Source organism: Anomalospiza imberbis, chromosome 5 (genome assembly GCF_031753505.1).
Source record: "Anomalospiza imberbis isolate Cuckoo-Finch-1a 21T00152 chromosome 5, ASM3175350v1, whole genome shotgun sequence".
NCBI lineage: Eukaryota > Metazoa > Chordata > Aves > Passeriformes > Viduidae > Anomalospiza > Anomalospiza imberbis.
The window spans coordinates 54,028,644-54,080,971 of record NC_089685.1 but is presented as its reverse complement, the minus strand read 5'-3'; the positions used below and the strand labels follow the sequence as shown (position 1 = coordinate 54,080,971).

The 52,328-nt window shown below is 40.7% G+C and overlaps 1 long non-coding RNA gene across 1 annotated transcript; it reads right to left on the bottom strand.

Moving 5' to 3' along the window:
- Window positions 1-20,282: 20,282 nt before the first annotated feature.
- On the bottom strand, window positions 20,283-34,449 carry LOC137474361 (uncharacterized). Its single transcript, XR_010999319.1, has 3 exons — window positions 34,353-34,449; window positions 26,614-26,693; window positions 20,283-21,651 (listed from the first exon to the last, which is right to left on the bottom strand). It is a non-coding gene; the product is annotated as an uncharacterized lncRNA (long non-coding RNA).
- Window positions 34,450-52,328: the final 17,879 nt, after the last annotated feature.

Below are 52,328 nucleotides of genomic sequence, written 5' to 3'. Positions count from 1 at the left end.
AAAAATATTCTTTTCACACCCAGAAAAGAATACTTCTAAGCTTCATGTGGAAATGATACCTGATGTTTTATATAAGAATATTTTTTGAGATACCATGAGTGATAGAAACTCTTCCTTAAGCATAGCCACCCTCTAAACAGGATAATAGTGGTAGTCAACAGAGTGATGTGTTTTAGTTATAAAAGGAAATAGATCTACTTTTACTGTAGATGTATTTAAAGCAGATAGATAGTAGCAGATAAGTTAGATAGATCTACTATCTTCTTTAATATATCTACATGGTAAACATGGAATAACCTGGGTATGACAATTTTTAATATTGTGCATCAGTTTTGGTTGATAAAGTTATAAAAGATTGAAAGAGAGAAGTGAGAATGTGCCTTAATGGGGGATAAGAAAGGAATAAGCTGGAAAAATGGGGTGCTGGAAAAATGGAAAAGTTCCCTGGAAGCAACTTGGCTGTGTCAGTGTGTGTGGATAATTGCAGGATGATAGTCTATTTTCAGGTCCAAACTCAGCTAGACTTCTGCTCTGCCAGTACTGAGATCAGTCCTCAAAAAAACCCTGAAGCAGGAGAATCTTGTTGAGAGGGTGTCGAGGGCACAGTTTATGCAGTGATCTGTTGTGACCCTAAGACAGCCTGAAGAAGCTGTGCTCTCCAAAAAGCAGCAAATTGCAAGGCTTGGAATATCAACTAAGGATAGGGTCTGGGGAGCCATTTGCCTACTGAAAATCTCAGTGCTGTTGGAGGGAAGAGAAATACGCTGTTCAGTCTGTGCTGGACCTGCTGACATAACTTGAGGTACAAGTTATTTGTCCTGATAGTACAAGGACTGCAATGCGCAGACCTGTCGGAGAGCGAAAAACAGCTGTGGTGCCTCTCCTCCACACAAGGTCATTTAAGTGAGGTGATGGCTGGGAAGGGTGACCAGGCAGGCCAGAGTTAACCTGCCCAGTGTGCAGGTTGCATGGCACTAATCTCTTTAAATCCTGAAACAATGGGCTTGTATTTAAATTGCAAGCTCCTTAGCAGAGGATTATTCTCTCTCACATTTTCCCTTCCTACCACTGGGACGCCACATGATCACAAAAGCATCCTTCCCACTTGCAGCAGAAAAATGCTGGTCTAAACTGCAGCACCAGCAGAGAAGACCTGAGCTCACTCTGCTCCTCAAGAAGCAGTGTTAACAGGATTTAATGTGCCACCTCCAAGAATTGCTGTCCCAAGAGTTCCTAGTTCTGAAGGTGTCACACTTGGTGCCAGTTGCGGGAGAGCAGCTCCACCCTGCCAGGGAAGCATATAGGGTGACTCTCTCCCTTCTCCCAGGATTAGCAGCCACAGTCAGGTTTCACTGGGCAGGGCAATAAAGCAGGCAAGGAGCCTGAAACCTCCTCTCTGCCAGGCACGGATTAGGCTGGAAATTAATATTTGAACTTTACTTCTGCTTCCTCTTAAAAACAAAGGGCCAAAAAATCCCCAACCCACACACATTTCTCAGCAGCTTGCCTTGTGAATGCTCACTGATAACAAGCCCTTGCTCCTTTCTTACCCCAAATCACCCCAGCTTCCCCTTGCTGCCACAACTGCTCATTGCCAAGTGTGTGCTAGTCTGCAAACAATGTGAAAGATCTGAGTTCCCTAAGGCAGGTGTTTCTTACTCTCCCTACCTGCTGAGATCAGGACACCAGAGAATGGATATTAAATGTGAATTACTAACCTGGCCACAGTTCAAAACGCAACAATAAAAAACAGCCCTTAGTAGTAAGCAGGTATTGGCTTATTAACTGCTCCAATCAGTATTGTTATAATAAAGGCAGAAATATATGAAAATACTTTTAATAAGGTTTTCAACAATAGCAGTTGCTCACTGACACTATGCCATGATAAAATAAAAAATTTCAACCCGTCAGGTGTCGCCCTGATTTCTTAGGATTTTCTAAAGCCTTCTGAATTTACATTCTTGTAGAGAACTTTCTCATGCAACTTTCTGTAAACAACCTATTGTTTTGCATTCTTTCATAGAGGTGGAGAAATTTGATAGACTGGTAGTTTGTCCAGTGTCGTTGGAGAGGTGGCACGTTCACCTTCCAATCCACTGGCACCTTTTGAGAACTATAAATGATTGGAGTCAGAAAAAATAAATTAGTCTCTTCATGGTGACCAAAGCTGTGGTGCGTAGTTTTTCCTTGTGTCCTCTGGTGACAGTCAGAAACTAAATAGAAAACCAATAAATAATTAATTGTAAACCAAATAAAAATATGCTTGCAAATGTGTTATGAATAAACCCTCAAAGTGAGGCCTACTTGATGATTTATTGAATGCATATCAAGGAGCAACACTTCTGGGAAGTATCAAGTTTATTGCATATTAGCTGGGCATTTACTGTGGGACTGGTGCAAAATTCCATCATGTCCCAGGCAGTGCAGTGACACAGACAGAGTGATGGCATCTGCCCTTCCTCTCAGGCAGGCAGAAAAACCTTGTTCTGGCTCACTCAGCCAAATACCAAAGAATGGGAATCATGATTTTAATCTGCTAAAATGACCCAATCCTGGAGTTAGGAACTGCAGATTTGTCTCTTCTAAGTGAAGACTTGTATTTTCACACAGGTCCTAAGGCAAATTTGATGAGATAGTTATTCTGTTATAAAGTAACCCAAAGGATTCAGTCAATAAATCATTTTTTCCCTCAGTTGATTCACTTTGCCCCCTTTAACTCAGTGAGGGAATAACGTTTGCCAACTTTCTGTAGTCCTGGGATAGCTCAGTGAGTCCAAGCAAAATCACACCTACATCAGAAAACTGACTAAACCTACTGTGCAGGATGTACCCTTACAACTCTGAGTTGGGAAGCTCTGCTGGAGTTATTCAGACCAGCAGCAGATTATCAGGCCAGAAGACTGGTACTTACCTAAATTCTACTTCACACATCTATGTCCTTTTGCAGTCTTGGACTTTTAAAATCTAGTGGTTTTGTTCCTAAACAAGAGAAGACCTTCCAAAACTTATTTTTGGTCTTCCCCTGCATGTTTACATATCTAAATAACTTAAAAGTTCAGCCTGAAGTAGTGTAAACAGTTTTGACACTGTCATTTGTCACACAACTTGTGACTGTCTAAGTTTTGATCCTGCACACTGAGCACCCAGTGCATTGGCATTGCAACTAAAATTGGGGATTGCACATGTGAAAACATTAAGGAGCATTTGTAAGTTTAGGAGACTTGCTTTAGGGGGAGATCTGATGTCATCTCATCTTTTGTAAACAAAATAATTTTTACTGTGGCTTGTGAGGGGAACAAAGGCCATGGAAAGAGAAAAGTGAAACTTGAGGGCATCTATTTCCACTGAGTGCTGAAACAAAGAGAGAGTGCTCTACCATCAGTGTAAACATCCTAGGGCCTTTTAAGGGAACAATTGCAGCACTTTTTCTTTCCTCTAGTCATCTGTAGATGAATTTGGCTAAAGAACAACCATGTGGAAGAAACATGAGTCCAAATTTCAAAAGGTCTAATCGGCAGACAAGAAAGTTGGTATGGAGTGTATCTCTTGATGGGAGAACATAAAGGAAATGGTATAATCTATGGTGTCTGCAGGTGTCTGGGGAACAGCACAGAACAGCGCTACATAGCACAAAGGTTTAAATGTGCATATGTGGAATCATGGAGGTGTCCATATGACACATAAATCCAGCACAGATGTTTCAGCACAAATCCTACATAAAATTCAAGGTTTGGAAATATACCGGCCTGAGCTTGCTTGCTTTGCAGAGGGAAATAAGTGCAATGAAAAGTTTCACTGGTCAGGATAACAATATCTGGCAAGACTAAATTCTCAAGACAGTCTGGGAAACTCCAGCCAAGAAAAATTCTGTGGTCTACTTCTCAAAAACGATGTGGTTTAAAGGACACAGACTGAAAAGTGCCTGTGCAATTCATCCATAACACAACCTAGCACCAACTGGATCCAGCTTCAGAAAGCAGATGCCATCACCAGTGCAGAAAAGGGAGAAGCTCTCTTACATAATGTGCTGGGGCTGGTGGAAACTTCTATGAGCTGAAATAAGGTCACCTACTTTTTCCTTTCTGGAAGATAGTAAAAATTATGAAAAATTGCCAGCTGGGGTTTTGGAGTTTGGATTTAAAACCTCCACGAACTGGTTTTAAATCATATGATAACTTCTTTCCTACACCTGCTGGTGGTTACTGGATAAGGTGATCAGTCACACACCTTTATCCACTTTCTGGGACCTTCACTGGCTCCCCCATACTGTGACCATGGGCTATGAGGCTGTGCCCTCCCTCCTCCATCTCAGTGCATGGCTGTGCAAAGGGGAAAACAGCCCAGCCTATGTAAAATAGCTGCAGTCAGGGTTTTTTGGGTATTTTTTTTGGGTTTTTTTTTTTTTTTTTTGGTTGGTTAGGTTTTTAAAACATCCTGGTATTCAAGCAGAACCTGTCACTAGAAAGAGTAGAGGGCAGTTTTCCTAGAGAGCTGGGGCAGGGAGAAGAGGTGTGCCTTAGAACTGAACCTGTTAAAACTCCTGTGGCTGGGAGGTTGTCAAGACTGGAGGAAATGAAGCAATAAATCCAGCTAAAAGTCATAAGAGGCAAGTATCAATGGACTTATATGTCATTTCTTCATGGGCTAGACTGAAAAACTAAAGGAAAACAATTGAAATAATGTAATATGTGGATTTGACAGCAACAATTTGTATATTCTGAATATTTGAAAGGAGTAATTTTGTTATGAGAAGAAACCTTATTACAAGAGATGAGAGTAAAACCCTGTCCCAAGCTTTGGGAGATTAAAATTGGATCAAATTTGGTGGTTTGGCACTGTCTTAAGTTGAATAGCTTGGGCTGGGAAAGGGGCCAGTAGAATTTCTATTGCCAGGAGAAACACAGAATGAGAGGTTCACGATGTAGCCAGTGAACATCAACTAGTGGCCAATGATAGCTTATGCTGAGGAATGAACTGTGGGTTCTCAACCTGTAAATATTCTTTTGCCTCCAGAGACCTTTCTGTCTGTTCCCCAGCACTTGTCATGGGCTCCCCAAGGTCAGTGACTGATCTCAACGTCCTCTTTTAGTCAGATACTATAGGAATTAAAAATGTGCCTTAGTCAAAACTCACATGTAGTTATATTTTCAGAAAGGTCAAAACCAACAGGGAGGAATTTAAAGCAAATATGGAGGACTGTTATGGCATATTTTTTAAATCACACTAGTTAGGCTGTGCATAAAAAGGAATCCAAGCAGGATACAATCAAACATCTGTGCTGAATTGACAAAGAGGCCATTCAGCAGTGGGAATATGTAGCTGCTACTGGCCTGATTAGGTCTTTATTCAAATACATTCCTATTTCCTTCAGCAGAGTTGATGCTGTCATCAGAGGAAGCCCCAATTAATAGAGCTAAAAGCCTGAGCCTTCCTAAGTGAAGCTCACCAATGCATGATGTGTTCAGGATAGGTGTACATAATCCATCTTCACATGCAAAAAAGCCTGCTGCAGCATGGTGCTGAGGCTGACTCCTTGCTAATTCTCTCTCTGTCTCACTCTCTTTCCTCTCAGTATCAGGGCCAGATCCCACATTTGTGGCTCATTTTCTGTTCTGTCTTTGCTGCAAAGGACTTGGTGCTGGTACAGGCAAATCCAGCAGCCTTCATGGCTGCCCTGAGTATTAAGGCTGCAGGTGCCAAGAGCCTTGTTGCCAAGGCTGGCTCTGCTTTTTTCTGCATGCAAGTGGGTAATCCTGTGTGCCACAAGGCAGCTTTGGTTGAGAGGGTGGTGTGATTGATGTTTGTCATTCTCTGCCCTTCCTGGCAGCCCCAGGCAAAGGAGATGCTCTGCCAAAAACCCCAAACCTTCAGAGCTCTCTCTGCCTGAGTCGGCCTGGGGACAGTATTATTGTGGCTACTCAGCACTCTGTCCAGGCTCACTTCAGGGAGTGCTGAGCAACAGTTTGGCACAACCAGGACACATCCATAGGGGGAAGAATACATTGCTGAGGGCACAAACATCCCATGTTCAGTCTTACTTTGGACTAGACATAATGCCAAGGTTTAACCACACAACTGCTCGTTCCCCCCGAGTGGGCTGGGGAGAGAATTGGAAGAGCAGAAGTGAATGTCCCTCCTCTTTCTCCTGCTTCCCTTACTTTATGTGCTCAGCATGGCAACATTTGGTCTGAGGTATCCCTTTGGCCAACTGGGATCAGCTGTCCCAGCTGTGGCCCCTCCCAGATCTTTGTGCACCCCCAGCCCAGGTGCTGGTGGGGTGATGAGAGTGGCAGGAAGGCCTTGACTCTGTAAATTCTGCTCAGCAATTACCAAAACATCTCTGAGTTACCAACACAGTTTTTTCAGCACAAATCCAAAACATGACCCCATACCAACTACTCTGAAGAACATTAACTCTTACGCCAGCCAAAACCAGCATGTGTAAGTCTGGTGTCCTGAACCAAACATCCCCAATGTCAATGTGGCCACAGCAAAGTCCTGATTCAATCAGCCAAACTTCAAACATTGCAGAGAAATCCTTTACTTTTCTCTCTGGACCCCTCTCTCTACATTGGCTTCCAAGTAACAGAATGCACTGAATCTCCATCTTAGCTTAAAGTTCAGTGCCTTGAGTCTTGCCCTACTCCCTGCCCTGCTCTCACTTAAAGTAGGTTCTGTCAACAATTTGGACATATCACATGAAGTTTCTTTTTATTTTGATGCTTTACCTTCTCCTTATTTTGTACTGTCCTTATTCTTAATGGAAAAATAACAAACCAGACTAAAATTTTTCTCCCTGCCATTGAACCCTCCCTTATATCTCAAGGGTCTGTTAATAAAAAAGGGAAGCTTTCCAAGTAGCAAAAAACACAAATTTTCAGACTTCCTTTTTTGCTGCTTGTTAAGACTTCCAACAGTCTTTTATTTTTTTATATATCCTTTTTCCTTCCACTGTCCAGCATCTCTCAGTTGTTTTTATATTTAAAGCATGTGTGTCCCAAATATAACTTTATAGCAATGCATCTTGTCCTGACCTGCGTTCTTGTTTGTTTTCTTCTTTTGCATTCAAGAATTTTCTTCCATACTTTGCCTTATTTAAGTGGCTGTGGGAAAGCAGTGCAGCTAATAAGACACATCTGATGCTTTTTCCTGTCAAAGGGTAAGCCCAGCTGAGAAGCTTGAGCAGCTTGGGCTGTACAGAGCTCAGTAACCTCACCCTTTAGAAGCAGTGTGCTGCAATTATTGAAGCAGCTGTGAGTAGAGGGGCTAAGGGGTGGCTTTGGGCTCCCTCCACAGCACCAGGGCCAGGCTGGGACAGTGGGAAAGCACTCCAGGCACTGGAGAAGGAAGGATACAGCACAGCCATCCTCTGCCACAGACTGGTACTACCTATTCTTTTCTAGGACAGTGGGCTGCTTTCCCCACTGTTTTTTCTCTGCCTCCATGCCCTGGCCTCACAGATTCAAGTCTCTTTTCTCTCATCTTTTCTGCCTCATGATGCCTCTTGCAGCAGGATTCCTGAGCAACAGCAGCCCAGTAATATTCATGGCCAAATGTCTCTTTGAAAAGCATCACTGTTCCAAGCTATATAAATAATCCAAGGATTTGCTGTAGAGCGTTTGAACTCTGACCAAGACATTTGTTGCTATTATCTAGGTTTTATTTTTTACTGCTAATACAACAGGATTCTTGTGGATACGAAGTCTCGTGGGCTTACTCTTTGCCAAGAACCAGAGACTGATGCCCTGATGATTCAAGTTTTCTTCTGCCAGTTCTGATAGTCTTCTTTTCCCCTAATTTTCATTTATGTCTCTTCCGATCAACCTGCATATTCTCTTCTTAAAAAGGTTCCAAATTAGGATGGTACGAGTTAGCTGGCCTACGCTGATTTATTTTGGGTAGGAATTAGCCCACTGTGGAAGTTCACAGCTGGATGGGAAAAATCTGCCAGACTGGCACTTATCAGTAATAAATCACCTGCTTGATTTTGTCTTCTCAGTCTTAGAACTACAAAGCCCACGTAAGTGTTTAAGTCAGGAAGCTGAACTTGTCTTTTGAAGGTTTTGGTCCTTCAGTGCTCAGGCTGGGGACTTCCCTTTGCTGACTACTCCCTCTCATATCTGATCATGGAAGCACCTGCCTTCCGTTTGGCATAATGTATGTGAAGGTATGGTTTGATATTTTCTACATTTTCCCACAAGATGGCACAATTTTCTTATGAACAGTGCATGCTAAAATATGGAATGCTTTCTGCTCTGACAGTAATACAAGGAAATGACATACTCTGCACAGGTCAGGTGCTTTATTTTGTTCACAATTAGTTGGTTTACCCTGACTAGTTGTCTTGGAGAATTTTGCTTTCTCTCTCAACTTCTTGTTCTCCTCTCATTGGTTCTTCTCCAAGTCCTAAGAGGACCTGTGTCCCTGCCATGACAAGGTGGGCTTCCCACAGCTTTGTGTTAGTGGCATGAAAATGTCTACAAGAAATCTCAGATACTGTTTTTCCATTTGGAATGGGAGAAAATAGAATATTTCATAGACTACAGGGTCTTTGACACTGTTTTGGACAAGTTATTAACCAAACTCACACACACTGAGTAGCCCTGTCACAGAAAACAAACCTCACAGTAGCATCAGTATTCAAGACAGTGAGCTGCTACATCCCCCTACCCCTTTACTCACATTAACAGTTTATTCTACTTTTCCCCTTCTTTAATCTCAATAAAGAATAATTTTTCCCTGGAAAAAGAGTCAATTACATCAAGTGAGAAGGAATTATTTTAGGGAAAAGGAGATAGAGAAAGACAGAGTTAATATTTCAGTACCCTACCCAGTGCCTGAGTATGTTGAGTCAATTTGTGCAGGAGCTGGAGAAGAAGGACCTGGGAGAAGCAGGCAGCTAATCAGCTGCTCTCCTGTCGTCTGCGAGTTGTTTTTGGCTCCTCAGACCTAATAACAGGCACTGAAAAGCAGGCTCAGGATTGGTGCTTTTCTTTTTCTCTTGCAACCATGAACTTTTCTCCTCTTCCTTAAAGTTTGCTGTGGATTGTTTTTGGAACAAAACACATGCTGACCTGCTGCAACAAGTTTCAGTGTTAGAGACTCAGCACTGCTCTTCTCTGAGTGAGAATGTCCTGTTCCTGTGCCTCTGCCATGCCAGTACATCCCTTCTCCCAGACAGAATGGCTGCAGGACATAATCATCTATTCAGAAATATGTTCTACTTGAACCCTTCAAATCCTATTATGTCAGAATTCACATGACTTATTTCTCATGGTCCATTACAGGCCAGACTCCTTTATCCCACCCTGAACTTCCCCTAGGTCACTGCAGCTTCATCCCAAAGCAAGTGGCAAGCCAGGAGAGTGCAGCACCCCTGGCAGAGATATGCTCATTTTGAATTGACTTCAAATAAAACTCCAACTGAGTTCAGCAAGACAAACATTCTAATTTGGGAACATCAACATTGTTCATTTCAGTCAAAAATGTTGAAACAAAATATGTCAGCTTTCCAACACGTTATTTAAAAAAATGGTAAAATACCAGCAGTTCCTCTGGAATGGAAATTGTGATTCACACTTAGCCTGTCCATAGGAAAAGAGAACCATGAGTGATACAGAAAAGGACCTTTTGAGCCAAACCCAGGGAAAGAATGTTAAAGAGCTTTGCTGTTCAAGGCCTTCTAGATTTGGCTGAAGGACAAATCTAGAAGACAGCATCCAAGAAACCAAGTGATGGTGCACAATGCCACATGATAAGATGATGGGGGCACAGTCTCATAGTCTCTGGCACTTATATGCCACCCCTGTACAGCCCCCTAAATATTTGTTTGAGGTGAATGATAATGATTGAGCAGCCTAAGAGTGATTGCAACTTCCCTTCCTCACCCTCCCAAGTCTGCCAGTCAGGCAGGAGCCAATGCAACAGGGTTTTGTCCTTGATTGCTCCACAGAACACTCTAAGCCTTAATCTTGTTAAATCATGTACTTCTATCTCACTACTTTTTTAATTTTCTCAGGAGTTTATAGACTTTTCCTGTTCTTATTTTAGTCTTAAGTATTTAGATAACTAAAAGTGAGTAATTCCATGTCTCTCTTCATTCCAGTCTTCTGTTGCAAGGTTTTAGTTACCTTTCTGCTACTACATGATCTTTCCCAGCAAGCTCTGCAGAAGAGCAGTGGCTGTAGAGAGGGTAAGATGCCGTTTCTAAGACAGACTTTAAGAGATGTTGTTGGGGGTTGATAATTTTTCAGTCACCTTAAGCAATCTTTCCTTGCTGTTCTTCCTCGTTCTCATCTCTTGGGATTTAAATGTATTCAAGTCATGGAGAGATAAAAGAATGAATGTGATTGCAAGATTTTGTCTCAAGCACAAGCGAGCTTCCTCCTGAGCAAGGTTGTTCTTTTCGGGGTGGGGAAGGATAAGGAGATTTTTTGTTGTTGTTGTTGTTTTTTTTTTTTTTTTGTCAGTATCCAAATGCCAAATAAGGAACTTCATATGATATCAACTCAGGGATCCCAAGCATAGAGTTATAGGGTTTCATCCAGCAGTGTAGTTGGATGAAAGGGCTCCAATTCTTGCAGCCATCACTTAGATCACTTAGATGTGTGACATTGGACCTGGTAATTTCCCTGCAGCTGGTGGGAGCCAAGAGAAATATGTGCTTCCTTGCTGCTTTTAATAACAGAATGAGGAAATCTCTTTGTAGATAGAAATTTAGAGACAAAATGCTTAAACACAAGGAAGAATGATCAGCTCCTTGACCTCAGGCCAGTTTGCAGGGTGGAGAATTAGGTACATGCTGAGATCTGAAAGTCACTTAATGAAGCAAATAGAAAGGCACTTAGTGAAACAACTAGACTTTGCCAAGCTGGCGAAATAAAGCAATCCCAAGTGAAGCTCGTGGAGCATGAATGATGCCTTGGCATTGTCAACTTGGTAGAGAATTCAGCATACTAAATTAAATACATTTAAGACAGAAAATGGTAAGAAACTTGATAAGAAACTTGATTTCATGGAGTACAAAACATCTTCTAATGTGGTGACTAAATTAATGACTTCATTTTACAACTGGGAAGACCTCACTGGATAACCTCATTTTATCTGATTTTTCAGGAGCAGGCACCATTCACTCAGACAAATTATGTGTGGGGCACACTTGGGCAGGGCTGTAGCAAAAGATGAATGGATGTAGTGGATGGATGACCATGTGACAGCACAGAAACCCTGGGAAGAGCTCTGGTTCCACACTGTCACCTCAGAGGCAAATCCAAAGTCACTGCAGCACTGAAATATGGATTCATGTTACAGCACTGTGTTGTATCACTGATAGTTGCTAGTTATAATTAACGTTATGTTTATCTGGAAGGAAAATGTGTTGATAAGAGGCTTCAACAACCTTTTGCAAAAGCCAGTTGGGCTCACTTGAGCTGCCTGAAGTTGATATCACATGAAGTTTATTATTTGGCCTTTGGATACTGAGTAAAACAAACCACATCCAGGTGCCATCTCAATTTTTCCAGTGTGATTCCCAACTTTGACAGGAAGAAGACTAAAACTGTGTGTAATAATAACAGTGCCATCCCTTTTTGACATTGTTGTGAATATTACTAACTAAGCAACATTGTGTTGCATACAGAACAGCACTTTCCGACCTGCAGAGAGAACAGATTGCCTAAAGATTGTAATTCAGTAAGATAAATTTGGATCTCCACTAAAGGGCACCTCAGTAATGTAAATGGTAATGCTTCTCTCTGTGGATTTTACCTTTAAAGAGTACACATTTCCAATTTCTCTGTCCCTCTATAGACTGAGGAATATGCATTAACATATAGCTTCTTATTGGTCCCATCAGATGCTCACTCTCAGAGCTGCTCTAACCAGGATTGTAGTGGAACTAAATTAAATTTACATATTTGAGAATATATTCCAGCTGCTGGTTTTTGTTTGGTCGAGTTTTTTTTTCAAGTTAACTTTCTAGAACCAAGTCATAAAGGAAGAAAATAAAAAAGGGATTTGCGTAGAAGCAAATACTTTGCATGGAAACATCCCTAATGTAATAATCTAGACCTCAACCCAAATGCTAATCCAGGCTTGTACTGTCCCAGTGGGGAAACTTTAGCAATATTACAGAAACTGTGGTGAAAATCTTATGAAGGGGAGAATATCTCATGTGCTGAAAAAGGCAAAGTTGCTCCAGGCTTTGAAATGATTGCTCTTTCTGCTTTTTAATATTAGAAATATCCAGGACAATGCAGCAATTTATCTCTGCTGCTGTAAGGTGGGATATGAAAATCTGTCAATGTCCTGCCTGCAAATTTCTCATTTGTGAAACTCATGTCAGTTCTATATCCAATGAACACCTTTAAGTTTCATTACTAACAATGATAAAAAATACATATTTCTCTTTCATGGTAGTTTTGACCATACAAAACTGCACATAAAAAGAAATACGTACTTGTATTTCCTATGGTAAAGGAAATGTCATTTACATTCCAGAGAAATAACAAATTTTTTTTGTTTGTTTTAAAATGGAAATAAAGTCAGGCATTGTGCCCTCTTGCAGAGCACTCAATAGAGCAAAGAGACCAGCTACTGCAGTTTGCCTTTGACATCCTTCTTGAAAAGTCAAGGTTTAACCTCCAGGATTTTATTTTTTGTCTTCTGGTCTTCTGATAAGGGTTTCTATCATTTTACTTTCTCTGCCAACATGGTTAAAGATTATTAATGGTGATGTTAGCAAGAGATAAAATGCAGTGTTTGAGTTTGGGTGGGGTTTTCTTGTCTTGGTAAGGATTTTTGCTTCCGACAATTGTTTTAAATTTGTGCATTTCCTCACTCGCTTAAAAACATAATAGAAGAGCCTGAAGTGTTTTATTTTCTTTTAATTTACATGACTGTGTAGCCTGAGACACTTCTTTAAAATAAATAACCTGAAAGAAGGACAAGTAAGGTAGAAAAGGAAATAAATAATCCAGAGAGATGGATAGCAAGGCATAGTGAAGGCCTTATGTTATAAAGTTACATTTATTTTGGGCAGTTATGACTAACCCTGAGTAATAGGATAGGAGGGAAAACAGGATTTCTTCTGGCTCTGTAGTGTTGACAGGCAGCACTTGCACTTCTTGGAGGTGTATAGCCTGGAACTGAAAGTCAGAATTTTCAAGGATATTCTTAGAACTGAGCACTTAGTCCCAAGGGAAATTCCTGGCTCCTTATTGCTTATTATATGCTTGTTCAGCTCCCACTTTTCCTTGTGCCAAATCAGAGATTTTAATCTCTATTCTAATTGCAATATATCCTTGATTTAATCAGCAATCATATGGATTATACAAAGGCAATAACAATCTTGAAGATGTTCAGTATTTTGGTCTTTATCTGGCAAAAGAATGAAGTGGAGTGTTATCTTCAGCATGGACACAGTTTCCATGGAACAAGCCTGTTGGTCCTGCACACAAGAAATTTGCTCTTTTGGAATGAGCAGCAGCCTCCAGAGAAGGAAAAACAAGGAGAAGAGAGGAGGAAGCAAGAACAGTGCCTGGAAGCACCATATAAAACAGCAGTCACTGTGTGGTTTCAGGAATTTGGGAGCCCATCTGCCACCAGGCAATGACCTGATTGCTCTCTAGCATATACAACTTGCTGTATGCTTTTGGAAAGCATGGATTATTTTGGCAGTTTCTGACCTGCTTCCCTGAAAGCTTTTTGAAAATCCAGACATTGAGGATTGGTGCTCCCAATGCTCTCGGGTGCTGGACACATCCTCTGCTGAGACTAGAAACACTCCTACAGGAAAATTTGCTAGGTAGTCTACTTTTGGAAAAGCAAAAAAAAAAAAAGTCTTTCACAGTTTGAAACGATTTTTCTTCATTTCACATGATTTGAAATTGTTTAAGAGGGCTGTGAAATGATTACTCAGAGCTGCCCATCTTGGCCTGGCAGTAAGGTACAGCTCTGTGCTGGTGGAGCCAAACCTGTGCACTGCCAAGGAAGGACCAGCAGAGGAGCAAGCTGAGCTAAGGGCCTGCAGCAAAATAACAGCGGCAGGATCAAATGTGAGTTACCTAACCTGGTGCTACTCACAGAGACAAGGATTTCTGACTCTGAGAGTGATGTCTCTCTACAAAGCCACAAGTGAGAATGAGTTGCTTCACTGAGGTCCCAGTGTAGATGAAGAGCTTCCCATATCATGGAGCTGAGATTTTGTGGGTGTCTACTTAGGTTATTAATCTGCTGGAAAGAGAGAAAGAAATCACACAAAAGGACTGAAAAGCAAAGGAAGACTTTTTCTATGTGTTTCTGGAGTATTTAATTGTATAACCTTTGTGCTTCTGCTTCCAAAAGGAGATAGGATACAGCCTGGCTCTGTCAGTGAGCTTTAAAAATAATTTGATTTTAATCTCTGCTACTGTCCTACCTAAAAAACAGACTGAATGACAAAAAAGAAAGAGTTCACAGGACTTTGAACTGCAGCAATCATTTCTGTATCAATATAACAAAAGATGAAACTAGCAGCACTGAGAAACACAGAGAAAATTGTGAATAGGCTGATGTAGGTGTGAATTGTGCCATAGATTTCAGTAAGGCTCCTAACAAAGGTACAACAGATGAGCCACAGACCAAGGCACAGTTACTTAAAGGCACTAGAGTTGAGAACAATTAGGAGATGCAGCCCAGCATATCCAAGGCATTATGGTAATTTCACAAAATGGACTTAATTAGAAGGGAAGGATACAAAACCACAACCCTTTCTTTCTCTCTTACTTTTGGGAGGTGAAAGAACATTGCCTTATTGCAATTGCCATTTCCAAGCCTGGTTAAGTAAACTCCCTCTAGTACAAAGGGTGAAGACCATGAAGGCCAAAGTGATATTTCACTGTTAACCACAATAACTGCTCCTTGCAGACCAATAGTCAGGAGATGCTAATTCACATCTCAGTCACACATTTCAGTTCAGCAATTTGTCCATCCTGCTCTGCAGTAAACAAACCCAGAGTCTACTGGGGTGAGCAGCTGCAGAAAAATCCAGACAGCTGTGTGCATGCAGTGAGGTTCTGTGCTACTCTGTGCTGGAATGCTCTGGATGGTTCTCCAGGGATGAAGCCTCTGGATTTCTGCAGAAGTCATCCTGTGAGTTAGATATACAATGGGAGACCTCTGCATGTCAAAAAGTTTTAAAAAGGAGTTCAAAGCTCTGTTATTGTAATGCTTCTTTCATTGATTTTTTTTGGTAAATTATCACCTCAAGTTTGTAGTAGGACTCAGGGTGCAACAAAATCCAACATGTCAGAGCAGTGGGACAGCAGAAAGGCAGGGAAAACCTTTCCTATGGACATTGATGGAGGGAAATCCGGAGGGAGAGTCTTGGGAGTAACTTGAAAGTTTTCTCTCCAAGTCCATAAATTTAAACAGAAAAATTTCCAGGTGACAGGCAACCACTCCAGGTGTTAGGCATGCTGATAACTTATCATCTCTAGATGCATCCTGCCCTGCTCTCAGATCCTGCAGAGGCAGAAGGTAAGACAAATCAATTTAGTAGTGAACCAGTTGCTGATAAGCTGAGAATTTCCCCATAACAAAACTTCACCATCCCTCCACAGGTCATTACTCTGCTATTGGTGGCCTTTCAGACCACATCTCTCCTCTGTCTTCCAGGTGGAACAAAATTGGAGAGACCCTAAGAAACAAGGATCACAAACTTCTTTCCTGTGAGCTTGTCCTAGGGCAGAGTGAGCTCATAAGCCCCTTTAAATTTTTCCAAGATGAGCATAGTGGCAGCTTGTTCTTTCCAAAGTTAGCTGAGCTGAGTTGCTCTTTTTTCTCTAGCAGGAAAAAAGTGTTGCTTATTGTCAGTGTTGTTCATTGTTACTGGTACAAAAGCTCATCTCAGAGCTCTGGCAGCTTTTGCAACGTTATCACAATTTTTCATGTAACTGGTATTTGGTTGCATAAGGTAGGACTACAGTAGGAGCAGTGAAGTTTTCAAAGCACAGAGTCCTCTGGTAAATTGGCTCTTTTGACCTCCTTTACATAGTGTAGTCTTACCTAATGGAGTTTTCTGGGTGCTCAAATATGAACATTTTATATTTAAAAAATAAAGGAAGAGCATTTCATTTAGAACTGCATGTGTGGGCTAGTACCTGAGCTGAGAAATAAATCATTGTATTGTTGTGGTCATTCTCCTTAGACCCAGGAGATTTAATGTGTAAGCTGTATTTTAAAAGTTAACAGATTTCCATATGGAAATATAAGGTAATGCGTTTAAACAACTTTAACAAACAAAGAACTGTATAGAAGCATTATTCACAGCATTATTGATGGAAAAAAAAAATTATCATTGCCCCAGAAATAGCTCCTTGGAAAATATTTTCCCCTACTCTGGAAGCACGAATATTGAACATCTTTTATCATAATCAGCATTTTTTTCCACCATTTTGTTGAGGAATAATCACCTTAAATTCTGAATGATCCAATTCTTGTGCCCGTTTCTCATATCTGTCTGGCATAATTACACTTGCAGAGTGATGAAAACACAGCTTTGTGAGCTTATTGTCTCTGGAGTAATTGCTGTTTACCCTGGGATATAAAATTTAAATCACATCCTTTCTGACATAGACAACCTCACCCACAACAAGAGACTCTGCAATCACAAGTGAATAAACAAATCTGATAGATAGTCAGAGGAAGCAAGCCTCCAACTCCAGCTTTGTGTCTCATCTTCATTTCCCAAAACCATTCTAAATGCAGAAAAAGGTGTCAAGTTATCAACATGCTGAAAATAGAAGCCCTCAAAGCTCCAAGTCAAAAGAAACTACAAGCTCAATCAAGTGGCCTTGTGACTTCCCTTCCAGCCTGGCCCAACTTGGCCTGGCCCATCCCAAGACAGAGAGAGTTGGGTTTCCTAATCCTGTAGGTTTTGGGACTACAATGGGACAGTAGTATGAGTTATAAAAACGAAGATGTGTGCAGTAATGGGAGACAATTTTTTTTTTTTTTTATGAAGTGCGTAATAGGGCCAGTGGAGTGATGGAATTATAGCTGGCACAGTTTCTTGCAAGTATTTACTTTTACAAGCCAAATGTTTTTTTGTTAAATTGTGTCAGGCAGCATGTTCAGCCCACATACTTGTCTGTTCCCTAAGGATACGAGGGCTGGCCTTGATATCCAAATGAGGTCAGAAGAAAATTTCCATCTCTGCACTATCTTGCTGCTTTTAAGAAGTGCAGAAGAGGAAAAGGGACACCACAGAATTCCCCACAGCAAGTGGGGCTTGTGTGGCTTCCACTTGGGCCAGCAAAGGTCCAGTGTGCAGACCTGAAGAGCCCTCTGTGTTCAGCCTGGGGTGCCTGGACAGTGCAGCTGGAGCTGGTTTGCCAGCAGCCTCCCTGGAAGCTGAGGGACACAGAGAGCGAAATCAAAGCCTGCCAGAAGGGACTCAGAGCTTTCAACAGTAACTTGAGATTGCCAAGGACATAGCTCTGGATGACACACCTAGGGTTATTTTAGCAAATGAGTGTTTCCACTGCAATGTGGATGCACACAAAGATGCAGCAGCCTCAAGAAAAACAGCGTGACTGGATTACAGCATTGTGGATAAGACGGGTGCTATTGAATTGTATAGCTGCATGAGTCACAAGGTAAACTATCCCACATTGCTCCTGAAACAGCTTCAACTTCATAATCAATGAGAAACACTTTCCCCATTTGCTATTCTCATTCTAACATCATTTTATAGTAAAAGAGCACTGAGGCCTCAATCAGGAAAGCGACCACGCTGTAGAGCGCTGAACAATCCAGGGATTATTATGATGCAATGTTTGTAACAGCTCTTCCTTGAGTACAATTTTGTGGGCAGCAAAATGCTACAATCAGGACATAGAACCTATCGAATAAGACCCAAGTTAGGAGAAAACAGCCTAAATGTATTTTCCTCAAAAGTACAGGAGGCAATAGGCTTCTCTTAGAACTTGCCTCACAAAAAGTAAGCACCAGTGAAATGAATCTGTTGTCCGTGTGATGAAGCTATCCAACACATCGTTTGGGATAATAAACTAGCACTCCTCAGTGCAAATCATAATATATTCTTATGTGCAATAACACAGGCGCAGCTGAACTGAAGAATGGCTCAGACACTGAAGTATTGGCCCTTCCCAGTCTCTTCTCTTGTTTTGGAAATCAGTTTAGAGACTGATTGATTTTCCTGGGCTACAGGCAGGGTGCAGACAGAGAGCTTTCCCCACTGTTGTTTGTTTGGCTGGTTTTTAACAGCATCTTTTTACTTTTCCTTCCTCTTTATTCACCACCTTCAGGGCTGCTTGGACAGAGGGAGAGAAGCAGCATCCTGAGACATTTCTTACCAAGGAAGGGGCCATGTCCTGGAATTTGGGTTGGATGGTCACATGCAGAAGGTGCTCCTCTGTGTGTGGGTTGCTATCTTTCTTTCTTTATGCTAGCCAAACTGTTTTAATCTTTTCAACAGTAATGATGTGTGCAAGGAATGATATTTTTTTGTCTATTGAAGCAGCTGGACAATAATTTCAAGGAGAGGGTAAAGGAAATACCTTTTTTATATAGTTCTTGATACAGTTTCTATGGTAATAACACTCAGATTGCTATGTGTGACAAAGAACATATATATATATGTGTGTGTGTTTATATATATATATATATTTATATGGGGGGAGAAACACAAGCAGTGCAGGAAAGGTGGCTAAGGAGAGTGATGCATTTAAAATGCCTGGCTTAGTCTGAGAGGGTGGGAATAAGTAAGATAGAAATTGCAGGCTTGACTGATTTCTTCCCTGGATACCTGACATGAGAAGCAGTGTTGGCTACAGCCCAGCTGATGGGACCATTTCACAGTTTGACTGCAAGCCAAAGAAGCCTGTTGGGTTTCTGTGCTCCATTTGGTTTGTTGCCACAAACAGAGAATACAGCAGCCAGCAAACACCCAGCAATGTTGACCTCCCCTCTGCAGCTGTTTTATGGCTGCATCAGCAGATGGTGGCTTTTTGGTGTAAATCTAGAGAGCTACTGGAATGATGGAATAATATTTTCACTGTTTTATCACACAAGCATATTTGGAGGCATATGGGGGATGTGATCTGGTTACTCCTTTGTCTGTGATCTATTAATTTATGCAACACCTGCTGAAGTGAAGGGTGAGATTAATTTTGCTTAAGTCTAAATGCTTGCCAGGTATTCCCCCTGGACTCTTTTCATGCTTACTGGACAGAATTTGACATTTTTAGTGAGCAGATAGTCTTGATCTCCTTAAGTGTCCCCTTGAGTTTAAGTGAATTAGTCAGTGCCTTTTTCTCTCCCTTGACCTCTCAGGGTGGTTAGATAAGGAGCCCAGACCTAAAGGTATGTGCTGTAAACAACTTAAATGAGATCCCACAAAAGATGTCTGGACCTGACAGAGCCATGATGCATCCATAAGCATCACTCCTGCAGTTAGTGGTAGCCTTGTCTCCCCAGGTGAAATGGTTACAAGAAGAACTTTTCAGGAAGACTTTTCCTGGATCATGGCAAAAATACTAAAAAAAAAAAAAAAAAAAGGCAGTTTAATCGGCAGTGCTTTCTAATTACTAGAATAATGCTAATAATACTAATACTAATGCTAATAATGATGTGCCTTGGATTGCTATCTTCTCAGTTTGGTTTTTTTTCCTGCAACAAGTCTTTATTTAGATCTTCTGTCACTATGAACTGAGAATGTCAGTATTTTGTGAACAGAACTGGAGACACATTTAAAGGAGAAAAACAAACCCACTAACACTCGGAATACAGTTAAATCTCATTCAGCCTGGTTTGATATATTTTGTGGAGGGTGAATATGGAGAGAGCACCTGTGCAGGACTCATGTTCGACTTCATGCAAAAAATATTATTTCTCCAGGTTACCACCTAAAGGAGACACTATTCCAGAGTCTTCATTTCTGTTTTTAAAGGGACATTTTGTTCCCCTTTGATTGCAAATGTATTTTAGAGATGTTTCAACTCTTTTTTTCTGCCCTTGTCACTTCTCTAATCACAAAGTCTTGTGGTCTTTTAGGCAGCTGCCAGACATACAGGGCAGGAGTAATGAGATGTCATCATGCTTACTTCAGAATGAATCTCTTATGAATAAAGGAGGATGTCAGAATTCCAGGTTTTATACATTGTTTTAAATATATTTTTCAGAAAGTATGACTAATTCCGATTAAAATATTATATTATAATATCTTCAAACTCTGTATCACAAGTATTTTTCCATGACCAGCAGTTTCTTGCTGCAGATCAGAAAGGCTTTATGTGGCCAGTGTGTGACACATTAGTGTACACTGCTCTTCTGGATTCATCACATCACACACAACAGGGCCAAGTCCTGTATTATTAGTTAATTTGCAACAAAGCACACATTCCATTTAGGCTTGAAAAGTGCCTGACAAAATGAAGTCCCATAATTTTCAGAATGTAATTTCATTCTGTTTCCATCTGCAAAGTTTTTTTCCCCCCTTTCCCTGAAGTGAAAGGTCTGCACAGGTGTAACAACCACTTTATTTCTGCTTCAGCATTTCGATTGCTGGGTTTTGTCCACCTCACAAATGGTGTCAATGGGGTCACCTGCAGCTGATCATTAGAGGGAATGCATGTCCTTATCTGCATCCCACACTTGACTAGAAGTGTAGGCCTCCTCATCAGGATGGAAGTTATTAATTCAGTAGGAGCATCTTTTTCTTGATGTCAAGGAAAGAAAGGTCAGTGCCAGCAATTGCTGATTAAGTTTAGCAAAGTGAGGAAAGAAGATTAGCAGGATTGAGCTTTGTCACTTCTTGCTTTTTTGGTTCAAGTCTTCAGTGAATGAAAAATCATTTGTGCCTGATTAGAATTCATGTCTGTCAGAACATATTTCAAAGAGACAGTAACTTCTACATGGCTCAGGCTGAGGTAAGTCTGGAAAATTCACCTCGCCTTACAGACAGTTCAGCAAAGACAAATGAACATTGATGAGACTGGAAGATTATTGTTTCAGAGGAAGTAAAGGAGAAACTTTTCCTGCAGTTTAACTGCAGCCAAGGAATCATAAGGATGCTGTGGATTTTAACTGCCACTTCTCTACCTTCCATGAATAGCATATGAAAGTGGTACAGAGAAAGCCCTCTTTAACAATAGCTAGAAGTTCAGGGTTCTTTTTATTTAATTTGATTTTGCCATTACCAGGAAGATAAGCCCTGGTTATTTCATTCAGGAAATAGCCACACATTTTTTGAGGACTGTGAAAAGTGAACTAGATCCCTTAAAGAAATAAAGCTTATAAAGGAGGAGGAGGGGGAAATATCAGCAATATTAAGCCTGCAAAAGTCAAGCTCATTTCTCATGATCAGTTGTATAAGAGTAAATTTTGGCACGATATTTTTAGGGCAAATATGGTATACAGGACGAGTGGGCATGGAAGCCAGCCTATCTAAGATAACCTGCCTGATACTGAAGGGATTTATTAGCAAATTGCACAGCATGAGAGACTGTTGCTGTTATGATATTGTACCTTAATTGTTAGGTATTGACTGATTGCAGTGTCAGTTCACTGCCCCTGAAGAACAGAGAAATTGGAAAAGAGAAGCAGCATTCTGCTTTTCTTGAAAGAGATCTCATTTACTGTCTGTAGGTTCTAGAAATGTGAACAAATGTGAAAAAAAAAAGAGAAAATTGAAAAGGGCGAGACAACATCTTAGTTAAAGTTCCATGTGTAACTTGTTAGTTATTTGTACAGTTTTACTTACAGCAATTGTAAAGTGCTGAGAACAAATCCCAGAGGATAAACTCCAAATTATTCCTTATGGAATTCATAACCTGACTTAGAAGGGCTGCAATATCTCACAAGCCCTACATGTGAGAGTGAATTCTATGTATGAAATGTTAAAGGGGAAATAGATATTTCTGTGGCCTGAGACAGTCACTTCTTCCAAGCAAGTCTACAGCTCTGGTGACACCATGGTGGCTACTGTAATGGAGCCACCTCATCTCTCATCTTAGAGGAGCTGCTGATGTGATTCCCTTCCACTGGACAGGAAAAAGCAGTCATGTGTCCTAGGACAGAAGCAGCAGTGGTGAAGGAAGGAAAGATATTGAGTGCTACTCCCATTCATGACGTGCTGGTTCCCATAAATCATCTGGAAGATATGTGCCAGGACTACTGTTAGTGATGTCATGATTTTAACCTGGAGCATTTCCCTGTGCTCCTGGGAGCCTGCAAATAGAGCAGAGGTGGGAGCATCTGGCCACTTCTGCTGACAGTCAAAGCCTGTTTGACCAGCTCTAGGCACAAGTGATGTGACCTGAGCAGGAATAACAGAACAACCTCTGAGAAGTGTGGAAACCAGACTCAGACAAAAGATTCTGAGAGCTAAAACTCTGGAGAAATAATTCCTTTTGTTTTAGCAATTTCTTTGCTCTTTTCCCCTGCCTGGGACTGTACTGTTGCACTTTACATCAGCTTGTCTCCCTGTGTATATTATAATTCAGTTGTTCACAGACACATAACTCAGGTTACCAGGTAGAATGAGTGACTATTCACCATTGGCCATGTCCAAAAACCTGATTCCATCTGTCTTTAAACAACAGCTGTGAACAGGAGAGCTGCATGAATATTATCATAAGGCCTTAAAGGAATTTCTTTCTCTTGGCAACACAAAAAAAGTAGAACCTCATACTGCATTGTAGAAATCTCTATGTTTGGGAGCTCACAAAGTCAAAGGTACATGCAGATTACAGAAACAATGAGACAAGTTCACAGAAGAATACTCTCATCAGTCTTCCCCCATTCCTTCTCTCTGCTCTCTACCCTGGCAGGAACTTTGGGCTTCCTCTGGGAAGTCAAAGACTTCCTTTCAGAGAACAACAGAGAAAGAGCAAGCAATTCTTGTCCTGAATGGCTCTCTACACTCAGCTGTCTGTGAAAGAATGTGCAACCCTGCACAAGACTGCAATTACATTACCTTAGAATTCCTGCTTTGAAATAAACACAGCATATTTAAAGCTAAACCCAAACTTTGGAGCAGTACCTTTGAAAGTAATCAGTAAATTAACAGTGTAACACTGTGTTTCCTTTACTGAAGGTTTGTAATTCTTCGAGTCCATTTTCCCAAATTTCCCCTTATTTATCTGCTTTGAATTGAGAATGTGTACAAGACTTAGCAGGGTGGTGGCCTGATGGGAATGCTGATCTCTCAGAGAGCTAACAAGAGTATCTGTATCTGCCTGTCTCCATGACTCATGCACTGATTTTAAGTTATTCCCCTCTGAGGGCCAGAGGCTGCCAGCTCCTGTGCTTCACTGCACATGGAATCTCACTTGCACCCTCTGGAAAGCTTACTTACCTAGACAGCTCTGCTGCCAAAGGTCCCATTTTAAGATTCTGCATTGGTTTCAAGGAGATATTTCATATTTAACTTCAGTGTTTGCTAAAGCAGCTAGTAAAATGAGGTTAAAAGAGAGAAAGACTATCCACTCCATCAAGAATTTTTTGTTGATTCCTCTCCTCTACTTTGGCCCTAGTGATGCTATCAAGATAATTCCCTGCTTTCTTTGGCAGGTCACATGGTCTTCCAATGTGTGTAGTTACCAGCATGGCAAAGTGAAAGGGAAGCAGAGCAGAGAGAGGCTTCAAACATCAACCATTTCCTTGTTTTTTTGGTCTAGAAATGTCTGTTTTCAGAGGCTGTTTCTGTAAGGCAGAAAAAGAAGCCGGCACAGAAGGTTGTGGTTGTGGTTGGTTCACCCACAGCAGCAGGAAATACACATCAGCCAACATACTTGAATATCCTTTCTCTGGCAGTCTGATAGAATTCTTTTACAAACCCAAAACCCAGCAAACTCAAACCCAGTGCTGAGGAATGTTTTGTCTCTGAAGCCTTCCTGTTCTTGAAAACAGACCCACTGGGACTAGAAGCTGCACCTGCGGTTTTCACAACCCTCAGGTGATCACTCCTGGAATTTGCTCCTGGGATATACTTCCACAAATTCCTCACGCTCATGGTTTACCCCCTGTGACAAAGCCTGCCCAGTTCTGAATATAAGTATAGAAATAAACAAGTTTTATTTACCTGGGAGCCAGTCAGGATAGAGGTAATTTTTAGAAACTTTCAGCTCTCCAAAACCTATGTAGTGTGGTCTCAGCTAGTCCTAAGAAAACATTTCCATTGAAAATTCCATGTACCTCTGTTTTTCTTCCCTGGAAGTTCTTTGCTTTTCTAATCCTTTTCTGCAGTGGTAAAAAGCATTTGATCTGCTACTTATTTTAGAAGTTTGGTACATGTGCAAAGAGAATAGGATGTAAATCAGCACAGGATGCTGTTTTCCCCAGATGAATAGCCCTATGTAAATGTAAGGAATCAATACAATCTTTGCTAATCTAGTTTATTTATGTAGTGAATCATCTTGAACCCTATGATTTTATTTTGAAGACCAAAGAAAGCAACCACTTTTAAGCTGAATTTTCATATGATTCCACTTCTTTCAAAAATAAGTTCCATTTAAAAGAATCTCATTAAGAAGTTGCTTGTTTGAGCCCATCCAGCTATAGATTCCTTGTCATGCAAAGTTTTAGGCAACAGTAAAACATAATTCTCCATTGCTGCTGCACTTATACCTAGTTTGACTTCCAGTACAAGCTTTAAAGCACATGCCCTGCAATTTATTGGGATGGCACAAACAATATAAATGAACCTTAAGTGAGATGTTCTTTACCAGCTGCTAACAGCATCTATCCATTTTTCATCTCAGAAATTATGTAGGTAAAACATTTCACATGCTTAAGAAGCTTTTAGTAGGCCTATCCAGCATGTATAAGGAACAAAAAAAAAATCAGTAAACTTAAAACAGAAAAAAAATAGCATCCATGAAAACGTAACCTGCTGAAAGGATTTCTTTCCTCTCCAGTGGTTTTACATTCCATAGCCTATGGAGTTTTTTAAACAGGAAAGGAACAGGTTTTCTTGGACTTTCTGGCAACTCCCTGAAAGTGAATTCAAAACATAACTTAAATCTCTGAACACTTCAGTGTTGCCAGCCAGATAAATAAGCATTGCAGCAGAATGCAACACTTGCAGATGTATTCTCCCAAGTTTGTGGCTGTCTTCCACAGAACAAGCATTGTGAAATTGCTTCTACAGGTGTACCACAGAATTCCTGTTTGTCCCAGCTCTGGAAAACAGTCCACACCACAGCCCAGGCTCAGACCACTGCTGTGGGCAGGATTGCCAAGGTTTTGTCAGGGTAAAAGAGTGTCAGCCAGAACAACCAGCAAGGCAGAAAGAATATTCACCTGCCCACTGCCCCACTTGTTCTCTGGACACGTAAGAAGGCTCCAGACAGCCAGGACAGCACCAAGGACCTTGATCATTCATAGCCTGACTGACAAGAGCAGAAGCCTCTTCCTTGGGATGGTGAACAATCCCGGAAAATTAGGGCTGTGAGGCACCTCAGTCTAATAACCAGTTTATTCATCTGCCCTAAGGCAAGATCTACTGGACTGCCCCAAAAATGACAGATGCTGATCTAGCTCTAATGTATAATTAAAAACAATCAGTAACAGGCACACCACAACAACCAGAGAATTTATTCCTGTGTTTTGCTGTACTTTCAGCTGCAATTATTACCAATGCATTTTGCTGGATGCATTTTGCATCTTTCTCAATGCAATCAAAGTTAAAGTCTTGTTGAGAAATCCCACTCATTGACAGCAAAAATAATTTCATTTCCCTTTTATCACTTCTGGAAAATTTCAACTCTATTTCAGCAGAGCATGGAGGTACCTGGAGGTTCCTCTTGGTGGTCCTTTTTTTTTTTTTTTCTTGTTTGGAAAGATATTTTCCTTTAAAAGTACCAGAAGAATTAGGCTGCCACTCTAAGTTAATAGTCCCAGTTATTTATTGATAAATGTAGGGGATTCATAGGAACAATTCTGGAGAATTAAGTCCTTGTTTTTTCCTGTTTTCTGGATACCTTCCACCCGAGTCCAAAGGGTAGCCACCCTTACTGGGGAGGATGTATTTGTTAATAGTACAAGATTTTTTACCTAAATAGTAGAACTGGGGAGAACATTAAGGTGATGTTTGGGTTAACCATGCAATTAAGGTGTATTTAGTGCTATCTCTGACATTACTGTACTTTATGAGAACTGAAATGAATGAATGCCTTAGAGTAATAATCTTGGTTTATATCTGCTCATATTATATATATCTTCTATAATTCATGAATTTCTCCCTATAACAAACCTATAATATTTGACTTTATAACTGTAAGACCCTATACAATTCAGCTTTATAAAAGGAGACAAAAGACAATAATCAACACAAATCAGACAATTCCAGGGGGCAGAGTGATCCCACCCTGTGACTGTGCTGCTTTGCAGAGGCAATAGATGAAGCAATGCCTTCCTACAGGCTGTAATTCAAAAAGAAGTACCAAAGCATGTCTGAGAACAGTGCACTTTGTTTCCCTTCAAACATTCCTTTGCAATGAAATGCATTATTATTTTAAGCATCCACCTCTTGCATTGGGAAAGTTGATTCTCACTGCAGAGATAAGGAGGAACATAAAGAAGAGATAGGAAATCAAGCAAAAATGTTACCTGGTGGGATCTTCTATGGCCAATGAAGTAATTAAGAGCACAGCTGTTTGCAACCAGGTGGAACTAGTTCACAGTGACCCCTGCAATCAGAAGTAGAGACAAGGAAGTCAGGAAAGCAAGAGAAACTAGAGGTTTTCAGCTGCCAGAGGAAAATATATTGGCTGGCTCTTCGCCTTTCCACTAAGCTGTCAAGTAGGCACATCTTGTGCTTCCCAGCCAGCCATGCAGGCTGCAGGCAAAGAATGGTTTGGGGACTTTCCATTTTCCCTCATCAAAATCTTAATCTTCCAAATAATAATGCAGCATGTTTGCTGCAGAAGCCACGAGAAGGGAACAGAGAAAACAGCTGGTTAGAGACTGAGGTTGTTGGAAACCACCTGCTTGAAAAGGTGCAATGCACACACTTCTTCATTTTTTATTCATGTGAAAAAAACATTCATTGCCACTGGAACTTTAAGCTGACACGTCCTGTGATTAGTCTTCTGGGCTAAAAGGGTAAGGGAGTCAACATGTTCTTTAACACTGAACATGGTGATTGAATCTTGTATTCTGAGCAGGAAAACCTGATTGAAACAGTGAAGTTTTAGGGATATAATCTTGACTAGAGCAATTAAGTGATGGCAACCAGTGAAAACCACAAGTCTTTACAGAAACCTGGTAAGAACTTTGCTGAGCTACAATCAAGCCAATACACCAAGGTGGTGTCTGCCATGCTGTGTGCTGCCTTCCAGGAGCTGCCTTACTCTGGAAGGCAGAGAACTGATCTCTGGAATCATAGAATTAACAGAAAATGACTTATTTAATGGTATGAGAAACACAGAACAAGTACAAAAGCAGCATCTTGTTCATTTAAGTAAACACCTATAAAGATTACTTTTCAGTATGAAAGCAAAGCTTGCCACAGAACAGCAAGATTTGAGTGGGCTGGGAGAGATCAGAGGTAAGGGTGACAAGAGTTGTGACAGCAGGCAGTGTGAGGCACTGTGTGCCTTTTTCCTAGGAACTGAACTGGAACTAGCATTTCCTTCAGTGCATCATGGAATGAGCCATAAATTCATTTGCAAGCTTGTCTGAGCTCAAATTTGAATTTGAGGGTCTTTGGCTTCAACTGAAACAGACTTGAGGAGGAAGAAAACTCTAACAGCAAAGATGTTCAGTCTGCTGGATAAGTTATTTCCACCTTGATGTTCATACTAATTTTGTTTGCTTTGCTACCCTTTCTACCAATCCTGCTAGATATTAAAAATATCCAACACAGTAAAAATCCAGTCCTTTCCACTGTGAGCTTTGGCATATGACAATTCCCTCTAGACACAGACATGAGATGTGGAATTTCTGAGCTCAGCACATGCCTGGAAGAGGCAGAGGAATATGTCAGTCCCCAGTGGTGACCAAAAGGAGATGAAAAATGGGGGGATGCTGACTCTGACTTGAAATGTGTATTTTTTCTGCCCTCCAGAAATAAAAGCCCAAAACTTTTGTTTATTTATTCTCCTACTATTCTAGTTAAGAGGTGAAGAAAGATGCTAAAAAATGTAAATTGGTAAATTATTCAGAAAAAAACACTTCTAGTCTAAGAGATAGATTTTATATTGTTTTAAGAGAAAAAAAAAGAGAAAACTGTCATAATACAATCTGATTCCTACCATCTCTCTCTTCTGTAACAGTTTTTGTTGAGGCTGAAACAAGTACAGACTAACAAAAATCTCTGTGCCCTTGATTTTCATATTTGTGGTTTACAGGGTATCCACTCCAATCAACAGATAAATCATTCCAGTGACCAATCATTCCCACGGGTGGAGTGCTATTCTCATTAAATTCTGGTTTCCGCAATGAAATCTTAATCTATGGTGTGGCAGTTTGGCAATATTTGGAGATATTTGCAACACTGTCACAATGACGTTGGCTGATATTCATTATGCTCCTGACTGGAAGACATTTAAGAAAGAAATGAGTGAGTAAGCACTTTCTGTAACTCAGTATGAGCCAAAGCTCAAAGAAGTTCCAGGGGAAAAAAAGTGAAATGCTGATGCTTAACTAACAAATCAAAGTGTCATTCCAGTTTAGCTTTATCAGAACAAAATAACTGCTGCTGTCTGTGACTCTGGGTACCCACCATCCATCTAAGAAGAAAGGTGCCTACCAGCCTCAGGAGAGCAGCTCAAAGCCAAAGGGCACAAATCTCTTTGCCCTGAAGTTGGGTGTCCAGGGAATATGCCTTCCCTTCCTTGGCATGCTGAATATCTGGATAGCTGACCACTTCCAGCACCTGACCTAGGCTAGAGGGAGTAATAAAATAATTCCTGTTCTGCTTTCAGAAATGGGTAAAACAAAAAAGCATCTGTCTGTTAAAGTACAAGAAAAGGGTTTTGAGTTGCTGGGAAAAGGCTGAAAGGCAGCAGAAGTTGGTTTATGTTCATCACTCTTCATGTCATGTAGCCTTGTTGTAAATCTACATAAGCATTTAGGGTTTGAATTTCAGAAGAACAAAAAAAAATAAATAAACTACTAAGTAGGTAATCTAATGGTCATATCATGAACTGTCTCATAACCATTCCATAAAAGGAAATCTTAATTAAAAAAAAACCCAGACCATTATATTAAACTTCTGTCTATATTGTGTTAGATTTTGCAGTTCAGGGAAAAAAAAAACAAAACTCATGGTGAGAGGTTGGAACTAGATGATCTTTAAGATGCCTTCCAACCTATACCATTCTGTGAGTCTACAATGATTCTGTGAAAAACAACAGTTGAAAACACAACCAAAGTGTATATCAAGACTCAGAACATTACAGGACAAAATAAAGCCTCAACTTATTGTTATAGAATATGTGCAAAAATAAAAAAGAAAAAGGACAGAGTGCCCTGACTCGTGCCTGTCAGGGGTGGACAAAGCAAACAACACCCCAGAGTGACTATGTATTTAAAGTTTGTGACAGGACATATTGCTAAGCTACAGAAGAACCTCAAAGATTTTCAGAAGCATCTAATGGCCCTAAAAGTATCCATGAATTTCCTACAATGTAGACATTCTTCACCAGGAAGAACTGCCTCAGCTTGATAAATCAATACTGGATGACTTGGAGCAAATTGAGAAACTGAACCCGTGAAAAACTCCCCAGATGAGATGATATTTATTCAGGAGCTTAAAGCACTTCAGCTATGGAGCTGCCATGACATGTGATCTATAGTTTAGCACCGATAAAGTGCTGGAGAAATGAAAAGTGGCAGTGTGTCACCAACCTTAAACAAGGGCTCCCTGCCACTGCTGGAAATCACAGAAAAGAAGACAATGAATAGTAAATATTATCTGTATGATCTATGTATCCCCATTCATTTTGTCCAGGGAAGCCATCCACGTCACCCATCACAGGGACACAACCAATGCCCAAGTGCTGAGTTTACCATCTTCCAAAAAAGGTGGCAACAGTTCTCCTCATTGAAAGCTCTTCAGCCTCTCATTTTGGGAGGAAGGATTCCCTCAAGGACTGATAATGGTTTAAGAATTAGGAAAGAGAACAATGAACTAAACACAGCAGAAAGGCAGCTGTCATGATGCTCCCAGGTTCAGTGCTGGGTTCTTTATTCTTTAACATATCATTAAATTACATGAAACGGACTAAAAAGTCACATAATGGTGTTTTCAGATTAAGCAACAATTTCTGGATACTGACGTTATGTGTGGCCTTCAGCCCTGGCTACTGTGAACTGCTGCAGAAGGATTGCATGATGTTGACTGACCAAGCAATAAAATGGGCAATAAAACTCAAGAACAATGACTGTAAAGAAATGCACATGTGCAAAAACTAAAACAACCCACCACAACCCCCATACAGACTTCTTCATAGATTTTAAATGAGATATTTTCATTCAGGACAGAGCTCTTCCACACACTGTACATGCTGCTCTGGGAAGGCCAGCTGGATTTTCCAGTAGGTGTCAAACAGGCAAAAATAGAAGGTTTAGCCAAATAAATGTCTCACTGCTGACATAGCTTGGAAGCCTTACTCCCCCCTAGTCCCTCCTTCTTAGTTCTTTCCTTCATTCCTGTCCAGCCTTCCCTGCTCTTTCCTCCCACATCCACTGATCCCAAGTGCCTGACCCCTCCGTCTGGCGCTGCGACCTGACGGAGCAGGAGGCAAGCCAACTTGGCTCACCAGAGACAAAAGCACTTCTTTTTGTTATTATTTAAGTGACCTTTCTGCCACTGCAGTAAATTGGCTTACTGTGTGTCTGGAGGAGCACCAGCAATGCACAGGCCATCTGGGGTTTATGAAGGCAGGAGCTGGGGGTGCAGAAGCTGAAAAGAAGGGCAGAACCTTTCCCTCTTGGCAACAGTGAGCTTTTATCTTGGCTTAAGCTGTATTATGAAATCATAAGCTGGTGCTCATTTCTAAGCATCTGCTCCTGGCCCTGGACAGCAAATTACCTAAATTAATCTTTATTCTAATCCTGCACTGAAATAATTACACTCAATGAATCAGTCTTGGAAAGCAATATGGATAGTTACCTTCAAACAGTGTAGATAATTCTGTGAACAATGTCCCAGAAATTCAATAGCCTTCTCACATTAAGTCATCATTAAGTTCTCCCAGCACTTCTCCCTGTTTAACAAATCATGGGGAATTTAACTACAGAAGGCTATTATAAATTTTATATAAATGAACAGGTATTTTTGACTCTCACAATTTGTTCCTTGTTTGAAGGTGGAATACATCCATCTCTATTGCATTTTCCTTTTTCTGAGCACAGAAATAAACATGTCGCTATATTCCCAGCAGAAATGTTACAGCTGAACTCATACAGACATTTTGGAAATGATTTCACCATTATTGTGAAGTCCCATGTGTTGCAAAACTCGTCAAAGAATGAAATGCTTTAGGGATTAATTACAGGCTCTGAGGTCATACTTTAATAAAGCTACCACAAAATGGCATCCAAGGAGCACTCAGAGATGAAACCATTTTAAGTTTTGAAATCTTACAGCCTGAGATGACTCTACCTGGAGACAGCCTTTATGCCTTTGCCCTGATGGATCCAATCCAAATTTGGAAATATGGGGGCCAGTCAGTCAAAAAGATCCTCAACTTGGGATGAAGACAAGGTCAGCAGAAGAATATGTCATTTACAGACATTACCTGCTCTTTCTTCAGGACATACAAATGCAGCAAAAAACTGGATAAACTTGAATGTTTAAACTAAGGAAAGCCCAAGAGTCTCTGTTCGTTTTTCTGAGAATAAGGCATCTTGCACCACTGTTACTGTGATAGTGAAACTCAGGGGGTCCGTGCACAAGGCTAAAGAAACACAAGAAATGTGAACACATCCAACATTAAAACTTCTGAGTGCTTGTGCTCTAAATAAAAATGAAACATTTAGCAGGTGTGCTAGCTGATCAGTTGTTGCCAACACATTTTAAGGACAATCAAGTTTGGCCCACAATACAAATATGGGCTTTGGTATGTTTGTGCTTGTGTGGGATTTTTTTGGTACCTTTTTTTTTTGCTCTAGAATCGCTATGACCATACTGATCAAAACACCTAGAAGGTTTGTGTGTATTCTTGCTGGTACAGCCTGGCACAGAACTGGTCCAAAGCATTTTAAATTGTGCCACACCTCTCTTCCAGCAGCAGATCTGTATCCAGGTTAAGTGCAAATATAGCCAGGCCTATATGTTCTGCTTGATTTTTGTGTGAACAGGAGGCCAGTGAAGCCAGGATACCAGCCTGTCCTAGATGGGAAGATGCTGGAATTTAAATGAGCATTACAATCCACTGGGGTAACCCTTAGGAAAATAGCCATAGGCAGCTAACAGATTGGTTAAACATGCCTCACCTTCCTGGCCTAAGTGGAGCTCTGGGAGTGCATTAATATAAACATTTGCATTTAATATATTACCTCATCCTGGAAAAATTGTCATGCATAAATAGAAACCCAAACACAAATTTTATTCATCTAGTTTATAGTGAGAGAAACACATATCCTCAGCCTGCAGGAGCCCAGGCAGCCAGCTTGTGAAACCATGACAAGTTGCTGCTACAAAACATGAGGGAGGGAGCTCAGGAGCTCGGGAGCTCAGGAGCTCAGGAACAGCACCTGGTGCACATCCTAGAGCTGAGATGGTGCAGCTCTGCTCTGGCTCCCACCTTCCCTTTGACTTTGGACAAAATGCTGCCCTCCTGACTTCTGTTTCCCTTCAGTATGTCAGGCATACAATTCAAGGTGCAGGAGTTTGGCTGAAAGATTCCCTGAAAGACCATTTGGGAACTGAACTAAATGTAACTAAAAAGTACATTTTAGGTCTGAGATTCACAACCACACACTACCTAGGGTAAACCCAGCTGTTAAAAGTCTTGCCAAAGAAAACAGTTTTCCTAGTCATGTAGCACTGCTTAAGAGGGGCAACTGCTTGAAATCTCACTTTGCAGTTAATTCTCAACTTAGTGAGACCTCACAAATTGGAACTCTTAAAAAGGGCATCTTTGTAATCTGGTGGTTCAGCATATGGGTGCTGGGGGAAGGAAAGCTACTTTGCATGTCTATAAAAGCTGATACCAGAAGCTGACAGTTATGAAATGTGTTTCTAAACAGAGTAGAAGCTGTTGGTCTGATGGTAGGTTGTGTGGGGAGCAGGGGGAATATCCAGAAGTGAGTAGGAGGATTCAGCCTGGCTTCAGCACTGGGATAATCACAACTGATGTGAAGCAGGACTGATCAAAGGCCAACATCAGATGAGAGCTAGAGAGAATGTGTTGCCCATTGATATAAAAAACATTTCTTCACTCCCAACATCTTAAGGGACATACGATAATAACATTTTTAATGGCCTGTGGAAGGCTGGGGTGAAAGAATGATCCTCTGCGTGGTTTTTGACAGTAGCATTGTTGTAGCTCTGGTGGCCAGAGAAGGTGAAGCTTGGAGCAGAGCTAACATCATTCATCAGAGCAGATATAAAACATTTCCAAAGCACAGAGTCACCTGCAGGGTCTCAGAACCTGGCATCATACCTGATTTTTCCAAATATATCAGCAAGGCTAGTATATAATGTTGTCTCTCCCTAGAAATCTTGCTTTTCTGAAAATATTGTTCTATACTTTTCTACTATAAAAAGTTACAACACAATTAAATTATGCAAAAAATGAGGTCTGGGGAAATTCTTGTACCAATACTGAATAGAACAAGGGAAAGAGAATAACTGCTGATGGACACATCAACTTTTTGCTTCTTAGCAATGTTGAAGGGACACATCTTTAAAGTTTTGGTACCTCATCCATTACTAGATTCAGTGGATGTGACTCAAGTTAGACAGAAAGAATAGCTATGCTTAGTATAAAGCAGCCATGAATTTCAGAGAGAAATGCATTCTTAAATGAAATGAGAGGCCCCAGTCAATGCTAAGTGAAGTAACTGCTCATTTTGGGTGTCAGTGGAGCTAAGGCAGTTTGTCAGACAAATATGATTCTTCTCATTTCTCCAGACACTACCTTACAAAACTGATTCAGGAATTCAATGATTAATACTAGCAGCAGTCACTTAAATTCTTCTCTGACAGCAGCAACATTTACCATGCTGGCTGAATGAATTCACACTGGGGCAGGGAGCCCAGTGACTGAGAGCAGAAAGTAAACCCAGGACACTAGAAAGCCAACGAGGGAACAGAAAATCTGAAGGAAAAGAAAAAGTAAAAAAGTAAAAAATTGGTAAAACCACAATCAAAATAAATTTGCCTGTTTTATCACCTGCTGATCCCACTTCTTTCCAACCAATGCAGGAGGCCACATGCCAAGCCAGTGTAAATGGAATATGTTTATTCCCTTGATCACAGCACTTTCTCACTGCTGGAATGCATGTTATGAAGCTGGGTCTGACAAACCTCTGAAAAACATTTCCCTAGACAAGCACAATGTGACAAGAAACCAAACTCCACATAAAGTACATAAGTTCTCCTTTATGACTGGTTTTCCTTTAACCTCTGTCATCTTTGAAGAAAATATCAGAGTAGCAAAAATGTCAAGCACCTTCTGAAAGTAGACTCTAAAACCTGGCTGTCCAAAATAGTCCAAATCTCTGAAAACTGCCTTCAAAAACTGCAGTACAACAGCCACCCATCCATTCTCAGCTCTTGTCACAGTAACTCAGAGACACACAGAGCCATGCTGACGTGTTGAAAGCCAGTGAGATTCCAGAGAAGGCCATCTGCATGCAAAGCTTGCTCAATTTTTGCTGTCTCAAGTAAAGCCTACTTCTGTTTTCTTAAATGATTTTTGTGTGTGTGCCCATGCGTGGCTTGCAATAGCATTTGCTTGAAACAGGCACAGAAGAAAAGAGGTATCAAGCACAAGGCTGGAAAAATGCCCCTGAGCACACCCACCCTTTTTGCTCCAAAAGGCAAACTTCTTAACAGTGTGGCCATTGCCAGGAAAACATCATATTTTAGGACTTGGTATTTTTTGTACCTTAAAATAAAGAGATTTATAAGCTTTTATCTCCTGATTTCATCCAGTTTCCGTTCCCTCTCTCCTGGTTGTGCCTTTGCTGCTGTTCTTCTGCCTACACCTCCTCCTCTTTTTCATTCCATTTCGTGACTATTTTCTCTCAATCTCTTGAACTATATCTTCTTCTAAAATATTCTGAAAATAATTTATTCTGAGAATAATTTATCTAAAATTTTGTGTTCTATGCTTTAAATTAGTTCTTCATGCTGGCACAGAAAATCTCCAAATCCCTGGTTCAAAGGCATGGGGATAAATGGAAGAGTTGTCAAAAATAATGGAAAAACAATTCTAGTGTTCTGTGTCAGGAAGGAGGCTGCTCCAGAGAAGCAGGAATTGCCATCATTTTGAGGGACAACTCACACTGTATTTTTGGTAAGAAAAGGATCCACAACTGTCATAGCATGACTGCACTAATTTCAAAGCAAGCCAAAAGCTGAATCATTTTAATTTAGTCTCACAAAAAAATGCATTTCAAGTCACCCTCACTGTGCACAACTCACACGTACTATGTTCCTTCCCTGAAAAAAATACAAGTGGTCTATTATTAGTAAAGGGCAACAGCAGAGACGGGAGAGGAGCACTGGCAGGTCTGGAGAAGGCAGTGCCTGTAGCTGAATACGTTTGCTTGCTCTTCAGTGAGCCTGGCCAGGACTTGCACAGCTTTTGGGACTAGCAGCCTGAAGGGCCAGGCTCCACAAAGTTGCAACAACAAAGCTGTTCTGTGCTTATTTAAGCAAAACTCTTCCTCTGAGGCAGAGTCTGAGAGCTCCCCATGGGAAATTTATTTACATATTTGAGTGATACCTCACTCGGTTATGCAAACACTTCTCAGGACTGTGAATCCTGTAGCTAGTCTAAATCTGGGATCCTGCCATGGTTTCTTAGCTTCTTCCCAGTTACAGGCAGAGAAAAATTCCAACTGATAAACCCTTTTAAAAGCGACTTTTTTTTTTTTTTTCACTGCTGAAGGAGAAAGAGGAGCAAGACGAGCCTTAAGTTTTCATCCATCTGGTGGTGACGTTTGTGACTGATTTTAGCTCTTGGACCACAGATCATAGGCTTTGAAGACTTGCAGGCCCACACAACTCTCTCTTGGAAAACTGAAGGGGGAAAAAAAAAAGTTCTTTCTTCTAGCTAACAAAGCTGTTTTGGATCATTGAAGCAGAGCAAATCTGTAAGAACAAAAATCTAGTTGAAGTAAGGTTTGGGGAATCAGCTTTTAATATTGAGTGTTATGGAATGGAAAGCCAATGTATCCTTTAAAGCACAGGACTCAGATGTTACAGGAAAGGCCACTGGGCATCTGTGCCACACATACCTTATGTTGCATTGGACTGGGGGACTGACACAAAAGTATGGGATTTAGAGGAGAGGAGATGCATGGATAAGAGAACAGTGGTGGGAGTTTATCAGCAACAGCATCCTGCAGAAATGCACTTCTAGAGAAAGCACAGGACCGAGCTATTCCACCCACACCCTTTGCAGGAACAAAGTTTGAACAAAATTCTCTTGTTCTTTTGTGACTAAAAGGGAAACTGGAGAGCTGCGAGCCAGACGCTGGCCCAGAGCTGTGGTTCACAACCACGAGTGCTGTAGTCCCCAGAGCTGCAGCAGCACAGAGCCTGTGGCCACAGCAGGAGCAGGCAGCAACGCTGCCCAGCAGCACCAGCTGCTGCTCTGTGCACACCAGAGGTTTGCAGGCTGGAGCCCTTCTGGTGGAAAACTTCAGGAGCTCTGAGCTGCTGAAGGAGCCCCACAGACACTCGGTGGGGCTGTGCAAGCACCCCTATGGACCTTGCTGGAAGGGTTTCCCCGTGGAAGCAGATTTCTTCTTGTTCTTCAGAGCACAGATGGAGGACAAGCAGCCCTACACAAAGCCATTAGCATTCAGAGCTGGGCCCTAAGCTGCTCTGGAGTTCAGAGGGGAAGGTCACACACCTCTCATATTGCTGATGGCTTATTTTGCACAGGGATGCTGCTGGTGATGAATTACTCAATAGCACTGTCCAAAGCCCTGTGCTGTATCTCCCTAGTCTAGGGCTGTTTCTCTCTCCATAATTGTGCAGCCCCTGGGAGCCAGGGCTGGGAAGCTGAGGGAATGATCAGATTACTGCGAGGCAAGGCAGGGGAGAGCAGGTGGAATTGTAAACAGGCACAGGGAGGGGGCAGAAAGACCTGAGCAAATAGCTGTTGTTTCCAGCTACTAGCATAGTCAAGTTATTCTGTTCAAGGCCAAAATTACAGCTGAGGCAGAGTGTCCCAGGGAATCCATCATTACTGGAGAAAGGAATTGGCACAAGCTACCTTGCAAGCACTGCTGTGAGGAAGTGAGAGCTGGCTGATGACAGACTTCACCTGCTGGCCTGGCTGGAGAGAGGGACAGAGAATGCCAGGGACAGTGGGGAGCAGGCCTGAAAAAGAAAAAAAAGAAGAAAAAAAAAAGAGAGAAAAGAATGAAGGAGGCAAAGAGACCAAAAGGGAGAGGTGGGAGAAGGAGTAAAACCACTACAAAATCCAAGGTGTCTGTTCATCCAGAACAAGGGTACATTGCCTTCTGTCTGTACATACCCAGCTCTCATCTGAGAGGTGCAGCAAGATAAGGCCCTGTGCTTGGCAAATCCTTTTATTTTGCTGTGTGTCATCTGCTAGCTGGAGATGTCTGCTGCCTGTTCTTTTGCCACGGGTCTTGTTTGCCTGATTAGGCTGTAAACTTTGAGGTGCTCATGCACCATGGTCCCTGTGCCTCAGATGAGCCCAAGGAGATGCTGTAACACAGCAGTGCATGGGTTACTGAATGTTCTGGTGCCCTTCAGCTGCAGCAGCAGCTGGATCCCACTGGATGCTGCTGAGGCTGAGGATCCTCTGAAGCTGTTAATACCAAAGCAGAAGAGAAAACATGTTAAAGAATAAGTGAACTTTCATATTCATGAGTTCTTAGCAAGGAAGGAAGGAAGAAAGAAGAATGGACAAGCAGATAAACAGCAAGTGAAGTGAACAAGGTACTATGATCTACTGAGGACATGCAGATCTAGGCCCAGAAAACTGGAGTACAAATAATCACCTTTTTGATGCTCCCAGAGCAGACCTCTGAAGTAGGTGCCCACACTTCTTGCACAGCCTTCGGTGAGCTCAGTAGCTCTCTGTAAATATTTTCTTTAAGGCACTGTAATGAGGTCAGTATCATTACTCCCAATTTACAGATGAGAAACTGAAGCAGAAGGAGGAGAGGTGAGTGAGCTAAATATGCAGCCTGATCCAGCTACAAGCTTGCTCAAGCTCCTTTTATTATCTCTTCCAAAGCAAAGAGAGCATCGTGCCATCCAGGAGTACACACAACCCAAACTTACTTGGTTCATCAGCAACCAACACTGCAATGTCATCAGTTACTGCTAATCTTTTCTGAAAGTTATGGTTTGAAGGGATGGGTAAGATGTTTTCCAAAATCAACAGAGTGCACTAAGAAAGGAAAAAAGAAAATAAGATCTGCTACATACAAATTTCACATCAGAGACAGAGCTAATATTTCCTATGAGCTGGGAAGGGGCAGAGCACAACCCTGCTAAGAGAAAGTCTTGTTATGATGTTTAGTTTAACAGTTTCAAAGGGAAATGGGAGGTGAGGTGTTTTCACATGGTCTGTGGTTTTATTCTGAGGCAATGCTGTGGATGTGGCAATTCCCAAGCTTGTTCTGATCTCCCTGCAGAGTTGTGGCTTAGTGATGATAATCTGAGGGATGAAAATCTCCCTGCTTTGTGCAAACTGTTCTTTCACCACATTCTGGGTGTTGCTGTTCTCTGTTGTACTGATTGTTTGGTTTCACCTGCCTCGTATCAGAAGAGCACAGTCTACTCTGGCAGATTGCATAAACAGGAACAGAGCCTTCAAAAATAGTACTTTTGGTATTTTTTTTCTGGTATGCAAGCTGAAAAATACAGACCCATTTGTGACTTCTAGTGCAAGTCAGATGATTCAGAACTGGAGACAGACTTTAACTGGCACATTTAACCTTAAAAGACCGTCATATCATTGACCTAGGAAATTTTTCAGAATGGCCTGTGTTTTTGAAGATTAGATAGATAGATAGATAGATAGATAGATATCTGTATATATGTACTTTCTTTTTTCTTAGAAGAGGTCCACTATCTACACACTGTATGTATGTCAGGAAAAGCATAGTGAAGATGCATATTGCTTAAATGTGTTGAAAATAAGGATGCCACTGCTAGGGCTCCAATGCTTAAAGCCAAGCTGGAGGAGAAATAAAATTTGTTTGCATGTAAAGTTACTGGAGCAGTAGAGGGAGTCTGATGTGAAAGGACTCTGGGAAGCAGCAGTAGTGGGTAGGGTGTTGGAAAGGCAAACTCCTCTGAAACCTCTCACCCTAAACTGCAATTGTTTTAATGCCTGTGACAGACCCTGAATGAGCAATTTACTCACTGTTCACATGCCCTGAAGGTGCTGCTGCAAACAGCTCATTCCGAAGTGGTTTGCACCTAAAACCATATACCCTTGAATCAGAACGCTACAAACCCAACAGGACTCCGCAGAGATGTGTTGGGATATTGACGGGCTAATTCTGGTATCCCACCGGGGAGCTGCTGAATCCATTCTGTAGGAAAACAAAGGGAGAGAGAGTTGGACAATATGCAAAGGCTTTTGTAATTTTCATTAAAGACTGGAGAATCCCCAGGGTTTTATTTAAGCAGAGAAGCAGTGGGCAAAGCCATTTTAAATGCACACAGGCACCAGTGCAGAATGGGAAATGAACTAACAGTAGCTATAGGTCAGTGAAGGTTGCAACATTAAAAAAAAAAAAAAAAAAAAAAAAAAAAAAAAAAAAGGAAAACCAGATAATTATCTTTTCTTTCCTAATTAACCCTTGTTTTCAGTTTCTGCCTAGCTTTCCAGCCCTGAGGGAGAATGTGTTTGCAAGACAGATGCCAGGTGATCCAGTTCAAGGTGTCCCATCACTTCTGAAGCAGAAGCAAATTACCTGAACTTGAGAATAAGCTGGCAGCTACAACAAAACCTGCTGTCACTTGTTATTTTTAGATCAAGAAAACGAGATATGTGGCCACAAAGGAAACCCCACCTGCATGCTTCGATTCTAAGGCTGAGGACATGTTTTTTTCTTCTTAAAGGGCGCCACTCCCCTAAGTAAGGCAATTTTGACAGACTTTCAGAAAGTCAGACTGCCCTCTGCAAGCCTCTGCAAACTCTAGTGAGTAATACTGAAACAAGCTGAGAAGCAGCTCTCCCTGGTCTTTATAAAAGAACCTTTAGAACTGTGCTTTTCAATTCTTTTTAACTGATCCATATTTTTCCTCTTTCATATAAATGGTCATATCTAGAAAAACCATGTTTGTTTGTTTGTTTTTTATTTACATGGAAAATAAATTCTTGCTTGGTATTCTCTAAAAAAAAAAAAAAATCAAAATTTTCAGGAGGTAAAGTAACAAGCTAGTGTGACTCATAATCTTCCAAATCTATATTAGGGAGAAACCACCTATCCTGCAGAAAAGGGGGTAGTCATAGTTTGATCTAATCCCCACTAATTCCAGACAGTGCATAAAATCTTCCAGCACCACCAGAGGTAGATTCTGAATCAGGAGAAAGAGGAGTTTACAGGTTGCACATAGCCCCTGACTTCATGGAAATAATGGAAATGGAAATAATTCTAAATAGAGCATGGAAATAATCCTTACATGTCACAGAAGATCATAAAGAATAGCTTGAATAGGACATGAAGTAATTACTGCTACGAGCTCTTTACAGCTCTCTGCTTCTCAATCACTCCTCCCAGCCACAGCCTCCTGGAAAAATTTACATTTCTTTCCCATAGCTCAGGCACATATTCTACAGAGCAGGAAGAATGATGGGAAAATTAAATCCACACATTAGACTAAAGTGCTTCCCTGCCTGAGTAAGATGTGCTACATCCACAGGAGAAGAAGAACAAGCAATTGATCACTGTGTCACAGGACAGGATGGAGCTGCTGAATTAGTATTGAGCTGGAGTGTTCCTTCTCTTAGGAAGCCAAGCTGCATTTCACAGATGTCATTTATAATGAAAGATAAGGTTTGCACTCATCTGCAGGTTAGGTCTATAACGAGATTCACTTCCCAGGCCTGAGTCACAGTGAAGTGACTTGAGCTCTCCAGCAGGCAGTGTATTAGCCCCAGCCACGGACCTGCCAAGCATCAAATACAAAATGCACAGCAAAGCACCCTCTCTCTGTCCCTTATCATCACATATTCACCTGGGGTATGGCACCTTCTGTCACCCACAGAGTCATGGAAAGTGTGACACGAACCTCCCCTAGAGAAATAAATGGTGCTCCTAAAAGTACTGCCTAAAAGGGAAGGCCTTTCCTAGGATGAGGCTTTCCTTCTTTGCAAATGAGAGTTTGCTGCAAAATAAAAAGGGGCAGTAAACCCCAACTCTGAACTAGATCACGTGTCTGTGCTTGTGTGACCTAATATAGGACTGTGTGCTAGAGAGATGTTAGTTCTTCCAGTGCTCCAGATGCAGAATTTTAGGCAGCACTTCAAGAGGAAGCTTAGTCCAAGTTGCACTTTCTCTTTCCTAATTTTTGAGTGATTTGACAATGTTCCTTAACGCTGTGTTTAGGGCCTCTGTTTGAGTGGCTAAACGTGATGCCTGTTTGATGAAGCCAAGCACTGTTTCTAAGCCATACTTAGCTAGCCACCACTTTAATAACAGCATTTGAATAATTCATTGTGCATCTGCTTCACATGATCTGCTTTGGAGGTGTCACCCAGAGTCACCCAGCACAACCCACTCCTTTGCAAGAGCCCTGCTCTGGCCATCAGGAGCCAGCAGAGTTGCTTGGCATCATCCTCAAAAAGTCCGAAGTTTTCACAGGCTCAGATGCTCAGCAGCTTTACAGTCTTCTCCTCAATCTGTCATACAAGCACCAAAGAAGGGAGTAGGACCAGTCAGCATGGGGCAGGAGAAGAAGCAGAATTATTGGAGCCCTAAAGAAGACTCTTTTGAGGTTTCATCATCAAAATCTCTGTCTCTTTCCATTTCAGTCTTTTATGAGGCATCCCAAAGCTCCTAGTCGTGACTCACAGGTAAGGACAGTCAGGTTACCCTGAATGGTTTGAAACTTTTAAGTAATTCTCAAATATTTGATATTGCAGCTGATGACAGTGGCTGCCCTTCAAGTAAATTTGATCCACTAATCCAAAATGCAAAGCAAGGAGACAGCAAAATGAAACTGGTCACTTTTAAAAGGTTTTGGGTTTTTTTGCTGCTTATTGCTAGAATTGGCTGAAATAAGGAGTGCTGAAATATATACAGAATAAGCTACACTATTTCTAGCCACACCAAAAATACTTGGATGCCAAAGCTTAGCATGCAACACTGTTCTCACTAAATTCAGATGAAGATTAAAGTCAGATTCAGCTTTTGGGAATTCTTACTGGTTCCCAAATGAAATTTCTTAACTTAATAAGGTTTGCTTATTGTCAAATATTCTACTTCAGCCATGGCAGTGGTGAAATTTCATGAAAAGGTAACCCAGGATTCACCTTGCATATAATACATGGCTCTGCAAATCATACAAAATCCTCACCAGATCAAAACATGGGTTGCTTTAAATGTGACATAAAATGGTGAGATTCTTGTGGCTGTCCCATGCAGGGCCAGGGTTGGACTTTGATGATCCTTGTGTGTCCCTTCCAACTCAGAGTATTTCGTGATTCTGTAATTCTGAAGGTTATTAAGAGAGCCCACATGTTTTTTTCACAAGTCTGTTATGTAACAGACTTGTAGAAATAAAGTAAGATCTTGAAGCCAGCTTTTGTTTCCTTATTTTGCTAATGTGGGGTATGAGAACACTCAGACATTTTGGGAAGTAACCAAGAATTCTTTCATATACAGAAATTAAAAAAAAATTAATAATTGAATTCCCTAATAGTTAGGGAAATAAATAACAAAACCAACATATTTTTTTGATATTGCACCTTTCTAAAACCAAGAAATCCTAAAGTTGTGAGGTTTTCTAAGGTTTCCTCTAGTCTCCCCGTCCTCCCCACTTGTTTTTTTTTTATCTTAGTTATATCAAAAATGTCCATTTTAGCAGGCAGGAAAGTTTACCTTTCCCTAAAGCCTATTAACCAAGTGAAATTTTTTTATCCTTGAGGTATAGGAGGTCCCTTCTTCAGTTTCAGTGTATCTGATGTCTTCTAGTGCCCCCACAGAGGCCTTCTGCAAAGGCAAACTAAACGTGTCCAAGTCAACAGGAAGCAAAAAACCTGGGATAAAAAGGTGCCTGTAGTACCCTTGAACTTTTCTCTGTGTATTTTTAAGAGAGCTCTCTAAAAAGGAAAAGGGCAAATTGTATAATAGCTGAAACAGGGCTTTAGAGCCTGAAGACATTTAATATCTCAGCATTAACTATTCATTATGAGGCCATATGGATCGGTTCAATAAGTGATGAAATATGTTATTGAGAAGCCAAACCAAGAATACTGGAAAGAAACATTCCCTTATCCAGCTCAGCCACAGATTTGTTGCTGAAGACCAAAATGCACTTAGCTCACTGAAGGCTCTATGTGTATATCTAGAGTCTCATAACCATTTTTCCCAGGTTGTGGGAAGCTAGTTTCCCATTTTTCTCTTTTTCATTCCTTTTTTTGGCCCTTTCTCTGATGATTGATCCTCATCTCCTTTGTCATCCTTAGAATGACTAAATCTGTACTAAAAAATGACACTGAGAGCTAGATGATTAGGATTGTTCACTGATGATTCAGAGCAAACTACGTATGGCATGGAACATGTACAGGAAAAACCTTCATTTTGTCACATCAAGAGATTGCAGCTGTCCCAGGTAAGTATAGCACAGCAGATCATTTTTCTAGGAAGGAGTACGTTATAGCAGCAATGCTGTTAGGTGTTGAAACAAGTGTTTTATGCGTTATCAGATGACAAGCAAGGTGAGAAGATCCTTAAAATTAGGTACAGTTAAAAGCCCTGCAAAGTCAAAGCTTTATCCCACTTCCAGATATTCTTAGAGATGTAATTATTCATATTTCTCTTGTACCTTAATAAAAACCTAGTCACTAGAGAAGAAAAAGCATGGATTTGTTTGCAGCACAATAAAATTTAGAATTAACAGATATTTCGTTGCAAGTACAGTTGAAATCACCTTCCTGATTATTTACAGCTCCTCGTTTTCTCCCTAATAATGTAGGACTGGCTCAAGGAAGCCACTTTTATGGTCAATATGCTTTTGTGTCTTGGAGTCCTTTGAGGTTAGGATATTTATTTGTAAGCAGGGCTGCTTTTCAGGGTTTTACATTGCCTCAAATGTGGTTCCTGTAGACCCTGGGGTTGTTGAAGGACCACGATTTCCATCATGAGGCTTCTCCCAGTTACCTGAAGAAGGCCTCACCCACTTCTGCCAGGTCAGAGAGGCTGCACAGACCCCCACCCACCACAGCACTGCCCATGTTGGTCCCCAGTGCTGACCTGGAGCAAGACCTTTGGGAAGAAATTGTACAAGCCCTCAGAGAAATCTCTGGTCACTCTGCAGGATAAGGCAGGGGGCTGCTACCAGCCCGTGGCTTGCCAAAGCCCCATTCAATGGCTGAGCCATAAAAAAAGGCTGCATGTCACAGAAACTGCCCCTGTGCAGTGGCAAAGTGCTCTTTAAAATCATTGTTAGGCTTGTTTCACCTGTAAAATGGACAAGCTAGATCAAAACTGGAAGCCTATGTTTGACTGACTCACTGAGACTTGCAACATGCCAGCCCTTTCACACAGGATTGCTTGTCAGCTCTAGCAAGATTGTTCTTCAAATATCAGATTTTAGCCTGCACTTGACTTGAAAACCAGCAAGTACACCATCCTACAGTTCCAGAGGAAAAACAAGGATCATGAGGAAGAATCTTAGGAAATACTTCTTTTCCATGTGCATGAATTCAAAATATAACTGAATGAAATATTAGCACTCATGCAAAATGCAACATATAATGTGAATTGTGGCATGGTTCTAAGGAACCTCAGGAGATCTAGTCCCACCTCCATGAGAAAGTTTAACCTACAACCCAAGCAGATGCAGTTTTGCAACCAGGAGGGATGTGATATCTGTGGAAATACTTAGCCACTGAAGCTGATGAAGCAGATCTTGCCATACCAGACATTTTACTGGTTTTGTGTGGTTTTTTTTGTTTGTTTTTTTTTTTTTTTTTTTCTTTTTTTTTTTCTCAAGTGATGTCTGGACTGATGGAAAGCATGATTTTCCTACTGCAGCTGTGTTCAGTCCTGCAGCATTTTTTTAGCATAGCACACTAGTGGTCCTGGTAATGTAGACATGGCCTGCAGCTAAAATGATCATCAAATGAGCTTTGAAAAGCTCAAAGTTTGCATGCAGACCATGGTGCTTTCCTTTCATTTGCTACTTATGCACTTATTCACTTGCTACTTATAAAAAGACAATAATAAGAGCAGATTTGTACCTTAAGCACAAATGAATAATAGAAGATAAATTATCCTGAAATATTTTTCAAAACTCAGGGAATAGTAGCCTCATAGCAGAAAAGAAAAAGGCTTTTACAACCTCAAATGTGTTTATTAAAGGGTAAAACAACACCCCAGGCCATGTTATTTCAAATTAATGGGGCCTTTTAACACACATTTCTTGATATATCTTATTTGTATCTGCTGAAGTAATATAGAGCTGTGAAGCATGGCCAGAAGTGATGCTCTGCAGAGAAATCTCTGCTGGAGAAGCTGCAGAATTTTTATAATTTCAATTAACTAAAATGAATGGGGGAAATCTCCAAAGAAAGTTGGCAAACGGTTTGTTTTTTATAAATCCCATTTTCCTGGCAATAAAGATCCATTAAGCAGCAATGCTACATCATGAAGGAAACTAAAACTTATTAAAAACAACAAGAAAAAAATTCCTGTCTAGACTTGTAGCCCTGTAGAACTAGAGAAGCACAACCATAGCACTGTGGATGCAGCATGAGTGAAGAGAGGCCAGTGATGGCAGAAATCATATCTGAGTGGGAATGGAAATAAACTTTAGTGCTAGAAGCTGTTTTCACACTAGAGTACAAACACAGCCAGTGTGTAAAATAAAGTATTACACTTTGAAATTAATTAATCACACCAGCATACAGCCTGTGGCTATGCAAGGCATCAGAACTGAACTTTGATCAATTGAACAGCTTTGTGTTTTTAACACTGTTCAACATCCAACGTGGCTCTCAGACCCATTTTTGAAATATTTTTCAGGTGGTTTGCAATCTGTTTTTTCACAGACAGAGCTGTCACAGTGACTCAGTAGGATTCTGCAGAGTAGTCAGTGTTAGAATCAATACAAACAGCTGCAGGGGATGCATCCTTGGAAGAAAGAAGAAAAAAACCAACCCCATAGTCAAGATTTATAATTTTCTTTTTTAGATTCTAAGCCTTTATCACTTTTCTTTTTCCATAAGGTCTACACAGAGGTTGCCTTCAACAAGCACAATATATGAAAAGAGCTGAAAGTATCTATAAAGCACACTGAATTACTCAGTTTCAGAGGGTACCAAATCCAAAGCCAACCTTTAAATAGCCCAGAAAGGTAGATGAACTTACAATTCTCAATATGACTTTAAAATATGATAATCCATATAAATTGCATAAATATGCATCCCTTGTATACTTTTTTGTCAGGCATGTATTTTAATGCTTTTTTAAAAAGTATATTTAAGTGCACTAAATATATATACACCCCTCAAGAAGATGAAACGTCACAAAATTGCTGGCCTAGGAGCAGTTTGGAAAAAGCACCTTGTTGAAAAGGTTAACATGAGTAACTCCTTAAAAAAAGAAAAAAAATTCCCTCATATCTGTTTTTAAATGCATTTAGTGATGGAGACTCCATAGGCATTCTCAGAAATGTCTCAGAAATTCACTATTCCTTGATACCAGTTTCCTCACTGTAGTTTATACTCATTTTTATCTCATCTGCCACAGTCATTGAAAAAGACAGCTTCCCTTCCTCTTTGCAGGAGTGTTTTACATATCAGAAGGTCTGTTATTGGATGTTTTCAGGACCTTTGATCATTCTTGCTGCTTTCCTCCGCGTTCAGAGTTTATCCTACTGGAACTGAGGACTTTTGATTTCTCAGAACTATTTGAAGTGGCAGCTGATGTCAAATATTAGCCTGCTCTAAGCTGTTTACCTGTGTGCATTGTATCACAGAACAGAGACACCAGTATTTGGCCAGGACTTCTGGACACCACTGCAAGGCCCTAAATAGATTTAGTAGCAGCAAGCCCCAGAGGAACTTGACTGAGAATTTGGAGACTGTGAATTTTCCTTCTATTTCTGTCCTTGACCATAGTGCTTTTATCTCCCAGTATCTGCTTCCTCTGTCAAACCTCCCACATGCAAATGGTGTGGAAGAACCAGGCATTACTAATTTTATTTTTCAGCTGTTTGCCCATGCTATCATTGTAGTGGGGAACTCTAGCAAAGTTGATACATTTCCATTCAAAGTATTTCTTCAAATTCCAAAGGGCTGCCTACTGTATTCACAGACTGATGATAAGTAATTGAAACACAAGACAGTATGATGGCTTGTCACGGGCTGTTTGAAGTGTCAGCCTGCTGGAAAACTTGGATTTTCAGTTGCAATGCATTTCTGGAACATATTGCAGAAATACAAGCTCACTCCATTCCAGGGCCTGCAAAATTAATGATCTGTCCCAGCTTAGTTTAGATGGAGATGAAGTCGTGCATCGAAGCTGCCTTAACAGCCACTGGTAATTTGTTGTTCACTACAAGAGGCAGGGGCAGGGAATCAATTAATTCATTCAGGAAAGGAATCGATTGCTCCCCTAAGCATATGTTTACCCTTGTAAAGAGCAGTTTATAGAGGAGGATGCTTCACAAGGACTTTGGGGAAAAGGAGAACTTTTAATTGCCTGACCATTTACATGTTTGGGATGCTCACATTCTCTTGCTTCCTTTGAAGTCAGAGTCCAGAGTCCCCAAGGACTGTAAAGTTACAGGATAATTACTGATTGTTAAGGAACTATGCTTTGTAAAATAATTGTCCATATCCTTTCTTCTCTCCTGCCCCTTGCCCCTGGTAGCCAGTTGATTTTAAAAGTGAGAAACTTCTAGATAGAAAATGTTTAAGTTTTCCAAAGACTTTTGACAAAAAAAATCTCCCTTCACAAGAAGCTATTGAAGAAATCTGGCAACCAGCACGGAAAAAAGTCGTGGCACAGTTTAAAACTGGAGACAGAAAGAATTGGACATCAGTAGCCATTTCTCACTGTTGACAGAGGTTAATATTGGAGTGACCTAGGGACCAGCCTCAGGGCTGGACTGAGGACATCCAGCCCACGAATTAATGAATTGAAAGGGAAGGTGAACACCAAGGTGACAATGTTCCCTTGATTATTCTAGATTCTTGTGGCCACTAAAGGATTACAAGAAACTTTGGAAAGACCTAAAAAAGACCTGGGGAATGTGCCAGATGTGATGAATCCACAGACAGCTGCAATTTTTGTCAGTACTGAAATTTAAAAAAGAAAAATTTGCTTCTTCTCCCTAACAGCAGTTAAAATATTGTCTCAGGGTTATCATAGTTTTGCTGTTAGGCTGCATTTTCTGCTATTTCAGCTCTCTTTAGGACCAGGTGAGAAGTAGTGCAAACGCAGGAAAAGATGTTGGGGCTCAAACCACAGTGAGGAAGGTGGGGGAATTCTGCTTTTTCAGCAGCATTTGTTATTTTAACTGTTTCATCAAACCACAGCACAAATGATTTGTCTGAAGAGCAAACAAAATAACAAGGAAATCAGGCTCTCCTGAATCCAGAGATGCCCACTTAATCATTTGGAGCACCAATCTTCTCAGCCGGGGAAAGCACTGAACAGCAATATTCTCCTGCCTGTGTCTCCACTGTGTCTTTTTGTGGGTATCTGTAACTCTCCCACCACTGCTCCAACGACAGCAACACATTTGTAGAAGCCAGGAGAGCTCATGTCACTGTACCTCACACCAGTGGCAAAAGGATCCTTCACACCAGACCCCAATATGTTACCCTTTTAATAGATTTTCCTCTCCCTCCGGTGTGGCTTGTGGAAGCTCATCAACCAAGGCGTGCAAGACCAGAGAGTAAAAAAGGTGTTCAGCAGAGCTTCAAGCAGCCCTAGAAGTGACAGCTGTGAAAAATGAAGTCATTTGCAGCCACCCTACACAGGCACTCCTGCCACTGCGAGGCAGGAAGGCAGGGAGCTGCCTCAAGGACAGGAGAGCCCACAGCTTTGTCACAGTGGATTAGCTCACCTTCAGCCACAGAGATTTGTACTTCCCAGCCTCCACTGGGATTGCTGGCTCCAGAATGGAGAGAGCTTAGTGCTTGTTTATGGCGTTGAAATACGCATTTATCTTTGTTATTTCTGTATTAAGAATTACTGGCTTGGGTGAGTGGTTCTCAAACTTTTTTGGGTAATCGAACCAAAAGGAAGTTTCACAACCTCAAGCCAGCTGTATAGAAATTAATAGAATGTGGTCATTCTCAAAATAATAATAATAAAAAAAAAGACAGAGTCTGAAAGTGTAGAAAGCCTGTGGAAAGCAGCTCTTGGTAATTATTTTTCGCTTATATACTGCTAATTTTAAATAGGCTTTTGCATTTTAGAAGGGCTGCTGTGCTTGTCTGTTTCAGGAAAAAAACATTACAACTGCTTTCCTGTGCATTTTGCAATACTATATTTCACAATGCTCTTTCAACTCAGCAGAATATAGTGGTTTTACAGTTCAAGATTAAATAATAGCACCATTTGGAAAGCAAATATTGAGACAAAGAACTTCAAAGCTGCAACATTCACTAATTCAGCTTCCATATATTTAAAACTGTAGCTACAATAAAAGAATAAAAGCTAAATGAAAAAGCACAATTAATTAATTAGAAAATATTATAATTAATATCTCAAGTTTGGACTAATTTATTTTGCTCTCTCCCAAATTGAAGTACAAAAAGTCCTCTGAACTTTATCAATTTTTGCCTTTCTATACTGAATCAAAGCCCTCTGCAGCTGAAACTATTGGACTGTGTAAACATGAAAATTATTAGCGAATGCATTGCAACAGGCACTCATTACTTTCCTTTCCTGTAGGGTTAAAACTCTTTCTCTTGCCCCAGCCACAAAGAAAGCTTTGCTGCAAGAATCATTTTGCCATTTGCATTTTTTCACCAATTTTTTTCCAGTGCACACTCTGCATTGTTTTCCTTTCTTATGTTACCTGATAATTTTCTTGTTTCCTTAATAACACTAAAAATATTCTGCTTTGCCCCTCTTATATATTACCTCTAGAGATGTTTTCTGTAGCATCCCCTTCCAATGCAATTTCCTCCAAAACTCATCAAATTATAATGAAAAAGAGAGCAATGGTTTGGACCCAGCTGCTTTGACAGCACAGCCACATGAATTGCACATGACCCTGCACACTTCACCTTCTTGTTTTTCTTGTTTTGTGTTTATTAAAAAGTCCTCCCTACCACTGGCTCGCTCCACTTTTTAACCACATTTTATTTTCCAGCCAAGTATTATTTCTTGACATGCAAGCAGGACAAATTCAGAGTTCTTCAACTTGGCACTAATATCCTGGGCAACTGCACTGCACAGGTTAACAGTGTTTAAACTCACAAGCATTTCCCCCTTTTGGTCATATCTTTCCAGAAGGAAATCAAAACTGGCAAGGTCAAACCAAATCTTTTCAAGGAGGGACGTGCTAAACAACTGTGAAACTGAGGGAAGCACAGTTTTTCTGTGGCCTGAGTTTATTTATATGTTGGAGAACCAGAAATCAACACAATTCTCTTTTTTCCTCTCTCTACATACTTCTTGTATGAGTCTGAATTCCTTTGCTGCAAAAATAACTTGTTGCAGGAACAACGCTCAAAGTTCAACTTTATCTTTGCAAGAGCTAAACGCTGCAGATTAAAAGAGTGAAACTATTTAACACCCTCCCTAACATTTCCCCCTAGTATTTCTCAAGTGAGGGAAGCACTACACCTCACAGAAGTAGAAAAGATGAAGTTTTTGAGAAGAGCTGGCCTCCTGTAGGCAGTTGGCCGGGGTATCAATGAAAACAACACACAGAAACATTTGCCTCCTGACATGGTGGAAAATAGAGCAGACTGCAAATACATGAACCTTCGAGGCTGAGTATCTCCTATTTCTCTGATGTAGTCACACAGCCTTGGGGAAACCAGTTATAAGATGCTACCAGCACTGGCACAGGTATCAAAACACCAAATAAGAATTTAAGTAAGTGGCAATTTCTCAGGCAGAAACACAAAGTCTTTTTTTTTTCCTGTTGTTTTTGTTCATTAGTTGGTTGCTTTACTTTTTTTTTTCTTTTTTTCTCTTTTTTTTGTAGTTAGTTTTTTTTTTTTTTTTTTTTTTTTTTTTATTTTGACAGCAGAGGGTAGGAGGTTGTTTATTTGTTTTGCATTTGGAAAGGAAGTGGCAGAATACCAAGGTTATTTTCATACCAGCTTTTCATGTTTCTTACCAGCTGCTTCTCAAACCCAAGTACAACCATTTAATTCCTCATTACAAAGAAAGTGTTTGGATTAAACAGCCCTAAATTCTTCAGTTCTCAAGAGGAAATTCTTATATGTTAGGTACCAATTGTGATAACAATGATGTCTGATGTGATCCATTTATGTAGCATTCAGCTGTTACAAAAACTTCATCAGTTGTTGTTTTAATCTAACCCTGCCAAAGAGATAAAGTATCAATTTTTAACCACAAATTTTATCAAAGTCCAGGAATCAGGGAAATTCCTACCTCTTATTACCTGGTGATCAATGGTCCAAGAGTACGATGAATTACCCTCTCTCTTTCTTCTTAAAATGAAAGAACAGTAATTAAAGGAAAAAAAAAATCTATTTCTGTGCTAGGCATTACTCTGCCTATTTACACATACAGAAGTTTCCCTCAGGCAACCAAAGATTATTCTATTTTAATCAAAGAACATATCCAACATAACTCCCAGCTTTAAAAGACCCAAAAGACACAGAATAATGAATTCATCTAGCATTACAGGTAGATGAATTTTTGAACGCAAAGGAAAAACCTGACTGAATTCCTCATTATGACAAAAGAAACCCTGCAAAATAATCCCAGCTGCTGATAACATATTAAAAAGTGACATTTCCTACTATTAACCT